At 52.8% G+C, this 67,953-nt stretch overlaps 4 protein-coding genes across 6 annotated transcripts in view; 3 read left to right on the top strand and 1 right to left on the bottom strand.

The window, feature by feature from the left end:
• SRGAP3 (SLIT-ROBO Rho GTPase activating protein 3) overlaps positions 1-14,183 on the top strand; it is a 71,752-nt gene extending 57,569 nt beyond the window's left edge. Inside the window, exons 12-22 of one of the 2 annotated variants that reach the window (XM_021542572.2) lie at positions 93-123; positions 766-826; positions 1,216-1,293; positions 2,312-2,446; positions 4,779-4,884; positions 5,095-5,322; positions 6,251-6,330; positions 8,352-8,532; positions 9,084-9,233; positions 9,691-10,018; positions 11,105-14,183. In XM_021542572.2, the coding sequence (XP_021398247.1) occupies positions 93-123; positions 766-826; positions 1,216-1,293; positions 2,312-2,446; positions 4,779-4,884; positions 5,095-5,322; positions 6,251-6,330; positions 8,352-8,532; positions 9,084-9,233; positions 9,691-10,018; positions 11,105-11,521 (1,795 nt within the window). In that variant the 3' untranslated portion in view covers positions 11,522-14,183. The remainder of the gene's footprint in view (positions 1-92; positions 124-765; positions 827-1,215; positions 1,294-2,311; positions 2,447-4,778; positions 4,885-5,094; positions 5,323-6,250; positions 6,331-8,351; positions 8,533-9,083; positions 9,234-9,690; positions 10,019-11,104) is intronic. The other variant, XM_021542571.2, reaches the window with a different exon arrangement.
• Positions 14,184-23,196: 9,013 nt separating this feature from the next.
• RAD18 (RAD18 E3 ubiquitin protein ligase) lies at positions 23,197-51,177 on the top strand. Of its 2 annotated transcripts, none has more exons than XM_021542574.2 (13): positions 23,197-23,289; positions 23,400-23,481; positions 25,417-25,478; positions 26,385-26,455; positions 30,159-30,508; positions 31,694-31,793; positions 34,056-34,240; positions 35,308-35,384; positions 36,049-36,109; positions 38,406-38,540; positions 41,590-41,746; positions 48,415-48,477; positions 50,085-51,177. In XM_021542574.2, exons 1-13 carry the CDS (start codon positions 23,242-23,244, stop codon positions 50,182-50,184), a joined length of 1,491 nt encoding a protein of 496 aa, XP_021398249.2. In that variant the 5' UTR covers positions 23,197-23,241; the 3' UTR covers positions 50,185-51,177. The 2 variants fall into 2 exon arrangements, with proteins under 2 accessions (XP_021398249.2, XP_021398248.2); XM_021542573.2 differs by having other exon boundaries at positions 50,082-51,177.
• A 6,789-nt stretch (positions 51,178-57,966) lies between these two features.
• OXTR (oxytocin receptor) lies at positions 57,967-63,882 on the top strand. Its single transcript, XM_021548320.3, has 2 exons — positions 57,967-58,928; positions 63,159-63,882. The coding sequence occupies exons 1-2, from the start codon at positions 57,998-58,000 to the stop codon at positions 63,398-63,400; spliced, it is 1,173 nt and encodes a 390-aa protein (XP_021403995.1). The 5' UTR covers positions 57,967-57,997; the 3' UTR covers positions 63,401-63,882.
• Positions 63,883-66,241: 2,359 nt separating this feature from the next.
• The window catches only part of CAV3 (caveolin 3), a 3,198-nt gene continuing 1,486 nt past the window's right edge, over positions 66,242-67,953 (bottom strand). Inside the window, exon 2 of the mRNA XM_021548319.3 lies at positions 66,242-66,713. Within this exon, the coding sequence (XP_021403994.2) occupies positions 66,372-66,713 (342 nt within the window). The 3' untranslated portion in view covers positions 66,242-66,371. The remainder of the gene's footprint in view (positions 66,714-67,953) is intronic.

The following is a 67,953-nucleotide window of genomic DNA, read 5'->3' as shown; positions in this document are numbered from 1 at the left end:
ATGGCCTCCAAAGGAGATGCTTACCTCTAACTGAACTTATTCCTGCTTAATCTGTTCTCTTTTTTCCACTCTGCTGCTTTTTTTGTGCTCAGAGGAAGGAGGAATGCACGAGCGAGGAATCAGGTACTTACTGGAGACCCATCTGCGAGACAGAGGGAATTGCCCAGAGATGCCACTGTGCTCTGCTGGAAAGCCACCAGAATCCCAAAGAGAAATGTGTCCACTTGGGCTGTCAGACATGGCCTATGGTCCCCTTGAGCTTCTGCCACAAGGGGCCTGGGAAGAAGCCAGAATCCACCACTGGTTCAGACTCAGGCACTCCATTCCATACCCAGTGATGTTTGTTGGGTTTTTTAGCACCTGCTGACAGTGGCTCTTTACTTTGGTGGAAAATATTGTGTTAAGCTGTGTTACAGGCAGCTTATTCCATCAGGCAGGTATAGCACAAGATTTATTTCAGCTCAGCGTTCAACCTTTGGGGTGGAATAGCTGTGATCCCTCGTGGCAGTCTCCTGTCTGAGCCAGACAAGGAGCAGCAATGTTTCCCACACCTTAGTGACAGCTTTCTTGAGCGTTTTTGGCTGTACTCGGTATCCTCAGCGCTCTTTCATGGCTCCATGTCTGTAACACCTCCTTTCCTGCCTGTCCTCTTACTAAACTCCACATTAATTTTCAAATCTCTGGTTTTGAAATCTTTAATGCATTTCCCATGCTTTGTTAGCAATAAACCAGTAACTTTTTTTCTTTTCCTTTCCTTTCCTGAAGGATTCAGGACAGGCCATTCCACTTGTTGTAGAAAGCTGCATCCGCTACATCAATCTGTATGGTGAGTTGGCTCAGTACAGCCCCAGGAACCTGCCAAGGAATAAAGTACTTCATTGTGCTGTGAGCAGTGAGAGCCAGCAGAGACTCCTGGGGTGCCTGCACTCCATTCTCATGGGCTCAGCTTAGAATTCCAGTGGCATCAGCTGTCTGGCCAGCAGGGAGGTTTTACTAGCATGTGCCCAGGTTAAATTGTTCGCTCGGGCCACGAACCCTTTCAGCACCTTGATCTGGGGGCCTTGGTTGGAGAATATGAGCAGAAGTGAGATGCAGCAGGCTGTCCCTGCTTGGTCCAAGCCTGTCTGGTGCATCGGCCCTGGGTTCTGCTGTTGTGACTTGCAGGTATTGCCCAGCAGTTCCAGAAATCTCTCCTAAAGCATTATTCTCTTCCAGGCCTCCAGCAACAGGGCATCTTCAGAGTCCCTGGCTCCCAGGTGGAAGTCAACGACATCAAGAACTCGTTTGAGAGAGGTGTGTAGCTGGGGTGTGCAGGTGCAGCAAGATGCCCTGCCTGAGCAGGGGTCTTTGTGGGAGGTGGCGTGTGCTGGGTGCATTAGCCAGGCTGTAAAGCCTGTGTTAAAGCCCATTGTGCTGTGAGACATGAACAGGTTTTATCCCTTCTGGTTTCCCAGTGTTGTGTCTCTGGCAGAAGTGAAGAGTTACCCAGGGAAGGAGTATGAGAAGTATAGGGGTACGTGCAGAGGTCTTTTCCACAGTCATTAAAAACACAAGAGCCATAAAAGAGTTTGCTGGGGACCCTTGTTCATCCTGCCTGCAGCAGTTTGCCAAGGGAGGCGCAGCATTCCCTGCACCTGGTGCCAGTGCTGGCTGCGGAGGTGCCAGTGAATCTGCTGAGAGAATCACACTCAGGATGCCAGGCCAGTGAGAAAGGGATAGCAGTCCTGCTGTCCTGAGTGGAGGGGAGCTGGGACAGGGACAGTCCTGCTGGGAATAGTGACCCTTAATCCTTGAGCAGCATTGGAAGGGTCAGGATGAAGGTGAATGGGCCAGTGGATAAGGCAGCATTAGGATTGTCAAAGGCTGGAGGATTTGCACATCCAGTCTAAGATTAATTAAAGATCCAAATCTCAAGGGCACTGAAAGCCTTTCACAGATTTAAGTCAGTACAAAGCTATCCAGAGCCGTTGGGTCCATTCCAGAGGTGCACTCGCATCCTCCAGCCAAGCCTGTCCTCTCAGCCTCTCACTCAGTGTCCTTCAGACCTCCTCAGCTTTCTGGGCTGGTGCTGTAAATGCAGAGAATGTGCTGAGCTGGAAATGGTGAAGGAGAAACAACTAATATCATCCTTGTCCTTAGGAAAGGTTTGAAGTCCCCCAGCAAAACTAGTTTTCAGGAAAAATCAGCATTGTCATTGCACATGAGGAGGGTTTCTGAGCCCTGGGAAATGTGGGTGTTCCACAAGAGGAAAACCACTTGTGTTAGTCCAGCTTGATGGTGATGCTGGGTATAAAACCTTTTCTGTGGGCAGGTGAAGACCCCCTCGCTGATGATCAGAACGAGCGAGACATTAACTCAGTGGCTGGAGTCTTGAAGCTGTATTTCCGAGGACTGGAAAACCCCCTCTTTCCTAAGGAAAGGTTTCAAGATTTGATATCTACTATAAGTAAGTACTTGTGACTGCTCTCAAGAGAAGCACTAGCTGGGGGCAGGTGCCCCCGAGTTTGCAGACAGGGGTTTCTGCTGTGAGGAGGGTGGCAGATGGGCAATGCGGGCTGCTAGGACAGGATGTCAGGAGTGTGCACTGGCAGCACTGGCAGGAGGGAGAGGGGAAATTTCTTCTGTGGGGGGAACAAAGGAGGCACAATGACCTTGAAGTTTCAGAGGTGATGGAAGTGCTTCCCATTTTGGCTACAGGGTGCTTTCATGTTACAGGAGAGATGTTGGAGTCGTTTGGGGTTTGGGTGTCTCAGCTCTAGGGGCACCAGCGGGGGAATGTCTGCTCAAGGCTTTCTCTCAGCTTCACTGCCCGCGGTGCTTTCTTCCTTCTGAACGCGCATATTCATAACTTCTGGGCTCTGGTGATGCTGAGGGAGACAGGTGATACCTGGAGGGCACTGGCACAGGGATGGGCTTGTGCCAGAGCAGAGGAATGCGTTGTGATTTCCCAAGAACAGTTGTTTTATGTGGTAGCTTTAGGACATTCACTGTTGCTATTCAGTTTTGATGTGTAAAGCAGCACAGCACTCGTGTGAGACACACAAAGGAAGGTGGTTCTGCACCAGTTCCATGCCCTGGACAGGGAATTGCAGTTTGGCTTGTGCTTTCTCTGGCTGCCCTCCACAGGGGCTGCAGAGCTGGAAGCCTGAGGGCACAGTCTGGGAGAAGGGGATGGGTCCCCTCTGGTGCCAGAATGTGCTTGGTGATGTGGCTGCCTGTGTACTTACAGGTAGGCTTGTGTTTGACCATCCCTAATTAATGCAAACTTGCACAATTTATTAAGCTTTTGGGAATTTTTTTGCAAACATAATCTGTTAATTTTCTGGGTGCTATTCTCTTATCTTTCTTGTTAAAATGGGAAAAATAAAGAATCTTCCTTTTCCCCATCTTTCTCTTCCTGCTGCTCTTGCAACCTTTTGATTAAGGATAGATTTAAAATAAAGTGCCTTGTTCCTGTTAAAAATCTGCCCTGAAGTGCAGCTGTCTGTACCACACAAACACACATAAACACAGGCTACATACTTGGTGTCCCAGCCTAAGCAGGGTGAAGAACTTTTCCTTTTACTCTTGGAGGGCTGGGGGTTTATGTGGAAACTCCTCAAAGGCACAAGGGCAATAGACAGGTCAAAAGGCACTTTCCAGAGTCCACATGGGGCTGTCCTTGTGTGTGCAGTGGCCATTGCTACCCTGTTAATTCCATGTGCCTGGTTGATACATTTTGCTCCGGGAGAAAGGCAAATGTTTTGAGAGTTTGTTCCTCTGGGTGTCAGAACAGATATCTATTGATGTACGGGTTTATCCAGTTTGTATTTAGTTGGGGTTTTTTTTAAGGAATATCCTCTTTTGTAAAACCGAACTGAAGAATTAGAGAGCCCAGCAGGCAATAATGGGATAAATCAAATGGAAAAATTCCCCATGTGAAATACTACAAAGATTTCCATCTTGGTATTGAGGCCAGATTTTGCTCAGAATTTTGATGAAATGGCAGCCTAGCTACATGTTGTCAGTGAACTTTGTTGTGATTAGCAAATGGCATAGTTTGAGCCAGAACAGGTGCTTCTGTGTGATGCGCCTGCTCTAGAAAAGCTCTGGTGCTTGTCCTCTGCTTCCTGTGAAACAGCAGCCACAGGATTAACTCTCTAGAGAGTGCAGGGGTAGCTTAGGGCAGGACAGCCCTGAGCACCCCTTCCCTTGGCAGGGAGCGGGTGTCTGCTGGCAGCTCCGGGCTCTGCACCCCTCTGGAGCGGAGAGCAGCGACTCTGAAAGCACTGACTCGGCACTGGTTTGGATAACTGGTTTCCTAGGAGTTTCCAGTTCCTGTTCCGAGCAGCAGGAGACGGGAGCGGAAGGGCTCAGAAGGATCCAGTGCATAACCCAGAAGGGTAACCTGAATAAAAGCCTCATTTAAAAATCTGCCTTAGAAAATCAAGCAGTGCTCTGTTTTCAGTGCCACATTGACTCAGGCTTTTGAGGAACAGATGAGTTGTTGAGGAATGAAATGAATAATGCATAAACATTTATTTTAAAAATAAGCCCACGGAAATGTCTTTATTTGCTGTTCGTACCACATGTGAACATTGTGAACATTCGAATTCCCTGCTGGAGGAGCAGTCCCCCATTCTTTTCCTGCACCTTAGTGCCAGACTGACAGATGACCTCTGGAGACAGGCTTTTGTTTTCCTCACTGGGCCACTAGATCTGGAACAAGTCCCTCTGGTGCTGAGCTGTTTGGTCCTGAAAAGGTTTCTAAGGATGTGCTTTCTATCCCTGTGTTCCAGAAACGGAGAACCCTGCAGAGAGAGTGCACCAGATCCAGCAGATCATCGTCACTCTGCCTCGGGCTGTCATCGTGGTCATGAGATACCTCTTCGCTTTCCTTAACCAGTGAGTCTGTTTTCCTGCTCCACCAAGTTCCCCTTGCTGTCCCTTTGCCAGGGCTGCCCTGTTTTGCTGCATTGAGTCCCTTGGTGTTTCCGTGGGAGCTGTGCCGGGTTCCTCCTGCCTGGCTGTGCCGGGGGGACAGCCTGGTGGTGGCGGTGGGCTCCAGGGGGAGCGGGAGCGCGGCACGGCCGCTCCTCACACGTGTGCTTGCAGCTTGTCCCAGTACAGCGATGAGAACATGATGGATCCCTACAACCTGGCCATCTGCTTCGGGCCCACGCTGATGCACATTCCTGACGGGCAGGATCCGGTGTCCTGCCAGGCCCACGTCAATGAGGTCATCAAAACCATCATCATTCACCACGAGGGCATCTTCCCCAGCCACCGAGAGCTGGAGGGGCCTGTCTACGAGAAGTGCATGACCGGAGGGGAGGAGTACTGGTGAGCTCTCTGCAGGGTTCCTGGGTGCAAACATCATCAGGCCCAGGGGCTCTTACACACTGAACCATCTGATTTAGTCTTACTAATCAAAACAGGCAGTTCCACCAGGTATTTTATTTTCTTGTGCTTACTCAGTATTTTAAACCTCAGTAAAAAACATCAGAAGAAACTTTGTCCAGGGCAAACACTAATACTGATGGAGAATTTTTTGAGCTGCAGATCCATGGAAGCGTGTTCAGCAAAACACAATTTTAGGTAAATTCTATCCAGATTCCTCCTAGGCTGGAAATATTGAGTAAAGACCCATAGGTCCATCATAATTTGCTGGCTGGATGAAATCCCTTGGCCGGAGGTTAACCCAGACCTTCCAGTTTATTTTGGTGCTGGAATTCTAAACCAACATTAAGGTCTGGGTTTAACAAACCAGGATCAGTAACGTACTTGAGCTGATTTTCTACAAGTCTCACACATTTCTGAGACCTCACCATGCCTTATACTAGTCACCTGCCACTATCCTTCCTGGTGCAGCAGAGGACCTAAAGCTCACTGTAAATTAGGGAATGGGACATTTAACTTGGTCACTTTGTGTTAGTTTGCCAAACTCTATAAAGACACAAGAGCCAGCAGAATGTGGCATTCTGGGTCTGGCGACCATGGTGCCAGTGTCTGTTGTTCTCAGCAAGTTCAGGGACCTGCTGTGATTTGAAATCAGAGAATCACAAGTCACAGAATTAGTTAGGTTGGCAAAGACCTCCAAGACTGGGTCCAGCCTTTGACCAAGCACCACCTTGTTGCCTGGACACACCCAGTGGTTTCTTGTACACCTCCAGAGATGGGCACTCCACCAGCTCCCTGGGCAGCATTAGTGTGCTGAGTGTGTTGGGAGCGGTGTCCTTTGCTGTGTGACAGCCCGATTGTTCCTCTGCAGTGACAGCCCGCACAGCGAGCCGGGCACCATCGATGAGGTGGACCACGACAACGGGACGGAGCCGCACACCAGTGACGATGGTGAGCAGGGGCTGTGCCTGTGCCTGCAGAGCTGTGCATGCACAGAGCAGCAAGCGCTGCGGGACAGAGGCTGCAGGGGCAGGCTGGCAGGGCTGGCTGCAGCGGGAGGCAGCGCCGTGCTCCCGGTGTGCCAGCAGCTCCAGCTGCCAGCCGGCGGCTTGGGAAACGCCGCTGGCGCTCCGTGGGCAGGGAGCCATGGCAGGGCTGGGCGCTGGAAGGGCTGTGCAGCCGAGCACCTTCTGCTTCCCACAGCTGCTGCCTGCCTGTGTCCTGCCTCGGCAAAACACGTCTGCCCCGCCAGGCTGTGGGGAGGAGGAAGGGCTCGCCCGGCAAGTGGGGCTACAGCTGGGGGAACGGCACAGGGAGGGCATGGTGGGCCAGGCAGCTCTGCACAGGGAAGGGCACAGGGAGGGCATGCAGGGCCAGGCAGCTCTGGGCACAGGGAAGGGCACGCGGGGCTGGGCAGCTCCAGGCCTGCTCGCAGCTCCAGGCACAAGCTGACAGGCCTGGCAGAGGGAGGCAGGGGAGCTGCTGTGCAGCCAATTTCACACTTGGGTGGCCACGTTAATGGCTCCGATTGGGGTTTCCGAGTGATTAACTGTGGTGCCAAGTGTAGGGCAGAGGAGCAGCTGTATTTTGTGGATTTACCTCTCCCCCTTGTATTCCCTCTCCCCCTTGCCCTGCATACACTCCCTGCTGGTAGCTCAGCGTTTTGTCAGGGCTGTGGGAGCCCTCCTGGCTCTGACTCCTCCAGAACACTCTGTGTGGATCCTCCTGTGGTGTTCCCAGACACTCTGCCCTCGTGTGGGGAGTGCTTAAGGTGGGGAACATGAATCTGCTAGGTGCCTGGTCTGCCCCAGGTGGGGCTGGAATGGGGCAAGGGTCCAATGCAGCATCCTCCATGTCCTGCTTTGGTGTCCCCTCCTCCACGAGGGTTTGCTTCCTGAGCAGAGTGTCAGGTCATGCACTGATGGCTGCTGAACCCACAGTCAGTGATGGGGCAGGGCAAGTTTCCACATTTAATGAGAATGAGGCAGATCCAGAGGAACTGGGGGGACTTGCCCTGTTGTGCTGTCATTTTCTGTCTGCCAGCCTCCAGGTGGGGATTGAAATAATCCACTGTCCCACATAATCCAGGCGTGCTAATGCTCCAACAGTGGCAGGGGTGGCTGGGGAGTGGCAGCCACACAAGCAACGCACAGCGTGGGTCACTTTGGTAAATGAGGAGGGAGGCACTGTTGCTGCTTTGCAGTTTGGTTGCAATGGTTTCTTTAGGATTCAGTGTTCCCCAGCTGGAAACAGATCTGCATAGGAGCCAGGCTCCTTCACAGGCTCCTCAGTGCCATTGGCTGCTCCAGCAGCTCGTGCTGACACCCTTGGCTAGAGGCTTAGAGGACCCTGGTGTGCTCATGACCTTCCAAAGTGAAGTTCTGCCTCAGCCTTCCTGTATTTCAGGCCCTGAGCTCCAGTTTGTGAGTCATGGGTGCTTGGTAGAGCTCCCATTAGGAAAAGTGGGGAAACAGTGAGGCAGAGTGCTGCAGATGGCGGGGTGCAGAGCAGCTGCCTGCCTGGAGCTGGTATCATTATTTCCATGGGGATCCCCAAAGGGGCATTAGTTGCTCATCAATAATTCAGGCCAAATTGTCTCCAGGATAAGGGAGGGGAGGAGAAGGTGAGTGGGGTTTGATCACAGCATCTGACACGGCTTGACAAAATCTCAGGCTGGAGAATAATGGGTTTCTGTAAGCAAAGGCAGAAAATGGGAATGTGGGTGAGGGTGCCATATGCACAGAGGGAGATTCCTGCTGCTCCCCATCTGCTTTGTAGCTGTTTGTAATTGTTGGTAGTTTTTGAGTCTGAGAGAGGTCCCAGAAAGGCTGGAATAACAATAAGAACTGATCCATCTGAAGACCAGAAGGCTTGTGCTCAGTGTGAGCTGCTCTGGTGAGGTGGCTCTCCAGGGCTCAGCCCCCCTTGTGTGCCTTAGCTGAGCTGCTCTCCTGTGCCTCTCTCCTGTGCAGAGGTGGAGCAGATTGAAGCCATAGCCAAGTTTGACTACATTGGCCGATCTCCACGGGAGCTCTCCTTCAAGAAAGGGGCCTCACTCCTGCTGTACCATCGGGCGTCGGAAGACTGGTGGGAAGGGAGACACAACGGGGTGGACGGGCTCATTCCCCACCAGTACATCGTGGTGCAAGACATGTGAGTAAAGTGAGGGTTGTTAAAATCACGTACTTGCACAAGGTCCACTTCAGTCACCTAAAATAATCAGTTAGTTTTGCAGTTTGTTTAATGGCTTTGGTGAGAAATCTGCACCTGTTCACTCCTCCTTCTCTGTGTATTGACTCCGTTTATTTCCCATTTGGGCTGATAAGGACCAGTACTAAACATTGTACCTCAGTGTACCTGGACCCCATCTCTCACCAACTCCCCAGCGTGGCGTGACCCCAGCTTGCCACCAGCCTTGTCCCTGTGAGCACTGACCTGGATTGTTCAGTGCTCACCTGGCTTGTGGGCAGATCCCAGGGCCCTTTGCAAGTGCTGCTTCTCTTACAAGTACTGTATCTGGAGTCATCCCAGCGCACATTACCGGGGATGGGAAGGCAGATGTGTGCCGTTTCCAAGTTCCCAGTGAAGTGGTGGCCGTGGTGCAGCTCCAGTTTGCAGTGTGGAGCTGCTGAGGTGGTGACGTTCAGATTGGCATGGCTGCCCTGGGGCACAGCCCTGTCACTGCTGTGCTGTGCTCTCCCCAGGGACGATGCGTTCTCCGACAGCCTGAGCCAGAAGGCGGACAGCGAGGCGAGCAGCGGGCCGCTGCTGGACGATAAAGCCTCCTCCAAGAACGACATCCAGTCGCCGACTGATCACATCATGGACTATGGCTTTGGGGGAGTGATGGGCAGGTAACTCACAATCCTGTGGCCACGGAGGTGTCGCTGTCACAGGTGTGGGCAATCGGTGTGTGGGGTAGGGCACGATGGGAGGGAAAGCTCTGCGAAGCACTGCAGGGTATTAGGAGCTTGGAGGGGATTTCATGTGCACTGCTGATGGGGATTTAACATTTACAGAGGATACAGGGGCTCTGAGCAACCTGAGATAGTGGAAGGTGTCCCTGCCCAGGGGTTTGAAACAAGATGACCTTTGAGGTCCCTTCCAACCCAAACTACTCATGATTTGATGCTGTCCCTTTCTTGGTACTGGCTAAAATATTTGTCTTCTCTCTTGCCCGAGTGTTCTGCAGCTGGAAGGCTGGAATTTGGTCTGAGCTAAGCTCAGGGCTGAGCAGTTGCCTTGCAGCGTGTGGCCAGCCGCGGCGGGGCTGACGGACGCTGACCTGGTGCCGTGCTGGGTTCTTTGCAGGGTGAGACTGAGGTCTGATGGTGCGGCCATCCCCCGGCGCCGCAGCGGGGGGGACACCCACAGCCCGCCCCGCGGGATGGGGCCCGGCATCGACACCCCTCCTCGAGCAGCAGCCTGCCCCAGCAGCCCCCACAAGATCCCCCTCAACAGGGGCCGGATCGAGAGTCCCGAGAAGCGCAGGATGGCGACGTTCGGCAGCGTGGGCAGCATCAACTTCCCAGACAGGAAGGGCCTGGCTGACAGCCACCCGCTGAGATCGACCTGCGGGTCCACCCGGCACAGCAGCCTCGGAGATCAGAAATCCCTGGAAGCAGAAGCTCTTGCTGAGGTGGGAGGGCTGGAAGGGGACTGGGAGGGAGTGCCTGGAGCCCCTTCACCTCAGACACGGTTACAGTGCCCCTGTCACACCCAGCTGTGGTGGGTTGTTCTTGGAAAAGATGCTCACCCAGATGATGATAATTTTCAGCTTGAAGCTTGTGGCATTGCTGGGTTTGGGTGTCCTGAGGCTTCTCTGGGAGAATATTTTCACTCCTCTTAGGAGCTTAACAGAATGCATCTGAGCTAACTTGATAGTTACTTCCCTTCAGCTGATCCTTTGAATGTTACCTGAGGCTCACTGAGCATTTTGTAGGCATTATAAAATTAAGGACTTGTCTACACCAGGACAGCATTAACTAGAGTGACTTTTCAAACAATTTACTGTGGTGCCTTAAATTGCTTCTCCAATGGTCTTGCTGAGTTAGTGGCCTTAATTAAGTTAAGGTGGATTTAGGCAAAGGCAAACTAGAGCCTCTCCATTTGTACAGGAGACCCCAGCACTGTAGCCATAGGCAGTAGCTAGTTCCCTGTGCATGGGCACTTCTGGTTGAACTGGGTTTTCACCTTCTGGGGATCCCTGTGGAGCCTGGAGGTGGGTGGGCACTGAGGGCTGGAGCCAATCTCTCCTCGGCTGCCTCAGGCCTTGTTGCTGCCTCTCCTGTATCCATGGCGAGCTGCTGTTGTGCCCCTCACTCCATAAACATCCGTGTGTGGCCCTGCCACATGCCATTGTCCTGTGGGCACAGGGGCAGCAGAGGCCCCATGCATCCAATGGGGACTGCAGGGCCTCTTCTGTGAGGAAAAACCAGCCTCGGTGCTGTGGGGGAGCTGTGGCAGGCTGGTGTTCGCCCATCGCTCCTGGTGCTCGGGAGTCGTGCCCTGTGGAGCCGTTGACCAAGCTCCTGCTGACCTGGGGAGCACAGGGCACCTTTGTGCGGCCAGTTTGGGCTTCACACCTTCTCCCAAAGCTCCCGTTTTCCTTGGGAGCTCTTAGATCAGAGACCCCCTCTGCAGACAGGCGTGCCAGGATGTGGGGTGGAGCGCAGGAGGGCAGGCGGTGCCGTGGCACTGCGCTGACGTTGCTTTGGCATTGCAGGACATCGAGAAGACCATGAGCACGGCGCTGAACGAGCTGCGGGAGCTGGAGAGGCAGAACACGGCCAAGCAGGCGCCCGACGTGGTCCTGGACACGCTGGAGCCCATGAAGAACCCGCCGCTGGGCGCCGCCAACTCGGAGCCGGCCAGCCCCCTGCACACCATCCTGATCCGGGACCCCGAGGCGGCCATGCGGCGCAGCAGCAGCTCCACCGCCGAGATGATGACCACCTTCAAGCCGGCGCTGTCGGCCCGGCTGGCCGGGGCGCAGCTGCGGCCGCCGCCCATGCGGCCGGTGCGGCCGGTGGTGCAGCACCGCTCCAGCAGCAGCAGCAGCTCGGGCGTGGGCAGCCCCGCCGTCACGCCCACCGAGAAGCTGTTCCCCAGCAGCTCGGCAGATAAATCGGGCACCATGTAGGCTGGGGACTGCGGCGCAGAGCGGCGCCCGGACGCCGGGAGTGGGGCGGGCGCGGCGGAGCCCCGCTGGTGGGCAGGGGGTCAGAGCCCGCGTGGGGAGCCTCTGTGGAAGGAAACACGAGTGGGGCCTGGGGCTGTACGTATGCGTGTGTGTATGTACATAGGTGTGCACACACCCCATCCATGCAGAAACACTTCCCGAGCTTGCAGTCCTACAGCAGGAGGAGACGGCAGGTCTACGTGTTGGCACTGGAGAACCCACTCGGTGTAGAAGTATATATTAAAAACAAAGTGTACAGAATTCAGTGACTTTTTAAAACAGTAGATTTACCTCAGAAACTGGCTCTGAAATGTCCTCTCTTGAGACAGTGGGTTGGTCTGAGTTTCCAAAGCTGTCTGTGTGCACCTGGAAGCTCACGCTGCAGCAGCTATGCGTCAAGCAATACAAGGCCATCCTGGAATTTATTTTCTGTACCTCTTGGCATTGAAAAAAGAAAAGGGATGGGAATACAGTGGGGTCTGTTCACTGCTGGGCTTTGGAGAAGAGCTGGAAATCCATACATGACCATGTCTGACTGGGCAGCTGGAGTCTTTCCAGTCCTGAATCCTGAGATGTCTCTTCATGTGCCCGTGATGCCCTGGCAGCAGGGACAAAGCGAGATGTGTGCCATGGATGGGAATGGAGTGAAGTGAGTGTCATGAGTGGGACAGAGTGAGGTGTGTGCCATCACCCTCGTGCAGGAGGAGGACGCTGTGCTGGGACTGTGGAACGCTGCTTCTCTGCAACTTCTCAGAGTGAGCAAGGACTGGTGACCAAACCTGTGGTAAAGCATGGAGTAACTTACAGAGTTTGGAGATTCTTCATGTCCCATTCCCCACATGCTTTTTCCTTTTTTTAAATTTTTTTTTAATCAAAACCCAACCTATGGTCTCTTGAGAGTCAGGCCTGAGCAGTGAGGAGGGGTCTCAGGTCACAGTGGTTGTCCTGCATGAGAAGCATGAGCCGTGTTTGACCGCATCAGATGCAAAACTGATCTGATGGGTGATACTTTGCACTTTCTGTACTGTACCATATAATACAACAGTTTGAGTTTATGCAAAGGAATCTACATTTTGTTTTACCTAGGGAAAAAAATATGCAGAAGGCTGGGGATTGCATGGTCCTGTGTGATAATCCAGACTCCTCTGTAAGCACTGAATCTGAGATGCTCCGTGCTTCTCCTGCAGCTTTTCCTTGTACAGATTTCCATGCAATGCCCCATGGTTTGATTTGGCACTTCCCCATGGTCACGTGCTAATGTCTCCTAACATCCATCCTTCCTCCCTGCCATCTCTGATCCTGCTGCTCTGGGCCTGGGCAAAGATGCCTGCAAGCCCTCCTGACTCACCCAGCGGCCACTTACCCTGCCCGGGGCTTTGCTTTGTCCCCCTTCATCTTCCTCATCTCCCCAGCACTGCTGCAGACCTGAGCTCTGCAGCAGGAGCAGCCTGATGTCAGAGGGCAGCAGAGGCACTGGGCAGGGTGGCAGAACCTGTCAGCCCTGCCGTGGCTCGTGTCTCCTTGGCTGGGGCGCTCCCATGTGCGCCTGTACATTCACACCTGCACCTCTGTACCTGTGCTTGCACAGCTGCACCCCTGCAGCTGCACCCCCGCAGCTGCACCCCTGCAGCTGCACCCCTGCAGCTGCACCCCTGTGCAGCGGGCACGGCGCTGACGTTGCAGGCCGTGGGGCCGGCTGGTGCCTGCCCCGTGCCCCTCGCACGCGTCCCCTCGCGCCCCGCTCTGCCAGCCCTGTAAATATTGCTGTACTTGCTTAACTGCTCGAAAGTAACTGTTAACCTGTAAACTGTACAAAAATAGGCTACAATTAGATAAAGCCAATGCCACTCAACAAATCTTTGCACTTAGTAGGTAGCTCAATGTAAAAATAAACCCAGTAATAATAATAGTAATCCCGAAGGGAAGCGAAGCCGCCGGCGCCCCTCGCAGAGCCCGTGGGGAGCAGCTCTGCCCGTGTCCCTCCCTGTCACCCTGGCAGGGCAGACGGTGTGTGTGCTTGTCTGTGACCGTCCTTGGCGTTTGGTTCACGTTGGTGTTTATTTCTCCACCATCCCCTTTCCTGGCACGGCCACTGCCCGGCCCGGCGGCTGCAGATGTTCAGCCGGGCCGGGCTGGTCAGGGACCTGTGCTGGGGGGAAGGACCCATTTGGCACGAGTGCTGTGAGTCCATTGCCAGTAATTATTACTTTTGTTTCCATTTAGTTCCTGGAGAACATTCACTTTGCCAGTTTTCTGGTTTTTGTATGCTTTCTGAGATGACTCGAGAGCAGACTCATCTTCATTAGGGGTTTTATTTCCTCTCTTACTTTTGACCATACGGTACAAATCCCAGTGTCTTTCTATTAAATTATTGCCTTTCGTTTTTCTTTGTTTTGTTTTGTTGTGGGTTTTTAATACAATTGTTTTCTTATCTTTAAGTGCCTTTTTGAGCACCAAAACAAACATTGGAGTTCAGGCCTGGGGGCTGTGCACACATGGGTTCGTCTGGGCAGTTGTGTTGTGCTGGAGGTGATTGCTTTTAAAGTCCTTCCATTTTTCTGTTTAATGAAAAGGGAACCAAGACTTTTTGTTGGAGAATAAACTCCCCCTTTGTAATATGGTATTCCAAGTGTAGTTTTAACTACTGTAAATTTAAGGGAAGAAATGTATTTTTCTGTAAGCGAACTTGGCACAAAATTGAACCACATTTGTTGTAGGAGCATCATAACTGGAACTCGCTCATGGTTTGTGAGTGACTCCGATCCTCGGTACCCGCCTGAGGGCACCACGGACTGTGTGAGGGCCTCAGAGTTCACAGAGCTCCACTGTGGCAACCCACGGCCGAGCTGCCGCCAGCCGGGCTGGGTGGGTGAGCTCTGCCTGGGCTGTGGCCGTGGAGGATGGCCCAGGGCAGCTCAGGGTGGCCCAGGGCAGCTCAGGGCAGCTCAGGGTGGCCCAGGGCAGCTTAGGGCAGCTCAGGGTGGCCCAGGGCAGCTCAGGGTGGCCCAGGGCAGCTCAGGGCAGCTCAGGGTGGCCCAGGGCAGCTCAGGGTGGCCCAGGGCGGCTCAGGGTGGCCCAGGGCAGCTCAGGGCAGCTCAGGGCAGCTGTGTCTCTGCTGTGCAGGGCGAGGGTTGCTCTGGGCTCGGCTCCCATGCCAGCCCACCCATCCTGGCCATGGCCACGGCCCTGCCATGGGGCTGAGGGGAGCGCAGTGTCACCACAGCTCTGCCATCCATCCCAGCCATGGCCCTGCCGTAGGGCTGAGGGCAGCACGGTGTCACTGTGGTCCTCTCCCATCCATCCCGGCCATGGGGCTGAGAGGAGCATGGTGACACCGTGGCCCTGCCCCATCCATCCTGGCCATGGCCCTGCTGTGGGGCTGAGGGGAGCACTGTGTCACTGTGGCCCTGCCATCCATCCCTGCCGTGGGGCTGAGGGCAGCACAGTGTCACTGTGGCCCTGCCATCCATCCCAGCCATGGGGCTGAGAGGAGCACAGTGTCACTGTGGCCCTGCCCCATCCATCCTGGCCATGGCCCTGCTGTGGGGCTGAGGGGAGCGTGCTGGCACCCCACCCTGCCCCGGGCAGAGCCTCAGCGCCTGAGCGTGGAGCCGGGGCGGCCAGGACTGCACTTTGTTCCCTCGGCTGAAGTCCCTGGTAGGTCGTTTCTGTATCCCAGGTGTGTTATTTACCTAGCGGTGTTGTGGTTCTTGCGGGGCGGCAGTAGATGTCCCGAGTCTGATTTGCTTTGCGTGGCTGGGCTGTGAGGTCTGGTGGGGACGGGGTTGGTTGTGCCCGGAGGCCATGGGAAGCCGCCGGCTGCTGCCCACCGTACCGGCCATCCTCCTCCTCCTCTTCCTCCTCTGGTGTTGTCAATGTAACGTATGGTGAGATGCCGTCAGCTAGAGTGTCTGAGTGGGTCCTCGTGTGTGCTGGTGATGCCATGTAGATGAAGCCACTGGTTGGGTGTGGACTCATCCTGTTGAATAAATTGCTTAACTTTTCTCAAAAACGTTGTCTGTGGTTTCAGAAGATTTTCTGCCTCTTGCCTGTTCTTCCTTCCCACACCCTCCTGCACCCCACAGCATCCTGCCCTGCCCTGGGCAGTATAGACACTGCCTCCTGCCCCTGCCGCCAGGCTCTGGGTGCTGTTTATGGGTGCTGAGGGGATAAAAATTTCACATTCTAAACAAACAGCCCCTGAGTCCTTCGCACCCAGGCTGTGAGGAACTGCGCTGGACTCTTCAGGCTGGGTTATGTCTCTTCCCATGTTTGTTTTTTGTGTTTTTTTTTTTATTTTTATTTTTTTTTCCTGCAGGGTCGTGGCTTCACTTCTCTCCCATCTTGGCAGATGGAGAGGCAGAGACCTCCCTGATTCCATCCATCCATCCATCCTCGAGGTGTGGCAGCTGCAGGTGCAGCTGCCGATGCTCGAGCATGGGGAGGGCTGGGCAAGCTGCAGGTGGGGCTCGACCTGCTTGAAGGACCTCGTCCTTAATTATCTCTCCTTAAATACGGTTAATGAGCTCAGCCTCAGGGGAGGTGAATGCAGGGGGGCTCCGGGCTGCCGCGGCCGTCCCGGTCACCACCCACCGCCCTCCGCCCTCTCCTCCGCACCGAGAGCAACTGGCAGCAGCAGGGTCGGGTTCTGACACGGCCCGGGACCCACCGCGAGAGCGTCCTGGGCAGCGGGCGGTGTGGAGGAGCGGGGTTTGGCCAGGCCCTGGAGGGTGCCAGCCGTGTGCGACAATTGTGAGGCCTCTGCGGGTGTGCGCCAGGTGTGCCCCAGGAGTGCCCCAGCTGTGCCCCAGGTGTGCCCAGGTGTGCCCCAGGAGTGCCCCAGCTGTGCCCAGGTGTGCCCAGGAGTGCCCCAGCTGTGCCCAGGTGTGCCCCAGGTGTGCCCCAGGAGTGCCCCAGCTGTGCCCAGGAGTGCCCCAGCTGTGCCCAGGTGTGCCCCAGGTGTGCCCCAGGAGTGCCCCAGCTGTGCCCAGGTGTGCCCCAGCTGTGCCCAGGTGTGGTGCAAGGTGCGCCCCGCTCGTCCCGCCGTGTCCCCGCCGTGTCCGCCCGCCGCCAGCAGGGGGCAGCAGCGCCCCGCGCCCGGCCGGGCCGAGCGGCCGCGCGGGGAGGGGGAACGGACAAAGCTCCCTTTCCCCTTTTTTTTCCCATTTCCCCCTTTTTTTCTCCTTTTCTCTTTTTTTCCCTTTCCCCCCCTTTTTCCCTTTTTCCTTTTCAGTTTCCCTTTTCCCTTCCCTCCAGGCAAAAGTGCTGCGCGGGCTGCCACTGACTGCCTGAACTGAAATTAAAACCTGATTCTCTCCACAGGGTCCAGTTACCCGGGTGAGGTGTGATAATCATTAACTCTAAGTGTGAACAATAAATGGGATGCATTTATTAATTTCTGCGGGCCGAATGCAGCATTTGCATTTAAATGACCTTTGCAGAGCGCTGGTTCGCAGTGTGTTGTTTCCTTTGAAGCCAGGAGTCCCTTTGCCCTGCTGAGTGTGTGGGCGCCTCCTCCCCTGTGGCTCAGCGGCGTGCTGGCACCGCGGGGATGCTGCGGGCGCCGCAGAGCCCAGGGCGGTGCCACCGACCTCGCCAGCCCGAACACGGACCAGGCTCCTCCCGCCCCGGGATGGGGGACAAGGAATTTCCTCAAGTGAAAAACCGCTTCGATGCAACGCAGAGAGGGGTGGCTGGCTGCGAGGGCTGGCTGGCGGATGCTGTCCCTGCCAGCCCCGTCTCCGCTGGCCAGGAGAACGAGCACAGCCCTGGCTGGGGCTCTGCAGCTCCCGGGATGCTGCCCCGGCGCTGGAGCAGGGCAGAGCTGGGGGCTGGCAGTGCTGGGCCCTGCCCCTGCCTCACCAGCACCTCCCTGAGCCCCGGGACCCCCGAGGTGATGGAAGGAGCTCTCTGCTTCCTCCACTCATCTCTGGGGTGGCCTGTGGGTCACTTGGCTTTAACCTGGACTGGGGCAGCAGTTCAGCGTGGATGGATCCAAGGGCCACTCGCTCTGTGTGCTCCCAGGGGCACCTAAGGGCACTCTGGCACCTGTCACACTCAGCTAATGAATGAAAAAATGACAAAGAAATGAAATGTGAAGGAAATTATGCTGAACTTAGTGATTAGTGCTTTGAACCTGGACTCAAAGTGAAACAACTGCTCTCAGTCCTGCTGGCTGAATCAAATAATCCAAACTGCTAATACATTTTAGTAATTTTTTTCATGTGCAAAGACATTAAAGTGCTTTTAGCAAATGAGGTAAGGATTTTCCGTTGATGTTTAACACTAAAACAGAGCCCTGTGCTGTGGGTACCCAGAGCCTGCTGTGAGCTCATGGCAGAGGCTGAGCATGGCTCTCCTGTCCCTCCTGTGACTGCCCTGGGCCCGGCTCTGCCCTGGGCCTGGCATCTGTGCACAGCCATGCCAGGGAGCCAGCGTGGAACCAAGGGAGGGCCATTCCTTCCCAGTGGGAGCCAGGGCCATGTGGGATGGTCTGGGCCACCTGAGGTGGTGGCTGGCCCCAGCATCCCAGTTCAGAGGGATTTTACAGCCCCTGCTGCTGTTTCAGCTCAGGTGTGGCTGCAGATCCCTTTGGGCAGCAGCTCTGACCTGCCTGGAGTTCCCTGCTGTTGTGAACATTTGAGAGATGCTCTGTTACATTGGCTTTGTTGCTAAGGGTGGATTTATTGCACCCTCGTTGCTTGTGGCTGGACCATGCCCACGCTGGGCCATTTAGGGCCCTTTTTCCTGCCTGATCCCCTCTGCCCATGGCACCCTCGGTGTCTGGGGCTGCCCAGCAGCTCAGCCCCCGGGGCAGGGCAGAAGGAGCAGCCCCAGCCCCAGGCACGTGGCAGAGATTTTCTGTGTGTGTGTGTTTGGAGATATTCCCTGCAAGCATACGTCTGATTTCCTGTGCAGAGGAGAAAAGACTTGCCAGCTGAGACTGATTCTTGAAGCTGGAGAAGTGTTTGTCAGATGTCAGCTCCCCTGGCCCTGCCCAGGGATAGCTCATCAGCCTGGGAGGGACAGTGCTGGCACCAGCCAGTGCTGCTGAGGGTTTGGTGCATTCTGAGCTTGATTTCAATTTTAGTATTTTTCTTGGAATGTTTTTGCCCCCTGCTCCAGCACAGTGTCCCCGTGTCCCTGGAGTGGAGCCCTTCCTTGGCTGGCCAGTGCTGGTGTGGTGGTGTCTGAGTGCTCCTGGTGCCCCCAGCTGTCCCCACCCTGCTGCCTCTGGCTGCAGCAGCCCTGCAGCAGCCCTGCAGCAGCACTCAGCAGCCAGGGCTGAGCGATCCCACTCCCTGGGGAGGCTGTGCTGCATCCCACACCTGAGCTGGCTGCAGGCACAGAATGAGGATATTTACCCAACTTCTGAAAACTTTATTATTTCCCCTTAAAACCCACCTACAGCCTCACTATAGAAACACTGGAAACCGGGCTTTAGCAGGCCTGAGAGACTGCAGCATTACCCATCTTCTGTAAATACTGTGGAGCAGTTGGAAACCTTTGTATGATCCCAGCTCAGCTGGAAAACAGCACCACATTCCTGCTGCCCTTTGGGATCATTTCCCCTTCTTGTTGGGTGGGAGGCAGCAGCTGTTGAAACAGTTTGGTTTAAGTGTTTCATGAGATAAAAGTGTAATTTGCTGGATTTTAAATATCTCATGCATCAGATCAGCATAAGTACTGCAGGTAAACCAGCCTTGCTCTGCTCCACAGAGAAGCCTCTTCCCTCCCCAGGAGCCTTCCAGAAGCTTGGGCTTGGAGTCTCTGATGGTGCAAAATCCGTGGAGGTTTGTGTGCTGGAAATGAAGCTTCAGCTCAGGAGCAAAGCTCATCCCAGGCTTTAAATCTAATAACAGCCTCCTGACAGCCTCCGAAGGCCAGGCACCCTCGGACAGCTCCGAATCCCACCCGAGCCCCGTCAGCACGAGACTCATGCACGTGTGTCTGGTTGTGCCTAACGAAGACAAATCTCTTCATTAAGGGGCTCAGCTGCCGGGCAGCCGGAGGTTTGGTGACGGGAGCCTGGCTGGAGCTCTGCAGCGAGGGACGGGCTGGGCAGGCTCTGCAGCCCGGCCCGAGCCTGGGCTCCCTGTGGGCCAGGAAGGGCTGTCAGCAGCGCTCAGCCCAAACCTTCCATCCCACTCAAAGGCAGCGAGCTGCTTTCCCTCCTGGAGGAGTCTCAGCCGACAAGAAATCCTGTCCTTGGCTGCGTTACCCACCGCTGCCTGCTGCTGCTGAGCACTGATGAAGCTTCTCTTGGATTTCTGTCTCCAAACTGTTGCTGCATCCATTTTTTTTACCCCTTTCAAGACAGCCTTTATAAAAATAATATATTTAGCAATGACTGGCGAGTGCTGAAGCTGGCAGAGCTGTACCATAGAGCAGGGCAGTGCTGAGCTTGTGAGGCCGTGGCAATGTCCGAGGGTGAGGAGGCTCTCAGAAGGCTCTAGGGTGAGATGCAGCCTTTTTCTTAAAAGAAAGAAAAAATCTAGTCTTATGTAAGACAAAACATCTGCTAGTGCATGAGTAATGCCTTCCCTCCTCCCTGGTGTGGCAACCGAAGTCCATGGGAATTGTGTGAACGATTGTTTCCTGTAAGAAGTTATACACTGTTCACAGGTTTTTGGGGACAAGCCCTGTGTGCAGCCACGCCTTCCCTTTTGCTGCTTGCTCGTGGCTTTGGATCCTGCTGCTCCTGGCCCCGCTGATCCTGCCCGTCCCAAGGCTCCCACCTCCTCATGTCCCAGCAGGACTCCTGTGGCTGCCAGTCTGCCCAGTGCCACCCACCAGGGAATGGGGCTAATTCACGTCTGTGCTGAATTTCTATTGATATGGCTTGAATTTTGGTGTCGTTTCCCTGCCTGGAGCTCAGTTCTGGACACTCTGGGTCAGTGTCCCTGGCCAGAGCAGGAGGAGCTGCTGGGTCCAGCACAGGTGAGTGCTCCTGCCAGATGGATGGGTGCAGGTGTCTCTCAGCTTCCAAACGCTGCACCAGCCATGCTCTGGGCTTCTGCTTTCCATGGTCTGGGACATTAATTGCTGCCAGAATTACTAATGAGCTTCAGCTTTTAGCCTGAGTGCTGCAGGCTGCTCCTCCAAGGTGGAGATCATGGAGTCAATTAAGTAATTACCTGGTGTTTCAGCTGCCAGCACCCGAGAGGTTTTGTTTTTCACCACTGGCATCAATCCCAACACACATCTCACCCAGACTCATCAGCAGTGGTTTGTGCACTACTGGAGCAAGCTGGAGCTGCCTTTTCTGCATGTGTTCTGGTGACAAATGGCTCCGTCTCCCTCTGTTTAGTCTCATTCTGGCACATAAATCCAGGCGTAAGCAGGCTAAGCTGAGCAGAAGCCAAAACTGCCTCTTCAAAATTCTCTTGTTGCGAGTGTTTTACCTCAGTGATGTGATGAGCAGCAGCTCACCAATGGAAAGCAGAGCGGGCTGAGCTGGAGGTGACAGACAGTGGCACAAGGAGCAGCCAGACTCTGCTGAGGCCCCACGGGCCAGGGAAATGCATCTCCAGTGGCTCCTGGCACTCATCAGCCTCGTGGCAAGGCAGTGCTGGGGCGTTCTGTGCACAGGGACGGGGCTGGTGGGAGGGATCCCTGCCCTCGGGCACCTCTGGGCACAAGCTCCAGCGGCACAAATGCAAAATCCATGGCACAGCATGCACGCCTTGTTGGTGAAAGCTGTGCTCTTAATTAAATCAGGGTTGGGAAGTGCTGAGGGACCAGAGCCCCACGAGGAGCTCTCAGGCCTCTCCTGCAATTCCCAGTAATTTACAGGGAATAGAAATGAGCCTTCATAGGAGCAGGGCATGTCTTGTCTTACCCTGCAGAGAGATGGAGTGGAGGGAGGTCTGCTACCCTTGCATTGCAAGGGCTGAGAACTGCTTCATGTTCAGGAACAGGGGAAGGCAGCAATGAAGTGGCAAATACAGCAGCAGAACAACCCAAACAGTTTTTAGCAAAGGAATGAAGCCCCAGCAATGGGCATTTTGGTGGCAAATCAGCAGCCATATGGCACAACAGACTGACAACAATTTGTATCCAAACTCTGCTCCCAACATCCCTTTCCTAGTCCCACGTCCCTTTCCTAGCTGAAAAAGGCAAAATCTGTGCAGGACAGCTGGAATGTCAACTAAGAAGCACTTCTGTTAATGCATTGACTCTCTTGCCTTTGGATTTCACCCAATTTACCCTTTTTTCTGCATGGGAATGCAAATGGTTGTTTCCTATTTGTCAGCCCCTGCCTGTGACGTCCATCACAGGTCTCTGGTGGGGTACTGCAGTTACACACACAGAGTATCTGCACAGGGAATCACTGCTGGAAACTAGGCACTGGAAAGTCATCTCCCACTGAGAAGGAAGGCTCTTAGCCTTTCCTGGGGCTGGCATGCTGTTTCTGGGCTCTTGCTGGTACTCGTTCTCAAAATGCTCAGGAACCACATGTTAATTTAATTCAGGTTGTTTGTTTTGGTTTGGTTTGAGGGTTTTTTGGGGGACTTTTTCTGCCTTGGTTTATTTTGAATGGTGGGGAAGGGAATTGCACCCAGGCTAAGAACCAAACAGCCAAAGAGTGACTCTAGGGCACAAAGCTGGCAATGCAATGCACTGCTGGGAGACAACCAGAGAGAATGGAAGGTATTACAGACCTATCACCGTGTCTAGGTGTGCATGGATTGTCCGTGTGGGAGTTTTTATACTGGAGTAGTTTAACGCTAGTGAGATTACTCATGATTTTCCCAGCGTTTACTGGACCAGCATCAGTGTCCAAATGGGAGATACCTGCACGTGCAAAACAATGTCTCTGAAACATCACCCAGTGTCGCTCGTTGCTGTTGGCCGAAGGCAGCAAAGGCCAATTCAGCGCTGGCTCCTTCTCTGGCTGCCAGTGTCCGTGTCCCAGGTCAGGCTCTGCCCGTTCCCCTGCAGCCTCCGCTGCCCAGGGCTCTGCTCCCTTCCATTTCCATTGCCGTTCCCGGCACGTCTATCCCCGTCCCCGTTCCCGGCGGCTCCATTCCTGCTCCCATCCACGCTCCCATCCCGTTCCCCGTTTCTCACCCTTTCCATTCCCGCTCCTGTCCCCGCTCCCGTTCCCCGTTCTCACCAGTTCCATCCCCGCTCCCGGCGGTTCCCGTTCCCCATCCCCGTCCCCGTTCCGTATCTCCCGCTGCCGCAGTTCCCGCAGTTCCCGCAGTTCCCGTTCCCCATCCCTGTTCCCCATTCCCGTTCCCCATCCCCGTTCCCGCCCCGTTCCGTATCTCCCGCTGCCGCAGTTCCCGTTCCCCGTTCCGGTTCCCCATCCCCGTTCCCGTTCCCTATCTCCAGCTGCCGCAGTTCCCGCAGTTCCCGTTCCCCATCCCCATCCCCGTTCCCGTTCCGTATCCCCCGCCGCCGCAGCTGCGCGGGCGGAAGCGCGGGCGGAAGCGCGGGCGGAAGCGCGGGCGGAAGCCGGCGGGAAGCGCGGGCGGAAGCGCGGCCGGAAGCCGGCGGGAAGCGCGGGCGGAAGCCGGCGGGGAGCGCGGGCGGAAGCCGGCGGGGAGCGCGGGCGGAAGCGCGGGCGGAAGCGCGGCCGGAAGCCGGCGGGGAGCGCGGGCGGAAGTGCGGGCGGAAGCCGGCGGGGAGCGCGGGCGGAAGCGCGGCCGCGGCGGGAGCGACCGAGCCCGGCCATGCCGCTGCTGGAGCCGCCGTGGCCGCCCGGCCTGGCCCCGCTGAAGGTGCGTGCGGGCCGGGTCCCGGGGTTGTCCCGGGGTTGTCCCGGGCCGGGTCCCGGGGCGGGCGGTGCCCCGGCCCGGCCCTGCCCGCCGCTCACCCGCTCTCCTTGCAGGCCGTGGATGACTTGCTGCGCTGCGGGATTTGCTTCGACTACTTCAGCATCGCCGTGATCATCCCGCAGTGCTCGCACAGCTGTGAGTGCCGCGGGAGGGCGGCGGGGCCGTGTCCCGCCGGACGGGAGGACAGCGGGGAAGTTCGGCCCGGCCGGTCCCGGGCGGGGATGTTCGGCCCGGCACGCAGAAGGCTCCGGAGCCTGCAGGAGAGATGGCCAGGAACGATTTACCAGGGCCTGGCATGGCTTCCCACGGTTCGGTGGGAGATGCAGAAGAAGCTTCCCCGGGAGGGCGGTGGTGCCCTGCGCAGGGTGCCCAGAGCAGCTGGGGCCGCCCCATCCTTGGCAGTGCCCGAGGCCAGATTGGGTGGGGTTTGCCGCACCCTGGGACAGTGGAAAATGTCTTGCCCATGGCAGGGGGTGCAACTGGCTGGGCTTCAGGGTCCCTTCCCACCCAAACCGTTCTAGGGTGCCTCGATTCTCTTTGCCGTGGAAGCTGGGAGGAGCTTGGCAAGATGGAAGCAGCCAGAGCCCTCCCTGCTGTAGTTCCTGCTGTAACACAAGCATGTGGCATCTGGCATTCTTACTGTAAATATCTTTCTTAACATCTTGAGGGTGGTACAAATGCAAAGCTCTATGTGCTGAGCATTAAGACCTCAAATTTTCCATGCTGTTCTGTCTGCCCTGCAAGATACCGACTGGAACCTGACCCCAAGTGCTTTGTTGAAGCCAGATTAGGAGGGAAGTACCTTGCCTTTTCCCACGTTAAAATAAATGCTTGTGATTGTTAGGTTCAGAAACTGTAGCACTTCCTTCCCTGAAGGGGGCCGTTGTCATTTGGCAGTGAAGTTTAGTTTAGCTTGGCAGAGCTGTCACCACTGAAGCCAGAGTGGGGAGCCACAGAACTGGGAATTCTCTTCACTGGCGGCTGGTGCAGCCATGGCTCTGAGCAGCAATCTTTGCACGTGGGCCATGGGAGGCTGCTGGGGTGTTGGATGCTGGCAGCCTGGGTCTGCCACTTCATTCCTATTCCTACAGTTAAAGTTTGTTTCTTAATGGCTTTCTCACCCTATACCACTTCTTGCTACGTGTCTAGTAATTTTTGAGCATTTAAATGGATATGTGGTTTTAAGTGTTAATTGGTGCTTTAGAACAGGTTGGATTTGGCTTGGACAGCCTGGTCTAGTGGAAGATGCCCTGCCCATGGCAGGGGCAGGGGGTGGGATGAAATGAGCTTTAAGGTCCCTCCCAACCCAAACCATTCTGGGATTAATTAATGCTTCTGCTGCTTTTCTGATGCATTCTCAGAGGGCCTATGAAATATAGATCTTTTTCAGGAACTAGTGCTGAAACTCTGACCTATGATGATCTAGTGAGGGAATTTTGTCCTGGAGAATGATGAGATTTTTTTAAATCCTTAAGTGGCTGTGAAAGCTATGGGATAAATTGACAAAGTGTAACAAACACAGAAATGTACTGTGACAGTGTGTTTCACCGCCCAGCCTGTCGAGGCATCCTGTGATGGTGAGGTGACATTAAGCTGTCTCTCAGCATTTCAGTGCTGTCTGCCCTCCTTTCCAGCCTCTTCTCTCGACAGCAAGTTGGTATTGTTTTGGAAAGGGGCAGAAGAGCCTGGGGGAAAGGAGATTGTAAGTTTGTCTGGGGCTGTGCAGGCAGATGAAAGTGATCAGCATTAGTCATGTCAAAAACCCAGTTTTTGTGGGGGAGTGAGCAGTGCAGCCACTGCTGTAGTGGTGGGGGCTGAGGAAGGCTTTCTTGCACTGGGGAACAAAAGGAAGCAAACATCAGCTTTCGGTGGAGGAGCTGATATTTGAAATGTGCTTGAATAAAATGCAGGTTCTTTTCCAACAATGATAATTCCATGTGAAAATGGTGTGTTTTCAATATTTGTGTGTTGTGGAGTAGCTTGTGTGTGTTGTACAACAAGGAAATACACAAGCAAGGATGTGGATGTGCACTTGGAATAATGCTCACAACGATGTGTTCCCTTTTCCAGATTGTTCCCTTTGTATCCGCAAGTCTTTGTCCTACAAAACGCAGTGTCCAACGTGCTGTGTGGTAAGTGTGGTTTTCCCCCTCAGTTTATTTTTAATCTTTTGGCAAATCTTAGGAGCTTTTGCCTTTGGACTGTGCCAAGTAATCAATTCTGATTGCATGGGCAAAGTGTGGTGCTCTTGCATCTGGAATTGTTCTGTTCCAGAGGTACTCCTTTGTCAGTGCAGGCAGAAGGGGATGGAGAATCAGGCCTGAGGTTTGGTCAGGACTGTGTACAATCTGTCACAAAACATTTAACATTAATTTGTTAAAATACTCCATGATTTAAACCAGCAGTGCTGAAACGTAAGCGCTTCATTTTCTGTGTGTGAGTGGCCCCATTTAATCTCAAAGTAAAAATAGAATAAAAAAGTAATAAAAGCTTTTTTAAAAATAAGAGCAGAGAGAGTTGCAGCGTGGTAAAAATCAGAAATTGTTTAAAAAGAATGAACTGAATGCACAGAGGCAACTCATAATTCATATTTTCATGCCATAATCAGAAGATTAACATCTCCCTTCATCAGTTTTCATGCTTTGTTGCTTAAGGTTCTTACCACCTTCAGAAGATGGTTTGGTTTGGTTTCCAAAATTATTAGACCTGTGCTGCAACAAACCATTACTGGAGCCTGGGCACACTGGGCTTTGTTGCTTTAGCTTTATGCTTTGTTTTCGCCTGTTACCTTAATATCCCAGACTTAAGTTCTCAGGCAGTTACTTTAATATGAGATATTTTTGGGGAAGAAGTGTTTACACTTTAAGCATCTTAATTCCTGTAGCACTTTAGTGGGGGTAGTTGAGGCACCAAGCCAAGAAGCAAGTTATTGATCACTTGAACATTTTCTGGGCACTTGCTGTTTTCACTGCATTTAAATGTTTGTTTGTTTGGATTTGTTTTGGTTTTTTTTTTCTTTTTCTTTATTTCTTTTATAGGCAGTCTCGGAATCTGACCTGAAAAACAACCGGATTTTAGATGATCTAGTGAAGAGCTTTAATTCTGCAAGGTCTGTCTGCAATTTTATGGCTGCTCTCTCTGGCTTGGCAGCTGGCAAGGTGTGGCTGTGTGTGCCCCCAGGCTCAGAGCCCTGCAGAGGAGGGTGTGAGAACTGAGCAGAACAATTGTGGTGTCAAAGATGAATGTTTACCCTTTGGAAAAACCCTGCAGTGTTCTGGCTGAAGGTGACTGTGCACTCAAGTGATGTGGAGCTTTTACAAGCTTATTTTGGTTCTGTGTCTGGTTAGCTGCTCTGGAAGTTACAGTCTCTGCCAGTGTGTAGGAAGTCAATAGATATGTCAGGATTCTGTGGGGGAAATAATGGGAGCAAAGATTTTCTTCAAGATCCTTCCTGTGTGTGCAGGGGAGATTCTGTCCAGTGGTTAGCAAGAGCGTTCTTTTGGTGAAGTCACTGGCTAGAAAAAATACAGGCATTGAAAGACTAAAAACATGAGTTTTCTTGAGTAAGGAAAGTAATGGAGTGCTGTGTTTTCATCTCGATCTTTTAGCTCCTTTTCTGTTTGTTTCTAATTAATTTTTGAGCTTCACATCCATTTAAAAGACAGGAACAACAGAATAAATATGACTTGGTAAAATATCACAACATGTATTACAACAGTAGATACATGAAGCTCCTGGTATTATCTGGTTTCTTTTGTGAGAAGCTACTCAGTGATTTGCTGGGAATTCTATGGATATTCCTGTCTCTGTAGGAGACAAATGCACTTTCATCTTTTTCTCTGAAATTAACTTGGAGCTGGAAGTCAATGAGACTCTTGGCTTTGGAAGTGAAAAGAAGCATAGTTCAGCTGATGGCTTTATTTCATGAGAGAATTTTTCTCTGATGAAGATCATAGAATGTAGATAGATCTAATCTTCCATATGACCACTACTAGATTTAATTGATTTATTTGAGTAATTTAAATCCTACAGTTCCCCTGTTTCAGCTTAAATTCTGATGCTTCCTAGTGATAAATGGATTACTATTTTTTTGTTAATGCCTGATTTTGTGTGGAACAAGTAGTGCTGACTTGGATCCATTATGATATTGAATTTAAATGTTAATTTTTTTTGGACTGCTTTAATGGATCAATATAAATCTTAGCAGTGAGAGTGGTTCAATAACCTTTCCTTTCGTGCCTTGGAGTTCACTCAGTTTCTCAGATGGAGCTGGAGCAGTGGGGCTGTGGAGCCCCGTGGGGCCCGGGGGAGGGAAGCAGGGCAGGGTAGGGGTGGAAGGGCTGCTGCTGCCTGCTCGGATGGGACAGAGCCCTGGGGCAGTGCAGGCAGGGCCAGGGGTGGCCAGGGCTTGGCACTGGGCTGGGTCTCTGAGCTGAGGGACACTGCTTGTCCAGAGAGCTCTCCGTGGGGTGGGAATCATTCAGTGCAGCAGCGCTGCTCCTCTGTCCTGCTGGTGTTGGTACAGGACAGCATTCCATGTTCCCCCTCCTCCTCCATCTGCTTTGTTTCCCCTTGGCTGTCCCCAAAACCAAATCCACAGTCCAGGGGTGGAAGGGCTCAGCGTGTTTGAAAGATCAAGTATGTTCTAACTTGACTCTGAGCCTTGGGTAGTTGGATGTTTATGAAAATTAGGCCTTAAATCTTCTCAGCATTTCACAAAGTGCAAACCCATTTCTTAAGTCAGGCCTGGAGGGGAGGAAAATGGTAATGTTGGTGGCACTTAGCAGAGTGAAAGCTGTGCTCCAAGGTCAGCATGTGCAGGGAATGGGAATCATTCCAACCAGACAGAGCACTGATGCCATTTGTGCTCTGTCAGCATTAGGTGTTTGCAGGATGAGCTGTGGGGGATGTCTGGGAATGCAGCTCCCTCCCTGTACAGAGGGTGGGCTCCTCTTGACCATGGATGTTTCTGTACAGAGGGTGGGCTCGTCTTGGCCGTGGATGTTTCTGTACAGAAGGTGGGCTCCTCATGGCCATGGATGTTTCTTTGTGAAGGGAGAGGAGCAGTCCTGACCAGGCTCCAGTGGCTGTGGCTGTGCAGTGCCCTGCTGAAGGGCACACCCTGACCCCAGCAGGGCAGGAGCTTGGGGGGCATTGCCATGAGCATTTTTCTGTTCCCTCACCTGTCTGTGCTCTGGGGCAGAATTCATGGCTCTGGCCAGGAGAGAAAGATGAGGAGCAGTATTTGCACAAGCTGACCTTAATGAAGAGTTTTCTTACCAGTTGCAGTGAGGATGGTGTCTTTAAAAATAACAGGTAAAGATTTGTGTGAAGTGTAAAGAATTTATTTCATTGCCCTCTACTAAAGAGATTATTTTGAGAAAATGTGTCAGTTTCTGCATCACCTTGTTCGAAAACTTAGCAACAGAGAGTTGCTAAGTTAAGAGTTATACTTGCCTAAATAGAAAAGTAGAAAAGTAGTAGTCCTTGCTGAAAAGAATCTCTGGTGTTCTTCATCCATAGGGAAGAAGAATGTTTTTACTGTCAAGTTAATCTTTGTTTCCTAGTCAGGGTAAGTCGACAGTGAGTCAGGGTTACTCTGACAGTGAGTCAGAGGAATAAACACATTGACTCTGGGAGCTCGAGAGAGCAGGTGCTGTCACTGCTGATACAGTGATTGAGCAGGACTGCAGGAGGAATTTTAAGGAGATATATTGCTTTTAGTGCAGTTGAGACTGTTCTGTGTGAGTTCTTCCTAGGAAGATTCACAGCTCTGTCTGTTCCTTGGAATTTATTTATGTGGAAGTCCTAGATTCCCAGCAACTCTGCTTCACTGCTGCTTCAGCAATAGACAAGTAAACAGGCTGTAAAATGGGAACCAGGAGCCTGATGAAGGACACTTGGTTTTTGTGGGTGTTACAGATCTGAAGGAAAAAAGTGGGAGGCTCTTTATGCTGTTGTTCAAGCAGAGGGAGGGTACTGGAGGGGAGGATGTTAAGAAACCATCCATCTTCAGTTAAACAGGTGATTTTTAACTCCCTGCCCTGACCCTTCTCAGCAGCTGAGGAGGGTTTGGGCAGTGGCTGTTCTGCTGGATCTGGGCTCGCTGGCACCTGCTTGATTCATCTCTCAGCCTTCAAAGGGAAGGACACTGCTCTGCTCATAAACTGAGCATTGTCAGCTGTGCTGCAGTTGCTGCTTTGTGCCAGGGAGGTCCAATTCTCTCAGCCCTGAGCTCATAGCAGTCTGTTAAGTTCTTGAGAGTATCGCAGATAACGCTGGGGCCATACACAATATGCAGAGGCTTTTGAATATGATGTAGAACTGATTCTTGCCATAGGATCAGCTCCCAGGTGAGCTGGCCAGGCTGGTGATGGCAGAGGCTGGACCCCTCCATCACTGCTTTCTCTGGGCTTGCTGAATGATGGATGAGCTTCCAGCCTAGCTGTGCTTTGTGCTCTCTGGTCACACCTGTCAGAGTTTCTGTGGTTAGTGAGAAAGCTGGGTAATGCACTCTGGTGCTGAGGGGGGTGGGGGGCAGGTGACAGTGTTCTCTCAGAGATCCCAGGGCTGTGCCAGGAGCATCCACTGTGCCCTTGCTCTTCTGTCCCTGGGCCTGGGGTTTGGGACCATGAGATGTCATCACCCAGCTGCTCATGAGTCCAGGAAACCAGTGTGGGGCCGCTCCCTCCTCTTTTGCCCTCAGTCCTCGCATTTTCACAGCCAGAAAAGAGCGTGTGTTGGCAAGCAAGTGTTCAAGTTCTCCCCAGCATCCAGTGTGCTAGCTGAGTGTTTTCTCCTGGGTGCTTTAGGCAGCAGCTGTTGAATTTGGTGTTGGAAGCTCCCCCGGTTCCATCCCCCCCGGCCCACAGCCAGCCTCCGGCTGCCGAGAGCCACTGGAGTCCTGTTCCTCAGCCAGAGTCTGAAGAGGTGCCAGGCATTGACAGCTCCTTGAGAAAGGACAAAGTCTGCACCTCCACGAAGGCAGGTGGCCTGGCATGGACTGGTCAGAAGAGTTTAGAAACTGAGGAGCACCATGACTTGCACAGCACTTCTGCAGAGCTTGGTGGTAAAGACAGCACAGTGAAATCACAAGAGATTCCTGGGTGCATCGAAAGTCATGAAAAGCCTTCAACATCTGTGCTCAAAGGAGTCAGGAAAGGTGAGGTGTTGGATTTCTGGTTATGTCCTGCTCTCTTCCCCACGTGTGGCTGGCTGTATGTGTTAGGGGACCCTCAGAACAGGGCACTCATCCATCCCATTTCTCCTGTGGTTCTGGTCTGTGCTGGCCCGTTCAGCTCCTTCCCCTTTAACTGGCCCGTGCTCCCTTCACACCGCTGCCTGTGTGGGACAGCTCTGCTCCCAGTGTGTTTTCATGAGAAAGCTTGAGCTGCTGCCAAGGAATTAAACGGAAATCGGTGCTTATGGATTCCTTTGCTTTGAGTAACAACACTGAAAAACAATAGTTGTGCAACAGTCTTAGTAAAAATGAAGTAATTTCTCTTCTCCTTCCCCCTAATGACTAGACAGACACTGGCATTTGTTCTGCTCTTGTATCCTTGAGCAGGTTATTTTATAACATGTTTGTTATTTGAGGGGTGAGCCTGAACTCAAAATGAGCATGGCAGCGGTTCTGTTAATATTTCTGTTCCCACACTCCCAGAAGAGTCATCTGCATTACTCTTTTCTAATTCTAGAGAGTTAAGATGAATTTACTTCGAAGTATGAAAATGCTCATTTATACCAATCAAACACAATAAAATGGCAGAACCCTCTTAGTTCTGGTGTGCTGGCAGCCATCCTATTGACCTAGCTAAAAGCCTAAATTAAAACAAAACACCATGTAGGAGTACACCCTTGGTTCTTACTAGTTCAAATTTAGCTGTTGTTTTGTTTCATGATTTATTCATCTGGAACTCTGAAGTTCATATGTATTCATTAGCTGGATGAATCCTGGAAAGGAGCCACAGGAAACCTGCCGTGGTTTTACATCAGATCTGCTTGTGTTGTCAAGTTAAAACTCACATGAAATTTTACTGCTTGTTTATTTTTGAGCAATTAAAACTTTCCCGTTCTGTGATCTTTCGGAATCTTTGAGCATGCATCACATGGAAATTATTTCCACAAGTGCAAAGTAGCTGGTCAAGACAGGCTCCTACAGAAACAGCTGCAGTGAGAGGGTTTAGTGTTATTTGTTCTGTTCTGAGAACTCACATGTAACTTCAGTGCAGTAACAGCTCAGGACTGGTGTGCTTTGTTACTGTCCCAACTATTGGTTTCTCAGAGGAAAGCATTTGCTCTTTGCTGTCATATCCACACCAGTGAATTCCTTCTCCCTTGCTTTCAGTGGAATGTCCTGTGTGTGAGGTTGCTGTTCTAGAGCAGTACATAAACAAACATCTGGATAGCTGCTTGGCCAGAGGGGAGAAGAAGGACAGCCTCCGAAGGTAAGGAGCAGCTGAGAGCTTCCAAACTCACGTGGTGGTGGGAGCACTGCTGAGCTGAGAGCTGCTGTGCTGGGCTGTAGTAGTAGTGCTTTGGGTTTGTTTCTGGCTTCCCTGCTGTGTAGAGCACTCTGAAATCACTGTGGGGATTGTCTCCCATTGAGAAAGGGAGTGGGTTGCCAACTCAATTGCTCTTTGGCTTTTAGTGGCAAGAAGACAGTGGCCAGTGCTTTACAAAAATTCAGCACAGGGAGAACTTAGTCTGTGTGTTGTTCTTGTCACCTTTCTGCTCCCTGGCATTAAAATTCCCTTCAGATAATACCGATTCCCATTTTTCATTTGGCAAAGGAATTGCTTCCTTCGGTTCAGGTGTGCCAAGAGACATTTTCTTCAATAGCTGTCAAGTTAAAGAATAAAAATTGCACCTTTCTGTCCTCTCTGTGGGGCTCTTGAGGTTTCCTGAAGATCTGGATTTCCATAAGATTAATGCATTCCTTTGGCTCTGTGCCTTTGCCCCAGCATTGGTCACGGTCACCACATTCACATCAGAAGTGGAGTTGCAGTTTGTTTTACTTACAGCAGAAATTTAGGCTGTTGTTATTTCTGAGTGATCAGACTGAAGAACTGGGAGGATTTGTGCTTCAATGCTTGTTTTTCCAATTCCCCTGAACCCTGAATTGGAAAGTAATTTTATGGTAAAGCTCTTGTTTTGCCCAGTCATGCTAAGAGTGCAGTCTTTAAGCTAAAGGGCTTTCAAGATGAAAAAATGGTAAATGAATATTGAAATCTGATTTAATTTCCATTTGGAGTGGTTTAGCGCTTTCTGTGTTCTTAATAAATGGCAAAATAAGCCAGATCTGTCCTGGTGTCACACCCATGTCCCTCACAGGATTTAAAGATCTGCTTATTTAATCTCTAGGCTGCCTAGGCCTTTGGCAGGGGTCACAGCAGGCACTGCCCCTGGGGACGGGCAGCCGTGGGCAGCGCTGGTCCCTGGCAGTGCCCGTGCTGTGCCAGTGTGTGTGCTGCTGGCAGCTCCTCTGAGCCTGTGAGCTCTGCTTCTTCTCAAGCCAGTTCAGCAGAGCTGCTCTTTAGCCCCCAGAGCTCCACAGGGGTGATTCCAACATGTGAATGTGTTTCCAGGCAACACCCTGTTTCTCAGGCGTGGGGCAACCCAACCAACATTAGGATTTAAACCTGTTGTGAGGTGTTTTCCTGGGGCTGGCTGCTGGAAAGCTGTCAGCACACCTTAGGTCATGCTGCTGCTGCTGAGCTGGAATAGACACCAAGCTTCTGCAGGACTTTCAAAATATTTAATTATTCAGTAAAATTTTTTATATTTCCCAAAAGAATCTGAAAAAAGCTTCCCTGAAGGGTGTATTGTGGTAATCCATCTTCTGTTTACCAGCCATGCTACAGGGCTGGATGAGAGTAAAAGAACTATTGACAGTTTTTGTGTAAGACTTCGTTTTTTTAACCTTGAAATTTCAATATGATAAGTTGAAAGTGCTGAATAGTTTCCAAATAGGTCCCTCATTTTCACAGTGGAAAGCTGTTAGCTGCTCTCTAATTCAGAGTAATGCAGCTGAGCTTTATTTTGCTGCAGAAAGAAAAATGTCCAATTAAATGTTGTTCCTCTATGAATTACTGCAGTTGCAGAAGATGGATAAGGCTGCAGATGGGTTTTGGCCCCTTTGTTTTTCCTGGTTTGAGAGTATCTCACCAGGAGGTGAAGGGAAGCCTGAGCTAATTTGACAGGAGGAAATGTTCTGCTAATTTTAGGTGACAAAAGCTGTACTAGAACTTGAATTTTCTCTGGCAGTTTCCTGTAATTAAGATGTTTTCCTCAGCTGTGCCAGGAATGTTGAGTCCTGACAGAAAGCAGTGGAAATCAGTAAATTTTGGCTTTAGATGTTATTCCTCTGAGAGCACTATGACTTATCTTTAATGTCTCTCTCTGTATCACCAAACCACCTTTCTGTTAGCTGGGAACTGCTGCCTTCAGGTACATGACTGGTTTTCTCAAAGACATTTTTTCAGAAAGCTGAAAAATCTCCTAATTTGAGTTTTGGCTTGATGTTCTAATAATTTTAGTATTTCTTCAGCTGATTCAGGTAAGCCATGGCCAGTACTGGGGTGGAAAACCCAAGTTTCTTTCATGTGTATGTTATCCTGAGTGGGTGAAGTACCCTTAAATAATTGTAAATAGTTTGATTTTCATAGGAGTATTAATTAAATAAGGTCTCTTTTGTTTTCCTTTGGCAGTTCTGATCACAAAAGGAAGCTGATGTCCAAAGTTGTTTATAACCTGCTGTCAGATCGAGATCTGAGGAAGAAGCTCAAGGAGCACGGTCTGTCTGCCTCTGGCACCCGCCAGCAGCTCATCAAGAGACACCAGGAGTTTGTGCACATGTACAATGCCCAGTGTGATTCCCTCAACCCCAAATCAGGTCAGTGAGAGGCTGCAGGGAGGTTCTGCAATCCCAAAGCTTCAGTCTGCATTTCCCCTCTGCTGGCTCTCGGGGTAGGCAGAGCACTGTTGGATTGCTGGGGGGATTTATCTTGGTAAGTCAAGATCAGTGCAGAATAGTGCTTCAGCCTGCTGGGGGTGCTGGCTGAGCCTTCTCTCAGTGCTGCTGGTGGGTGCAGAGGCTCCAGCCTCTGCCTCACTCCTCCAGAGGGAAGGAAGAGTTCTGGGCTGTGTGGCGTGCACTCCAGCTGCTCTCCCAGTCATGCCAAACTCCTCCTACGTTCAGCACAAAGGGGGAATTATTAAACCCACTCTGAAGATGCAGACATGCATTTTGGGTGGTAGCAGGGAGCCTGTGGAACACCAGTAGCTGAGCTTCTGAGGAAGCACAGGTGCCAAATTCCTGGAGTGTGCTTAAACCAGTTTGGAACAGGTTTTATTCTTTTGCAGCTTAATGAGCTTTTGTTCTGCCTGCTTCACTGTATGGTGAAGTGTTTGTTTTAATAACTGCCCACAGCTGCCTGGCAGTGCTGTGGACATGATGAAATCCAGAAAGAGATTTGTAAAAGTAAATGGCAAAGTAAACTGTGCAGGGTTCTGCATAGCTGTGGCTCTAATTAAATGTTAGTTATGTTGTCTATAGGCTTTGGCTGTGTCTGACAATTGGTGAAGTCAGCTGTAATTCCTCTGTGGGCTGTGGGCTTTCCTTTTGAGCCTGCACATGGTTCTGCTGCCCTGGGAGGTGGTCTGGGGGACAAAGTAAGATAAACAATAGATGCAATTACTGTGTCTTCCATTGAAACATCCAGTGTAGAATGGAAAGTTTCTCTAAATGATGGCCTATGTGCCACAAGCACTGTCGTGTGCAGGAGGGAGGTTTGGTAGGATTTGGAAAGCACATTTGCCTGGGGTTGGAGTCTGAGCTTTCCCTCTTGGAGGGCTAATGCTGTTTGTGTTTGAAATTCAGGGTAGTTTCAGTCTGTGCTGTTACAGCTTTTTATTGCCCAGCTCCTTATTCAGTGATCTCTTTCTTGTATTTCCAAACAGTTGCAGAGATTGTTAAAGAGCTGGAAAAGAACGAGAAGATTCGGGTTCAGCTGGAGTGTAATAAACCTGGTGAAAATGTAAGTGACTTGTCTTGGTTCTCACAAGGGGGTGGCCAGCAGAAATGGGAATGTCTGCCTATTGCTTTATTGTGGGAGTTCCCAGCTTGCATATTAGAATTCACATTTAGCATCCTGTAATGAACCTGATTTTCACACACCACACATTTGTTATGGGCAGATCTGGGTGCACTGCTGAACTTTATGCCCAAACCCTTTAAGAAGAAGCAATTTTTTACTGCAATAAAAATTCTTGAGTAAAGTTCTCCTTGGCCATGCTGGAGGATTTTGACCTTCGATGGCAGTGTGGGGAATATTTTGCTTCCTAGAATTCTCTAGGATTTAGCTAGCAAATTCCATGCTTCCCTATCAGCAATAGTGCCTGTTCTTTTCCCATGACATCTGATACTTTGGTGACTTTGAAGCCTGTTTGTTGCACAGTGGTAGGAAATATTTTATGGCCCACATGTGCTGGGTGTTTCATGGGCTGGCTTGGTCCTGGTGACTCGGTGGAAGCAGGGCAGGACACTGTGGATATGTTCTGGAAATGAGGATTAAAGTGATGAGGTACTGAAAGCTGGGAGGGGAAAACAGTTACTTCTTCCAGTTTTAAGTCTGTAATTTCAAAGTCTGCAGCTTTATCATCTTTTTATTTATGTTAAAAACATTTGTGTGATTTCTGTAGAGCTTGACCTTCACAAAGGACCAGACAGAGGAAGAAATAGATGAGATCCACACTGACTATCGTAAGTAACATGCAAATTTCACCTCATTTTGCTTTTAAATCTCTCTTCTTTTCCTTTGAGCTGAAATACACACACTGATTGCCTCCACAGGCTTCTCTATTTATGCACTTTGTTCTTTCTTAGTGTCCTGCCATGCTTGCTGGCCATGGAAGCAGCAGGGCAGGGTGTGGATGTGCTGTTGTGTGCTCACTGGGAGCCCTGTGCAGCAGAACTGCTCTGAAAGCCTTCCTGAGCCCCCCAGGGCACTGCCCTCCTGCTCCTGCTTCTGTTTGCTTGGCCTGTTGTACGCTTTTCGAACAAAAATACATTCAATGCTGTCTTAATTTTTCACAGACCGGTATTTGATTGAGTTTCAATTGCTGAAAGGGCACAGCTACAAAACTAATCACTTGGAGATCCTGATAAGTAGATTAACTGAAAATTGGAAAGTTAAAAAAATAGGAAAAAGGGGAAGGCAGAAAAGTATTTTAGTGAGAAGATACAGTTTTAAAATTAATAAAAAAATACTGACCAAAGAGGCAAAGGGTAACTGGTGTCAGGTAATTATTTCTCATAAAATAAGGAAGAAATCATAAGCATGAAAAAAAGAACTGTATGTTAGAATTCAAGAACAGTTTGAGATTAAAGAACTCTTATCAAATGCCATTATTTCACTGTAAAACAGATGGACTTGGAAAAGCTTTGTTATACAATGAAGGATTTTTTTTCCCCTTTTATTTTACAGCATTTACACCCCAGACTCTTAATTCCCAGATGAATTAATGAATGAACTGTAGTGTAAATTCTGAATAAAAACCCTCAAATGTATTTTTGTTCTGCTTTTCCATATCAAAAAACACACTGGGGCTGTGAACAGCTCTGGGGAAAGGCAGGACAAACTGTTTGGGAGAAAACACTTTTTTTCTGCTTCTTTGCACTTCCCCAGGCTCTTGGCAATTTGCACTGTTGGCATTTTTCTGCTGGTTCTGAAATAGCAATTAATACTTTGGCTTGATGAAGCTGAGGGTGGGAGCTGGCTGGGAGCTCTGCCTGGCAGTTCCAGCCACTGTCATTTCCTTCTGCCCCACAGGACTCGGGGACACCCTCAGCCCACTCTGCTTTTTTCATGGTCTCTATTTAAACAGTTAAAAATCTACAGGAAAAGAAATACATCTATGAAAAAAAATTACTTTGTTGCCTTTTCTGCTTATAAATCTTTCTATTTGCCATGTTCTTTGGAGGTCTGCTGCTTTGTCCTGTGATTTAAATATTTGTCGTTCTGTCTGGGGCTGGTTTGCGTTGCTGCAGTTGGTGGGATGTGCTTGGGGTGTCGTTCAGCACCACAGTGATTTACAGCGTCGCTGAGCAGTGCTCGTGTGCCAGCACATTTCTTTTCCAAAAGCTTTGTAGTTCTGCCATGAGCCAGCACAACAAAAGATAGTAATGCTGGAAAAACTGAAGCGCCAGAGGAATTCCGTAATGAGAGTGCAGCAGCTCAAACACGGCATCTGGGACAGAACTTGCTTTTTATTGACAGAACTTTTGGCCTTATGTGGTGTTTTCAGCTACTCAGGGAAGGGGAGTCTGTGTCAAATCTGTTTCCTTCTGTGGGGCTGAACTTGTTGTTTTATCATAGCATACATCAAAGAATTTCTCCACTGGAAGGGTGGTCATTGTTGGAATGGGCTCCTCAGGGAGGTGACACAGTGCTTGACAGTCCTTTCTGAGAAGAAATTCCTGCTGGTGTCTGCCCTGAGCCTCCCCAGCCCAGCCTGGGGCCATTTCCTCTCCTCCTGTCCCTGTTCCTGGGAGCAGAGCCTGACCCACACCTGGCTGCCCCTCCTGTCCCCCTGCCTGGCCACGTTAGGTGACCCACAGCATCCTCGGGGGACATCAGGTATTGTCCCAGCCTCTGAGTAAAGCATTTGCAGTATCCAGCTTAAACAATTCCATTGCTTTGGCTGAGCACCAGAGGGGTGCTTAAAATGTGATTGAAAGTGCAGAGAGTATTTGCATTATTAACTTACTTAAAGGATCTGAGTCCCAGCAGTGTAATGGCATGACACAGAGCACAGATGAACAGAAATGTTCATCTGTGCTGCTGCTCTGGACTGTGGGCAGCTCTGTGAAAGCACAGACACACATTTGGATTGTTAATAGAATGTGGGACATATCACAGTGCTGGGTTGGTTTTCATCTGCTGTAACAAAAATGCTTTTAATTCAGTTTTTGGTGTCCATTTCTGTTCATGTCCTTTCAGTGTTTGTGCCATACCTTAGTCCTGTGGGACTGGTCACTGATGCTCTGTACCTTTCAGGAAACAAACACAGAAGTGAATTCAAGTTTTTGGTGGATCAAGTAAATAAACGGTGGAAGAAAATAGGTGAGAGGAAAGCAGAAAGTGCTCAAAACAAAGAGGAAGTTGCTGTCAAAGAGCTGCCAGCAGCAATAGGTCAGTCACATTTCTTGTTGTTCCCTCTTGGACCACACTAAGAAGTGCTGGTCTTTCATCTGTTGTTGTTCTTCTAGAACTTTTAAGGGGAAAAAAGTCCAACCAGCATAAAGATCAGACTTTAAAGTGATTTACTGCTATTGATTTTAGTGTGGAACACAGGCATGACCCATAATAAACATATTTGGTTTCTGTGTGGTGTGTGTGGATGTGCTTTATCTGGGGCACATTCCAGTGGGTTGAAAAGGGGTGACAGGTTCTGGTTCAGGTTTGCTGGAGGTGCTGAGGGTGGCCACATGAAATGCAGGTGAAGGTGGGTGCTGCTTGCTGCCTTTCAGCCTTCCAGCATCCTTACTGTGGGAGGGGGTTGGTACTTGGGAACTGCAGAAGTATTTGTGGGGATTGGAATCAGGAATTTTTTGTCCTGGGACTGAAGCAATAAAATGCTTGGCCTTGTTTGAGGCTGTTCATGCAGGATGTTGCCCCTGTCTGACTTGCTGTGGTTTGTGTTCCACTGGAGCATAGTGGGAGGTGGGAATGCATGGCTGCAGCTCCTCCCTGCCTGGGAGGAAGGAGCAGCCTGGGGTTCTCCATCCTCCCCAAACATCGCCTGGCTCTGCCCTGGGAGTGCTGCCGCAGCATCCTTTGGTCTCCTCTGGGTTCCTGTGCTTCCTGCCTGCTTTGGCAGGGAACATCTGTCTTTGAATGTGGGATTTAGGAGAGCATTCCTCAGCCTAATAGAACTTGTGGTTTCTAATCTGTTTGAGAGACAGTTCTGGAGAGTCCCCCTGGCCAAAACGGGACACGCTGTTGTCAGCACGCTCAGGAAAACGTGGCAGTGTCGTTTGCCCCAGCTCTCAAAAATCCCTGTGCTCTTGAGCTGACTTCATCTGTGCCTCTCTCCAGTGCTGCCTCTTCCAGCAGAGCTCTGCAGAATAAAAAGAAATGAAGAGAACAGTACAACAGTATGAATTTTATCCTTATTGTTTTGTGCAGACCGTGGCGCAGTGCTTAATCCATTCTGTGTGAAGGGTAAAAGCTAAGGAGTCTCAGGGATAAAAGATTTTAACCTCTATAGCAGAAGAAGAGGCAATGTGTTACTGGGTAGTGGGGTCACAGCTCTGGAAGGGAGGGATGGGCTGCTGTGGATTTTGGGGTTTCTGTCTCGTGTGTGCTGCCCTGCAGGCTCTGAGAAGAGCTGATGTAAAACTATGGAGTTTTTCCAAAAGAGTGATCAGGTAGAAAGTAACTTGGATCAGATGTATCATTCTGCATCATGTTCACAATGTGGCAGCACCTCATTTGGTTCTGGCAAACCTGCACAATTTCTATTACACTTTGTTCCCTGAGCTTCCAATAATCCTTGGAATTTCAGGTTTGGGTTTTTGCAAAACATCTGCACCCAGAGGACTGTTTATAAACAGCTGAAAGACAAAAAGGTGATTTACAGGGGAGGGAGCAGATGCCTAAAGCCTGTTTCCTCTTGGTTCCTTGTTAGCAGCAACTGCCTTTGTATTAAACTGGGAATTGCAGCATGGCAAAGCAAGAAGGCAATAGTGGCCTGATGTAAGCTGGCAGGGCAAGGCTTTGTCTGCATCCTCACCACTGGCTTTGTGTTCTCATGGAAGTGGTGGAATTGTACAGAATTAAAACTGATGTTTGGATTGGTTGGGGTTTTGTTGGTTTGTTCATTTATTTTAATTTCCTCCTCCATCTCTCCCGTTGCCTCTCCTGTACTATTAGTTGGTGTAATTTAGCCTCACTCTGTGGTGACATTTTAATCATCTGTTCTTGATTTACGTCATCTTGCTTTTCATCTTTAAGTTTAAAATATGTTTCCCAGTCTTTATAACTTTTAAACATGGGGCTGTGCTTTGTCTAAGGGGAAGGCGCCATAAGGATTTGATGTATACTGGTGCTAAATAATTTGATTCAATAAATATTAACTGTGCTGGGCTGCATTATTGCACAGGCCTTTGCTATTTTTACCCTGCTAATTTCAGAGAGTTGTGTTTCATTAGTTGGACAACCGACTCACTGGGATCTGCTGGCTGTTTTCAGCAGACAAAAATATGCCCCTGATATTTAATTATGCTTGTTAGCAGGAGAGAAAGGGCAAACTGAGCTGAATCCAAAGATGGTGAAGCCCCTCCACACTCTAATTAAAGTTCTGCTTGGCCCTTTCTGTGCTGGCCATTGCTGGAGAGGCAGAGCAGGAGTGGTTTGAGCAGGAGCAGGGTTTGGGCCCTGGGTGGAGCCAGGACATGGCTGTGACTGTCACATCAGTACCAGTGAGATGGGTCTGGGCAGCCTTACTGTCCTGAGCAATTTGTCAGTTAAGTGACTCACTTGCAAATATCTGTGGGCATGGCATGAGGCCAGTCTGTCTTTTCAGACCAGAATTTTTGACATGTATCTGTTTTCTCTTTGGAGGGGCAGAAGGTGTCTTTTCAGATAATTGCTCATCTTTTCATTGAACAAAACACTGACACAAAAAGCAGAAGAATGGTTTTCAATTTTTGTCTGTTGTGTTGCCTAGAAATTATTTTTCCTGTTGAAATGGAAATGTCAGTGTACTGACTTTGTGTTAGCTGCATAAGGAAGTAAATCACAACTGAAAATAAGCCTGTTAACTTGGCCTGTAAAACTTAAAGCTCAGGCTGTCTGATACAGGGCTGAAGGGAGTTGGTAGAACAAGCAGCCAACAACACTCATTAAGTGCTTGCTAGTTTCTGAAATAAACTTCCATCCTATGAAATGTGTACCACATTCTCACCCTTTATTTCTCTCCTTGTGTTTGAAACTCAACAGTGAAACATTTCTGGTTCTCAGGGAATTGTTGGTTGGTGTATTTTTTTTAAATATACACAAAAAGAAATTCAACCTTTGAAGCTGTCAAAGTTTTGGAAAATAAGTATGTGGGAATGAGATGTTGGTATTTAAATGTTTATAACTTAATTTTTTCTTAAAAATCTTATCTCTGGGCTGCAGAATCCTAAACAATAATATTTTGCATTGTCATTCTAATCTCTGTCTTTCCTCTTGGTAGAACCTGGGGAAGAGGATCATAGAGCTGCTGTCCCTGGAAAAGCCCAAGCACTCCAGTCAGAAGTTCCTGATGGCCAAAGAAGTGACACTGACAGCTTGAAGGAATGGCAGAGATCATCCTCCCCTGAGCTGTCCCTGTCATCTGGCTCCTCGTGCAGGTCAGTGAGGCAGCCACTGCTGTGTGCTGGTGAGAGCCAGAGCTGTGGCACTGCCAGGAGAGCAGTGCAGGCAGGCTGGCAGAGCTGTGGCACTGCCAGGAGAGCAGTGCAGCCAGGCTGGCAGAGCTGTGGCACTGCCAGGAGAGCAGTGCAGCCAGGCTGGCAGAGCTGTGGCACTGCCAGGAGCAGGCAGGCAGGCTGGCAGAGCTGTGGCACTGCCAGGAGAGCAGTGCAGGCAGGCTGGCAGAGCTGTGGCACTGCCAGGAGAGCAGTGCAGGCAGGCTGGCAGAGCTGTGGCACTGCCAGGAGCGCAGTGCAGGCAGGCTGGCAGAGCTGTGGCACTGCCAGGAGCAGGCAGGCAGCCAGCCCCACAGGAGGTGCTGAGCTGTGCTCACAGGTCCCTTCTGCACGTGTTCCTGGGGATTCAGTGGCTCCAGGAACAGAGCTAAGTACATGTAAAATTCACTTAATGTGAACTGTAATGCCTTCAGAAGGGATTGCTGGTGTGCGTGTTCCTTCTGATACAGAAACAGGGAGTGGAATGTGTGGTGAGCCAGGGGATGTTTGGTGGGTCCCTTCCACTGCTTCACCTTCCCATCTGCCAGAAGCTTTATTTAGAGAGGTCCCAACATTGATACAGTCTTTTTAGTAGTATAGCTGTAGGGACCTGTGGCCCCAGTTTCTGGAGGAAAGGTGAAAAAGTAATTGAAAACAAATACAGAATGATTGGCTTTTGCTATGTGTCTGAAAGCAAGAGAGCTAATCTTGCTATCTTGTTGATAACAGAATTGAAAGGAGAATGCAGGTCTGCATTACCAGGAATAAAAGGGTTTCCTGTGTTTTTAGAAGTGGGAGATAATCAGAGGAAATAGCTGAAGGTCACCAGTTGAGCTAGGAGTGACATTTCTTGATATCCCACCCCTTAGACCCTAGTACCTGCCTCTTCCTCCTTGTTCTTTATTGTTGGTTATTAACAGAACAATCTAATTGAAATATTTTAACAGAAACCAATTTTGCTAAAGTCATTTTGGTTCACAAAGATCTTTTAAAAGTCATCAAGAGGGGTCCCTTCCACAGAGGGAAGTGTTGAACGGTGAGTGAAAGCCTAGGGAGACCTTGAATGAGGAGATCAGCTCGGGGGATGAGAGGGCATCAAACAGTAAATGTCTTTGTTTTTCAGGATCAAACTTTGCTGCCTGTTTCCATTTACCTGCATGAGTGGGAGCATACAGTAAATATTTGTCAGTAAACAGCAATCTGCTGGCTGGCAAGCACCTGGGGAGGCAGGAAGGGTCGTTGTTCCTTTCGGTCGTTGGTCCTTTGAGAATATCCCATTTCTGTCTGACTTCAGACCTGCCTTATAGGCCAATAAAACCCTTCCCCTCCTGTGGCCTTTACCCTCTGTGCTATCTGTGCCTTTCTGCCTGCACTGGTGCTATAAAATTGATAGAGGCAGCAATCAGTTTATTTGCTGTTCAGTGTGTAACAAGCCTTTAAGGTGAGCACTGGACTAGATTTTTCTCAGGGTGTAAGTGATGACGACAGCTTTTCCTTCCCTGTGACCAGGGCACTGTTCTCCTGCTCGTTTCTGGGTCAGTGCTAGTGCTCTGGGTCACACTGCCATAGCCCCTGTTGGGGTGTCCTGTTTCCAGGTGTGCTCTTGGAGCAGCTTCCCCAGCTGCCAGTGGGACATGTGGACCTGCAGAGGGTGGGTGACCCTCTGGTCTGACTCTGCCCGGGCAGGGGCAGCTGGAGATGCCCAGGGAGCCCTGGGGCATCACACCCTGCAGCTTCTCTTCCTTTGCATCCAGCTGCACACAAAGAGATGAGGGCAGCAGCAGAAATGCAGCGAGGGCTCAGCTGAAGTGACAGGTGCTGCCTGCTGGGGATGGAAGGTCCCTCCTGTCTGCCCACAATGTTCCTCATGCCAGCCTGGACCTTGCTGAGGAGCACTTTGGAGTGTTGTGCTGGGTTTTCTGGGAAATAAAGAGGCTGCAGGGAGCCTCCCCCTTTCCAAATGCTGAGGTAGAGGAACACGTACTGAATAGGGTCACATGTGCTCTTTGTCTGGGCTGTCTGTGCTGCTGGTAGCTGCTGGGAAGGGCAGGAGGGCTTTGGCAGTGCCCACGTCCTGGGTAGGCCTGTGGGTCCTGCTGTGGCCCTGGAGCAGCTTTGGAGGGTGCAGCTCTCCTCCCAGCCTGCTGCTCCCTCAGGGCTCTGTGCCAGAAGGGCCCTGGGCTGTGGCAGCACTGCCAGGGCTGGAGCAGCCCTGCAGTCCTTCCAGCTGCGGGAAAGAAAGACTTTTAGCCTGTGCCTCACCATGGGGTGGGATTTTGTTAATTGTGGTGAAATCAATCCAGCAGGAATCAAACAAGAATGATTTAGATGTTGATGGGTTTAGTACTATTGTGGTATTGTGTCAAGTAATGGCTTTCTGAGGCTTGTGCTTTTCTGATAACGAGAGGGTGTCCTTTGCCAAGAGTAATTGTTCTTCACATTGAAATGTCAAAACTGGAAATATATTTGGAATTCCAAATCTGCGTGCTGTGTTCCTGTGAGGAGGGCACTTCTAAATGGAGGGCTGTTGTATTGATGAATTAAAACAGAATGAGGTTGTTGAGTAGCATATGGAATGTAACAGAACAATCCACAAGTCAGAGTTGAAATGTTTGTTCTTAAAAAAGATGCTGCAAAGAAATCAGTGATTCTTCTGTGTTCTCCTTCATAAGGTTGGTCCCTTTTCAGTCTCATGTCAATGCTTGCTAAGAGAATAGTTGGTCAAAATTAGAAATTCATCCATTGTACACTAATCACTGATGAACTGATATTATTCAAAGGTCCGTGCCAAAACCGAACAAATGAGAATTTTACTCCTCTGGAGAAAAGATCCAGACCAGACATGGAGGTTGTAGCAGTGTCCCAAACATGCTTGTGCTCTAGAGAGATTGATGATCCCACCAAGAGAGCAAACTGTGTGTTACAGATAAGCACCAAAACACAGCCCTGCCTTTGAAAGGGTAATTTTTCAAAGCTCTGAAGTCACAGTTGCACAAGGCTTCCACAGGACTGCAGTGCTCCCTATGAATGGTCCTGTGGTATTCTTTGACTTTCTGGGACTGAAGCCAGATTTTATTCAACTACTTAAACAATAGGGAAATTAGAAAATTAATGAGGAGGAACAATGATAAGCCAGTTAATGAGCTATGTAAAGGAAATATTCCATTATAAGTATTTTATATAATGGGTATAATATGCAGTTCTTTAAACAAATTATTTTTTCTTAAAACTGCGTTCAACAGAAGTGTTGTTTCCCGAAGACTAGAGTGAGACTTGAACAGCAAACAGAGCCCAACATTGGCTGTGTCTGAGATGCTGAAGCACAGTCAGAATTCTGAAATCCTGGTGGGAAAGTGTCCACAGCCTATATAAGTCCCTTTGCTGTTGGAATACCCAGCATGACTGCAGTCTCTGCCAGGAGGGGTTCGTGCCCAAGGAAGGGACCTCTTGCAGTATATGGGGCTTTTTGGCAGTGAGTTTAGGAGCCACCGATCAGGATCTGAGCTCTGGGTTTAGCAGGTCACTTGCCCTTGGTTTTATTTGCTTTACATAATTTGTTCATCAGCAGAAGAGGCAGAAATAGGAGTGCACTGGCTGGCAGCAGCCCTCTGAAATGGGTGACGTGGGTTTGGAGAGCTGGCAGGGTGCAGTGCTTGGAAATGCTGCCTCAGCCTGAGTTTGGAGGCAGCGTTGTCCTGCGCCCTGGCCATTGCTGTCAGATGACAGAAGTGTATGAAAATGTGTTGATCAGTGCAATAATTGCCTTTTATAGATCTTCAGGACTCTTTTACTTCATAAATCTTGCACTGCTTTGGCTCAGAGATGATTTCTATCACAGTGTTTGATCTGTGAGTTTCGGCCTCAAAGTGGGTTCATTGTGAAAGGATGATGATACTTTTCTGCTATGCTGTTGATTCATACTTTTCTTCCCAAAACTTTGAGCTGTAGCAAATGGCAGGAACTGTAGGCTTGGTGGCGACAGTCCTAGGGAGGCTGTCAGAGAGGGCCAGCTGGTGGTGGTGGAAGTCCTTACATCCAGGCTGTGTCCAGGAGGACATCAGTCCCTGGTCAGGAGCCGTGGGCCGTGGATGTCTCTGAGCCCCGAAAGCAGGAGTTGTAGGGAGTGCTCCTGCTGCTTCAGCCACCACATCCCACTGCTCCTGAGGGAAGCAGTTCAGGTGGGTGCAGCAGATCTTTCCCCTTTCCCAAGGCACAGCCTCAGAGGTGTCTTCTTGGGCTGCAGAGGGGGTTGTGGAAAACTAAGGAAGCCTGGAAAGAGTCAAGGAAAGCAGCAAGATGGTGGAACCTGAGCAGGGTTTGGTACAGACAAGAGCCCTCCCTGGGGGCGCGGGCAAAGGCAAGGCTGGCAGACCTCTCTGGAGACAGGAGCAGGAAGCCATGGGCCCATGGTGTGAAGGGGAGGCTCTGGAAAGCCCTGGCAGATGTTTGGTGCACTGCTCATCCTGGACGTGGCACGGTGCCTGCTGCTCCGGCAGCGACTCATCCCGTTCCTCGCAGGGGCACAATGTGCTGGCAGGGTTGCAAGGGGGAGAAAGCTGCTTTCCCTCATCCAGGCATTCACCTCCAAATGACACTGGAAAAATGAGATGGTCTGGAGCTCGTTTCTTGTGCCAGCATGAGGGAAAACATGCCTGGAGCCTGGTCTGCACCACATGGCAGATGGACGGACGGACAGACGGATGGATGGATGCTGGCTGCTCATGTGAGGCCGAGGAGAAACTTAATCTGCCTTAAAACAAACCAATTCAAAGGGCTGTTGGCTCCTCTCAGTTTTAGACAAGACATGTCATTCACACTTACATCAGCTTTTTTCTCTCTACTTTAGGGTGGTGTGTTTATATTAGATGAGAAAGTTGGGGGTGGTGGAAGTCTAACCCAGCTGATGGTTAAGAAAGGAAGAGTTGACTCTTGGTTGACTCTTGTAAGGGACCAGGGGAACCAATCCTGCAGGGATATGGAGTGGGAGAATTGCCTGAGTCACTGGAGCTGCATTTTTCCCAACGTGGAGGCATGAATAAATGCAGGATCACTGTGCCACAGGATGCTGGCTGCATCTTGAGCAGTTCAGGTGAAGAACTTTAATCATTTTGGCTGTAAAAATTGACTCATCTGAAAATGATCTGTAAAATTGTGGGAGAGATTAGTGACCCTTAGTTCAGAAAAGGACAGAAAACCTGTTGTGGGAATTTGTCTTGAATTTGGAGTTGGAATAAAGTCTGAAGGAGTGTTTCGCTGTGCCTTGTTTTTCAGCTATGGCATATTTGAGTATTTTATTTTTAAATACTCAAACCCTTTTGTCCCCTGGCACGTGCCAGAAGGGTGTGCAGTTATCTCAGCTCCAGAGGCAGCCTGCTCAGGCTCTGTACCCGAGGTCGGTGTCGGGCAGAGCCGGGATGCAAAGCTGCTTCAGTGAGTGGCTGGCGTGGAGCACTGGGAGCTGGAAGAGATCCTGAAAGCAAGGGCTGTGAGCTCCAGCTGAAGTTCAGAGCCTGCTTTGTACAGCTCCTGCAGCCCCTCGGTGCCTCACTGCAATTAGCGCGCAGGAGTTAATTGGGTTCTCTGGGGACCGATGGTCGTGGCGTCAAGGGCCCATTCATGGCTCCTTGTGCAGGCCAAAGGTGGAACTCGCTGCAGGACGTTTTGTACTTGGTTTTAAAAAAGTTTGGTGGGCCTAGACCATGGATTCCACATGTGAATTCTGAGGGCGCATTACTGGTTTGAACGTTAGCCAGATTTTTTCAGTTTTATTGTTTTGCGGTGACAAACGCGGCGGGAGATAAATGCTGCAGTTTTCAAGGCAGGGAAGTACATCGTGTTCAGGCCTCAAACCTGAGGTTCTTTTTCTATTTTGGGGGACTAAAAGCACACAAATAGCCCTGTGTCCTCCCCAGTTCTTTTTTAAAACGCAACTGGAACATCAGTGGGGTTTGGAAATATGATGATAACTCATTCCCTGGGCATCCACTTCGTGCACTGAAAATGAGCTTTTGATGGGCTTCTAATTCTGAGTGTAAAAACAATGTTGACTTTCAAAATGTTTCCCATCCATTTTTGGTATATTTTTCCTTTTTATCTGTATGACTGAATGTGCATGTGTTGGAGGTTGCTCTAACCTGGTATTGTTTGTCCAGCCAAATTCCTGTTGGTTCTGTAGTTATCGCCACCGTAACAGCTGAGGACTCTCACTTCACAGGAGAGACAAAATGGCAAAGGGTGAAAAAAAGTCCTGCTGTCTTACAGAAATTCTCTGTCACATTGATTTATTTAAGAGAGACTTTAGAAAAAGAAGGTATACTTTACCTCTCCAGAGAAACTTTGTGGTGCCTGGGAACACAGAGGTGGTGTAGTTGCCACTTAACAGACATAAACATAGAACTGTCTTGTGTGTTAAATAATGATAATGACACCCCAGGGGTAACTAAAAATGAAGTGAGACACAAGTTCCTGGACTGTACTGTAGGTTGGTGTTATTTCTCATTGCTGTTAGGGGTGGGTCTCATCCAGGGGCTCTGCTGCCATTGCTGAGTGGAGCCCTTCATTGCTGTAGGTGCTGCTGAAATAATTTCTGTCCATTTGATTTTCCCCCTCAGCACCAATTCGGACATTCTGGCAGATGTGGAAGGGTCTGAGACGTGTTCAGCATCCTCTGACAGGTGAGTAGAATATCCAAGAGCTGAAGTCCTTGGGATGGGTTTAGGTCTGCAGTTTGAAGTTGGTGGAATCCCCGAGAAGCAAATGCCTCAGGAAAGTCAGATTCTTGAAGAATCCCCACAGTTCTGGGAAGCACAGTTTGGTCAGTGTATGTGGATCCTTGAAAAGTGATACCTGGGTCCTCCAAGAATCCACAGATGCCCAATTGAATATCTTTATTCTAAGGGATATATAACTATATATTTTAATTAAAAAAAAAAAAAAAGAGGAAACTGCTTTGTTATGGAAAATTAAATCTGATCTTCTATTACATTTGAAAATTCTGTTGTTGACAAAGCTGTAGGTGAGGCTGACAAGTTGAACAGGCTGGAATTGAGCATCTGTTTTGATTTATTTCTGGTTGAGGTTAGCAGAGCACTTGGTTGTTAAAATCTCAATGTCTGCAAGTCTCTGAATCATGTTTCTGTTTTCCATGTGAAAACCCCTGTGAAGGGGCTGGGGAGAGCTGGAGAGGCCCGTGGGTCCCCGGTGCTCTGGGAACGTGCTCAGTCCCAGCACCAGAGCCCAGCTGGAGCTGCCTGCTGGGTTCACCTGGATCTCCCTGGCTGTGCCTGAGGGATGCAGGAGAGCCAATTCCATCGTGGTGCAGCCCTGAAACACACCTTGTTCCTGCTGTGTCTGTCCTGTGTATCTGGTGGCAGTCAGCAGGTGTGGACCTGAGCATCTCAGAGTTGCCCATTGTTATTTTCAGTTGTGAATTCCCAGTTTAAGACAAATGGATAGTCCCTGCAGCATGGACTCAGCCTAGCAGATGGTGTAAAACAGAGTGCACTTAAAAGGAATGTTTAATTAGCAAAAGCTGTTGACAGATTAGTGGCATCTTTCATGTCAACACTATGTGGAATTTTAAGCTCCAAGGCTGAATGATGGAAATCAGCTGCTTCATTTACATACAGCTAGTTTAAGATTTTTTCTTCAAAATTATCTGTGACTAAAAATAAAATAGTTGTTGAGTTTTTTGTGGAAAATACTTTGTCCATAAATGAGGAGAGTGCCTGGCAAGGCTGCAGGCCCCAAGCCCTCCTTTGGGGGTAATGCTGACCAACCTCTCATCCTGCTTTCCAGGTGGCTGTGCCCCAAACTGCCTTTTCTGATGGAACATCCTCATGGTTTTGTCAGTGCCAGGGGTTGTCCTCAGTTATGGACAAGGAATCTGGGGGTTACTGCTGTTCCTTGGGTTCCAGACTGGTCTGGGAACAGAAGGAGAGGCATCGTGATGACCCTGTTCCTGTGGGCTCAGGGGCTATGGGATGATTTGTGGTGCTGTCACCTTCCTCAAATGAGAAGGCAGAGAAATATTTCTCTCCCCATCCTTGGAAGCGTTTAGGCCAGGCTGGACAGGGCTTGGAGCAGCTTGGGACAGTGGGAGGTGTCCCTGCCATGACAGGGGTGGAATGAGATGAGCTTTAAGGTGCCATCCAAGCCAAACCGTGCCCGATTCCCCATCTCCACGTGCACACGTGTGTGCTGCTCACAGTGCTTCTGAGCAGCCCCAGTGTGTGCTGTGTGGGCCCTGCAGACCCTGTTTCCCTGTTCTTGTCCCCAGCAGCAGCTCCGTGGCTCCGGCCGGGAACAGGAGGAGGCTGCGGCGGCCGCACGTCCCCGAGAGCAGCGGGGCGACGCCGCGGGGCAAGAGGAAGAGGAGCTAGTGCTGCCAGCGTGCCCGGCTCAGCCTGGGCAGCCCCCCGGCCCTCCCATCCTCTGCGTGTCTGGCTGCTGAGTACAGCTCTGTTCTCACATCCTGCCATCCCAGCTGCCTTCCTGACCAGGCTGGCGGCTTCGCCCGCAGCCCCGTGGGCCGCCGGTGGCCGAGGGTGGGCACAGAGTGGCAGAGCCCCGCGGGACTGACCTGGCTGCCGTGCCCAGCTCCCTCGCTCTGCAGCACCTGGCTGCGTGCTGCCACTGTCCTGCTTGCGTCCTGTGCCAGCCTCACCTGCCCCTGGGAGCGGCTGCAGGACGCTGTTTGTTTGGGCGTGGGCAGGTACTGGTGCCCCAGTTCTGGCACTGCCAGGGGAGGGAGGGACCAAGGAGTGCAGGGAGATTCTGCCCTGCACTGACAGGCTTTGTTATATGTCTGTGTAAACATACTCAGTATTGTGTGTCATTATTTCAGTTTGGAGTCCTGAAACTGGGAAGGGAAGGCTGTTGGACATGCAGCATTTTAGCTTTCAAGCACACAGTTACATTGAAAAGTCTGATCTTCCTTACGAGGTGGTGGGATTTTGTGATGCAACGAAGCATTGCAAAAAAAAAGAAGGAAATGCAAGAAACCTGAACACCAGGGAAGGCTTTGAAAAATAAAGCTTGTAAGAAAATATGAAAATACTTCAGGTGCTTTTGCTGAGCCCTGAAGTTTCGGTCAGAGCCTGTCAATGGGAGCTTGGAAAAGAAGACACAAAGTGTGGGTAAGATTGAGGGTTATGGTGTCTTGACTTCAGAGTGAAGCTGGGATTCAGAAATAATCCTCCTCCAGCCGTAGTTCCCAGAAATATTTGTGTTTGGAACAGGCTAAATCATGGCAGATATAAACTATCCTAAGTTCATGATGTGGAGAGATGCAGAGGCAAAGGAGAAATCTGGCTGTGTTGATTTGGTTAATTTGGTTATTTTTTTACTAAACCAAACCTTTTGAAAAACAGTAATTATTGATGTCTGCTTTAGGGTTGCCTTTTTGTCACAGCAGCTCACTTCAGGCGTTGGAATTGGTTGCAGTTGGCCAGTGAATGGTAATAATATTGTAAATTAGTATCATAAAGGGCTTTCTCCAGGCGTTTGCAGAGCAGCTGCTGCTGTGGTGGGGAGGGCACTGCTGTGGGTGCAGCACTGACATTTCCCTTGGAAATGAGCTGGAGAGCCGCGTGCCACGGGGGCTGTGGCAACTCCATGGGGCAGGAGCAGGGAGAGAGCAGCTGCCACGTTAAATGTGGGCATGAATCAGACTGGTTTGCTGACAACCTGTGAAGATCAGGGGTTTTTAATATCACTTATTGTTGTCGTCACCATTTAAAGTCCAAACTGGTGGCCTTTACCTGAGCTGGAGCTTTTTTCCTCCTCCTGACGGGGTGTGGGTTGGTGCCCAGGAGGGTGGTGCCATTGGTGGAGTTCCCAAACGTGAGTGGGCTGTGAGACACGGTGGCTGAGGGGCAGGGGAGGCTGCATGGGGCAGGCACACTGGGCACTGTGGATGGAGGCTTTGGAAAAAACGTGGATCTGATGGTCTGCTGCCTCATTCCCACCCTGACAGAGCGGGTGCCTGGGCAGGAGCCAGTCTCTCCTGCCACACCCAGGGCCAGCTCCAGCCCAGGGAGTGCCAGGCTGCTGCCAGCTCCAGCCTTGCCAGCAGTGGCTGCTCGTCCCTCGGGTGCCATAAATGATGCTTGCTGCACATCTCACCAACCCGGGATTCACAGGAACTGCATAACGTAAGGGAACAAACAACAGGGAAGGAAACACAGTGTCCTCCCCAGGCTGTCCTGTCCCCTGCTCCCCTGGGCAGCTCTGCTCCTCCGTCACGGAGACAAGGGGCACGTGGGGGCAGCTGGGGACTTGGGAGCAGCCAGGCTGGGGGAGCTGGCTCATGGGGAGCTGGCACACAGGTGACACGTGTGGAGCTGTCACAGCTGGCACACAGGGAGCTGGCACAGCTGGCACACAGCTGGCACACCGGCAGCTGCCACAGCTGGCACACCCCTGGCACACCCCTGGCACACCGGCAGCTGGCACGGTGCTCCGGGCTGGCTCTGCCTGGGGCTGGAGGGGTTCCCTTGCAGCCAGGAGCGGGCAGGGTGGGCTCAGGGCTCAGGGGTTGGGCTGAGCACCCCGGGAGGGACCTGCGGCCACTGGGGACAGGCAGGGGCCAGGCTCTGCCAGGGCCACTTCTCCAAGGGTGCAGTTCAAAATAAAGCCCTTTTGCCTGAAGGGGGGTCTGTTTTGGTGGGAGAACAGATACTCTGGAGTTGGAGCACCTCACACAAACAGGAATTGAAGATGAATCACAGTTACCTGCTGGGCAAACCCAACACCAGCATCTGCTGCCCAGGGGAGAGAATAATCATGGTCCTGTCCCACCTGGCATTGGAGGAGCCAGAGGGCCTGAATTCCAAATGATTTGGACAAACTGGTGAGTTGGCTCCAAAACGGCCACCTGGAAGTCAATAAAGAAAAACATGAATTACCAGCTTCAGGAAGGAGAAGGTAAACACATTACTGCAGATGGGAAGTAATTAGTGAGGCAGAAAAATTTGTATAAATGTAGCTGGGCTTCATTTTTGTAGTGAAAGCTCGCTGCTCTGGTTAATTATTTGGCCCTACAGAGGCATTCCTGGAGCCTGGGCTGGGGCTTTCATTGCAGGTATTTGCTGGGAGAGAAACGGGGGTGTGTGGAAACACCTTCACCTCTGTGGGCGTTCCCAGACACTCTGCTTGGATGCTCATACGTATATACTGAATTATCCTGAGGATTGCAGCCTCCTTTGTAGCACTTGGCTAAGATTGTTGTAGTGATGAGCAGCAAACTTGACTCACTTTCCTTTCTATACATATGCAAATGTAGAATGTGCATATGAATATATTAAACCAGACTATATTCTGGTTTTGTTCTGGCTCTTCTATCTTTACCTAACAAAATCTCAGATAGATCTTGCTATTTATATTTTGTTCAAGGAGGAAAGTGCCTCACTTTGCTGGGCAGTGTGTGTGCAGTGCTGTGCCTGGCATTAACTGGGTGATCCACTCCTCTGGCTATGGGAAGGTTTAGCTAATATCCCGGATCCCAGGAGGTGACACTTGGTGTGTCCCTTGGTGTACAGCTCTTGTGGCACCTGTCACTGCTGCAGCTGTGGCTCCCAGTGCCACGGGTACAGCCCCAGGGCTCTGGCTCTGCCGTGCTTTTCCTTCCTTCTTGGTGGTGAGTGGGAGTTCAGGCGCTACAGTGAGCTTGAAGTTACACACAAATGTAGTGATCCCCCCCCAAAAGTAGTCAAATGATTGTATTATCTCCCAGCAGCTTGAACCTGAAGCCTCTTTATTAAAAAACCACATGGATACATATTTCAGCTTTATTATCCCAGCTTGTTACTCCCAGGCCTGGGCAGGCTCCATTGGTTTTATGGGCTTGGAGGCCCTAATGGATGAAGGGAGGAACATTTTAGCACAAAGAGCGTCCTTGGGAGCCCTGTGCAGAGCTGGCTGGCAGGGAGGTGCCTGGGAGAGCCTCTGCCACCCTTGGCTGGGCTTGGCCGGGCAGGGCAGTGGGGTCTGGGATGGGCAGATGGGAGTGGCAGAATTCCCTACAGAGACCACGGACTGCATCCACCCTGTCAGGCTCTGCCAGCTGGGTGGGACTGAGGATGACAGGATCAGCCTTGGATGATAGGATCAAGCTGGATGACAGGATCAGCCAGGATGACAGGATCAGCCTTGGATGACGGGATCAGCCTGGATGACAGGATCAGCCTTGGATGACAGGATCAGCCTGGATGACAGGATCAGCCTGGATGACAGGATCAGCCTTGGATGACAGGATCAGCCTGGATGACAGGATCAGCCTTGGATGACAGGATCAGCCTGGATGACAGGATCAGCCTGGATGATAGGATCAGCAGGATCCATGGCCTGCTCTGTCTAAATGGGTTTAAGCTCCTTGATTTGATCAGAGGCTGCTGCTGAGTGCCAGGGCTCGCCCTGGGGCAGGAGGTGGCATCTCGGTGTGCTCTGGGATGTGTCTGCAGAGCCCTGGGGGTTTCATGTGGAGTGCCAGCATGGTGGGGGTGGAAATGTGTACTGGCTGGGTGCCAGGAGGTTCAGGCTCTTTTTCCAGGATGTAGCTCCCAAAGCTGGATGAGCCTGACTTGGCTCCAGTGCTGGTGTGGGCTGGAGGCCATGGGAGCAGAGGCCGATGGATTTCAGTGAGTTGGGGATCCAAAGGAAATGGTCTGAATCCCATAAACCTTTTAGGGACATGATGTGAAAGGTCTCTAACACTGAGTAAGTTTAGTGTAGTCCCACACTTCTCTTCATAATGGGGAAGAGAAAAGAAATTATCTTGATATGTGCATCTCGTGTAAATTCTCTTTTTGCTGTGAATGCTTTGTAGAACTCAAGACTGCAGCATCCAAGCAGGTCCTCCCTTCTCCATTTGTCTGCATACACAAGTCAGCCTCTCTGGCTCCTTCTCCCCTCCAGTAATGTTCTGATGATTCAGTTTCCAAAACCTTCCCCAGCCATGGCACAAGTCTGACAGCCAGGTAGTGTGCAGCAATTCTGGGACTGACCATGGGCTGCAGGTTTTTTCTGGGTTTTGTTTTGGTGGTTTTTTTTTTTTTTTTTTTTTTTTTGTTGTTGTTGCTGTTGTTGTTTTTCAGCTAACAAAAAAAATACCATGGCCAGAGGATGGTGCAGGCGGGGGATGTGATGGATGGCAGCTTTACCCAGAGTGTAAGTGTCACCTGCATCTGAACACACAGGTCTGGACTGGCTTATGTTAGCCCTGATCAGTGAACTCAGTGACAAAAAGAATTTGGTGTATGGGTTTGGGACCAAACAATTCTGTGCATTGCTGATATTTCCACATTTTGTCTCCAAAGCGTTGTTTCCTTTGGTACAGATTACAATATGGGTTCTGTATTTTTCTGGAAATCAGCACACCAGCTGATGAGCCATGGAGGAATTCAATATCAGACTTGAGAATTTATTCATGTGCACATTTAAGAAAGACACAGAAAAGTTGTAATTTACTGTGCCCTTATATGTTCCCAATCCTGATTTCACACCCAGCATTCATCAGCTCTGTGTTGAAGCACAGGTATGCCTTTTCCATGAAGATGTGTCCATGGCACTGTTCACCTCTGTGCTTTTAGTAGCTTTACCAGAGTTAGGCTTCCTGCAGGCTGAGTGCAAGAGATGAGGACTAGGAGGAAATTCTAGGATAAGGAGAAATTCCCATGCAAGAGCAGCGAGGTGCCAATCCTGCCTCTCCAGCCTGCAGTGCCTGCTGTGGGCTGCAGCCTGCACAAGTTCATGGGCAGCTGCAGCTCCATCTGCAAAGCTGTGGCCTGGGCTTGACAGTTTGCCAGACCTCTTCTGTCCTGGGGACCATAAAGTTGTGATTCCAGATAGCTGTTGGAAAAACAGCTATTTCAGATCCAGCAGTAAACAAAATGCAATTAAATTTAGCTTTATTTAGTGTTTGTGTTTTTGATTATCCCAAAGCACGTATTTTAAAATAAAAATGTTTCCAGCTCTATGGCATCCCTGAACATTTAAAGCTGGAAGAAGTAGGGGATGACTCAGAAAACCCTTTGATTCTCACAGGATTCTTTGCTTCAGAACCATGTGTGTTTGGATTTTAGTCGTGGAGCAGCTGCAGCTTTGGCTGAATAAGGACTGAGCATCTCTGGCTGTTGGGGGCCAGTGCCAGCCCTGCTGGGATCCCCTGGGGAAGGGCACCGGGAGCTGATGTTGCCCTGCTCAGTGCCCAGAGCTCAGGCCCCAGGTGTGAATCCTCACTGAGCTGCTCCTGCAGAGCGTGTCAGAGCCTGTGGCCCTGGGAGCAGCGTGGCACTGGCATGGGGACAAACGGGGTCAGTCCTGGCACAGGGACAAACGGGGTCAGTCCTGGCACGGGGACAAACGGGGTCAGTCCTGGCACAGCTCTTCCCCAGCTGAGCGCCTGTGACTCGTTGCTGCCAGCAGAAACACTTCAGAGTTGCGCAGCACTCCTGGAGCTGCTCAGCTGCCACGGGAAGGGGCTGCCCAAGGGCCCTGGGCTCTTTCCTGGCAGCTCAGGTCTGTTCTGGAAGGGAGCTGGGTCAGTGCAGCCGTGAGTGCCAGAGAGGAGCAGTGGCTGCTCTGCCTCGCCTCAGGCACCATCTCACGGGTGCTGCTGCCACACCTGAGACATCCCTCGGTACCTGCAAATGCTCAAGCAGCTGAGAAGAAGCCAAGGGCAAACCTTTCCTTGCCTCCACTGGAGCCAGGATTTTACCCCCAGTCACCTCCTCCCTGAGAGCTCTCCCAAAACCAGCAGAACAACAAAAAAGCATCGCACATGGTGAGCTGCAGCGATTCCCACAGCACTTTTATTGCCTGAACGAGGAAGAACGTGAACCCTAGAGGCAAGAACGTGCCAAAGTATTTAACATTTCTTCATCTTGCACGGAGCTAAAACTTCCCAAAAAATCTTTAAAAATAGCTGCAGGGATGTTTGTTCAGGGCCTAAGGCTGGGCTGAGGAGGATGTGAGATACGACTTGGAAGTGGGGAGCAAAGGGTGGTGGTGCTGGAGGCCTTCAGGGCTACTGGCCTGAGGGGTGGGCTGGGAGGGTTCCATGTTCTTCTCACATCCCACCTGCACTTCCAGGTTCTGGATCCCTTGTAGGGAGCCTGATAATGGGACAGCCATTGAGCCGTGCTGATGAGCTGGTGACAAAGGGTGTCACTCATAGCTACTGCTCCTTCTTGTATAGAAATAATACTCTGGAATCTTCCTCCTGAAAGAACAGAGAAACTCTTGGTGGTGTGTTAACTGCCAAGTGACCTGAGCCTGAGCCTGCTCCTCGACGAGGCCGGGCTGGCATCCGCAGGTGAGCTTCCCTGGGCGCCCTGTGATGGCAGGGCAGGAGGGCAGGGCAGGGTGGGCAGGGCAGGCAGGGCAGGAGGACAGGGCAGGCAGGGCGGGAGGACAGGGCAGGCAGGGCAGGGCTGCGCTGGGGCGAGCCCGGTGTGTGCCCCCACCCTTCGTGGTGTGCCCGGGGCCGCCGGGGGCTTCGGGCTCCGGCTGCGGCCCCCGCCCATCCCCGCAGCCTCGCTCCGCCGCTCCCCCTCGCGGCACCGCTCCGGGAACCGGGGCTGCCCGGGAGAGAGGGGCTGCGGGGAACCGGGACTGCCCGAGAGGGGCTGCGGGGAACCGGGACTGCCCGAAAGGAGAAGGGCTGCGGGGAACCGGGACTGCCCGAGAGAGAGGGGCTGCGGGGAACCGGGACTGCCCGGGAGGGGCTGCGGGGAACCGGGGCCGCCGGCGGGGTGCGCGGACGGCCGCGCTCCGGGGAGATGCTGAGGCGGGTCCGGGTGCGGGGCCAGAGGCCGCGGGCGGGTCCCGAGGGCCGGGCCGGGACCCGCCTCTGCCCGGCCCCCGCCTCTGCCCGGCCCCCGCGCCGGGGCAGCACCGGCGGAGACGCCGAGTGACCGGCCAGGGGACGGCGAGGAGCCGCGGGAGCCACCGCCCGGGCACGGGGACAGCGACGGGCGGGCAGAGAGAGCGGCACGGCCGGGAGGGGAGCGCCGGGGGACACAGAGCCGGGGGACAGAGCCGGGCAGCCGTGGAATACCGAGAACCGAGGAGCCGCAGAGAGAGCGGCGGGGACACCGGCTACCGCACAGGAACGCTTCGGTAGAGGCTCTGCCCACTCTCTGCCCAGTCTCCGTCCTCCCCCTGCCCCAGGCTCGATGCGGGCCGGCGCTGGCCATGGAGAAGCTGTACCTGGCGGGGAGCAGCACCTGGATCATCAACAGCTCCCTGGGGAACGGCAGCCTCCGGCTGGAGAACCTGAGCGCCGGCAGGAACAGCAGCGCCGACCCCCTGAAGAGGAACGAGGACATGGCCAAGGTGGAGGTGACAGTCCTGTGCCTCATCCTGTTCCTCGCCCTGACCGGCAACCTGTGCGTGCTCCTGGCCATCCACACCACCCGCCACAAGCACTCCCGCATGTACTTCTTCATGAAGCACCTGAGCATCGCTGACCTGGTCGTGGCCATCTTCCAGGTGCTGCCCCAGCTCATCTGGGACATCACCTTCAGGTTCTACGGGCCAGACTTCCTCTGCCGCTTGATCAAGTACTTGCAGGTGGTGGGAATGTTCGCTTCCACCTACATGCTCCTGCTGATGTCCCTGGACCGCTGCTGGGCCATCTGTCAGCCGCTGAGGTCCCTGCACAGGAGAGCTGACCGGGTCTCTGTCCTCCTCACCTGGCTGCTCTGCCTGCTGGTCAGCATCCCTCAGATCCACATATTTTCTCTAAGGGATGTGGGGAATGGGGTTTATGACTGTTGGGCAGATTTCATCCAGCCCTGGGGACCAAAAGCCTACGTTACCTGGATCACCCTCATGGTCTATATCATCCCCGTGTTGATGCTGAGCATCTGCTATGGCTTAATCAGCTTCAAAATCTGGCAGAACGTGAAGCTGAAGACGGCTCACGGGCCCAGCGTGGGTGTGGGCTCGGGCTCCCGTGGCGGGATGGTGTTTGCCAGGGTCAGCAGCACCAGGCTCATCTCCAAAGCCAAGATCCGGACAGTCAAAATGACCTTTATCATCGTGCTGGCGTTCATAGTGTGCTGGACTCCCTTCTTCTTCGTGCAGATGTGGTCTGTGTGGGACACCAACGCCCCGCAGGAAGGTACAGCTCCCCTCCCTCGCCCTCTGGGCTCGGACGGCTCCGCTCAGCGCCCCGGGGACGCCCACGGGGAAACTGCTCCGGGCTGGCTTTGGGTGGTGGGGGGAGAAGGTCCTGAGCACGGAGCAAGCCCCCGACAGGCAGCGGTGGCTGAGCTGCAGCTTGCCGGGTGAAGGGCTGCCGTAGCCCTGGCAAATCCCGGGCCACTGCGGCTCTGGGGTCGGGCAGTGCAGATCGGGGTGGCTGTCCCTGGGTGGCCACTGTCCCTGCGTGGTGGCTGTCCCTGGGTGCTGCTCTGGGGTCCCTGGAGGCTCGCTTCCCACCCTGGATGCTGGGACACGCTGTGGGCTGTGTGGGAGCTCAGGAGAAAGCTGCACAGCCTGAATTCCTTTCCTTTGTATCGTTTCTTCCTCACTGACTTTTTGCTTTCTGCTCTTGTCCTCTTCTCCCTGTCCTGCTCCATCCACCCCGGCACTATGCTGCTATTATTTTATCTCTGATTGGGGCACGGTTCCCGTAGAAAACCCCTGATTTATGAGCAAAACCTTTTCCTAAAGATGTGGTGTCAGGGATTTGCCATTTTTTCTATTTGGGCTGGCTGCTCCTGTCGTCGCTGAAGTTGCAGCTAGAACAAAAAGTGTCACCTCCCTGGTCTGACACGGCCGGAGCTGTGCAGGTCTGTGCTGTCCCGGGCAGACGGGAAAACCACCTGGAGACCTTCAGCAAAACTCTTCACACCTGTGTGAGGCGGGAGAAAGGGCAGAAAGTGCAGGCAGGGATGAGAGCGCCTGGGACAGACCGCCCCAGGCTCCACAGGAGCGCCGAGGGCCGGGAGGAGCCGCTCCCCGCGGCCCCGGCCGGGCGCTGCGGGCTCCGGGCGGCTCGCGGGGCTCGGCTGCTCCCCGCACTCCGCGCAGCCCCAGCCCTGCCCCAGCCCCAGCCCTACCCCAGCGCCAGCCCCAGCCCTGCCCCAGCTCCATCCCCAGCCCTGCCCCAGACCCATCCCCAGCCCCAGCCCTGCCCCAGCGCCAGCTCCATCCCCAGCCCTGCCCCAGCCCTGGCCCAGCCCTGCCCCAGCTCCATCCCCAGCCCCAGCTCCATCCCCAGCCCTGCCCCAGCCCTGCCCCAGCCCCAGCCCTGCCCCAGCCCCAGCCCTGCCCCAGCTCCAGCTCCATCCCCAGCCCTGCCCCAGCCCCAGCCCTGCCCCAGCTCCATCCCCAGCCCCAGCCCCAGCTCCATCCCCAGCCCTGCCCCAGCGCCAGCTCCATCCCCAGCCCTGCCCCAGCGCCAGCTCCATCCCCAGCCCTGCCCCAGCCCCAGCCCTGCCCCAGCCCCAGCTCCATCCCCAGCCCTGCCCCAGCTCCATCCCCAGCCCTGCCCCAGCTCCATCCCCAGCCCTGCCCCAGCTCCATCCCCAGCCCCAGCTCCATCCCCAGCCCAGCCCCAGCCCCGCCGTACAGCGCCCCGGGCGAGCCCTGGCCGCAGCCCTGTGCCTCTGGGCTGCCCAGGGAGCCGGGCGGGCGTGCTCTGCCTCTCCCGCTCCTCTCTGCTCCATTTATTTCAGACGTGAAATGTGGCTCTTGCACCTCCCTGGGCGCTCCAGGGGTTTTCCACCTGAGTCAGGCTGGTCAAAACTTCCAGTTCCAGATGGGCTCTGGGGTGAAGCAGTGGCTTTCCCTCGTGCTGTATTTTAATCCTGCAATCTTGAGGGATGCCTCTCACTTCCCAACACACAGCCCTCGGCAGCACCCAAATCTCTGCTGCTTTGCTGACCGTTGATGGACAGGATTTGTCCATCTTAATCCTTCCGGCTGCACAGGGAACCTTTCCCTTGCTCACCCTGTGCAGTAAGCCTTGCAGCACTTTTCCCTTTCCCTTTCCCTTTCCCTTTCCCTTTCCCTTTCCCTTTCCCTTTCCCTTTCCCTTTCCCTTTCCCTTTCCCTTTCCCTTTCCCTTTCCCTTTCCCTTTCCCTTTCCCTTTCCCTTTCCCTTTCCCTTTCCTTTCCCTCTTTGCTGTAAGGTATGGGGGATCTCCAGCCCTGCCAGGTTGTGCCACGCTCCCCACTCCCTGCTCCATCACGTTCCTGTCCCCGGGCAGGCCGTGGCTGCGGCACAGGGTGGGAGCTCTGCCAGGGCTCCTGCTGGAGGCTCTCATGGCATGGGCACAAAAAGCCTGGGGTGGATACAAGCTGGGAGACTCCAAGCCTTCCTTGCAGCCTCTCCTCCTTGCTGGCTGCCCAGAAGCGTCGGGGGGCAGTCAGAGCTCTCTGCAGAGGACTCGGGCTTTCCTGCAGCATTCCCACAGCCTTGCCCTGGTCCCGGACCCGAGGCTCGGGTGTTGTGCCAGGCAGCGTGGTGGGGTCCCAGGAGAGGTGTTGGGAAGGGAGTGTGGCTGCTCCTCACCTCACAGCTGTGTGGGCATGCCGTGGAGGGGGCAGAGGAGAGGGAGGGCAGGGGGTCCCTGGGTGCCAGCAGCAACGGGGGCACGACTGCACCCGGTGAGCTGCACTGGGGGTGACTGGGCAGGCAGCAGAGAGCCCCCTTAGGTGGCCACACAGCCTCTGTAAGGTGGGTGGGAGCTACAGGCCACGATCCAGCGCTGGCTGAAGCGCTGGGGCCCTCGCAGGAGCTGCTGCTGCACACACCTCACAGGGAAGCCTGCGGCGCTCTGAGCTGGGCTCAGAGCTGGCTCTCGGTGCCCATGAGCATGGCAGCAGGGCTGTGGGCACCGCGGCTGTCCCAGCGGGCTCTGCAGCTCGGGGCAGCTGCCCTGACGCGGGGCTGGGAGCGGTGGCCCCGGCCGGTGCGTGGGAGCTGCTCCCATCCCGCTCCGGGCTCGCCTCGCAGCAGAGCCCCGCAGCCCTGCCCGGGCACAGCCGCGCCTCTCGCACCTGCGGGCATCCCGGGGGCGCTGGGACGGGGCCGTCCTTGGGGACAGAGCTGCTTCAGCACCCTCGGGGTCTCTGGTGCTCCAGCCAGGCAGGGCAGCGATCCGCCCTCTGGGCCTGCCCTGCGGTAAGCTCCCTGAAATTCAATTTGCCTCCTGCGGAGGGGGAAGAGCTGAGTCAGCTCTGGCTCGGTGTTTCAAGCGAGTAGAAACACTGGGATGTATTTCAGGTCTTGCGCCTGGAATTTGTAACCACTCCGCATGGAACTATTTTTTAGCATATACTTGAAATGAATTATTATTGAAATATTATTGTTACTTGACATCAATTATTAGTTATTTTTTAGAATATATTTGAAATTAAAAGTAGTTGGAGCAGACGTCACAAGAGCAGGAGTTACGCTTCCATTGGCTAAAGGTGAATTTGGAAGCTAGCATTTATAGTCACAGTTCTTCACTGGTTCAAAAAGTGCCAGTGGATTTTTTGCAGAGGCACGAAGGGGCCAGGAGCAGCCAAACCAACCATGCTCATCCTGGCTGCTGGCGCGTCCTCTGGGAGCAGAGGGGCTGAGCAGACGAGCTGGAGCACAGGGAGCAGGATAATGGCTCCATCTCCACCGGCAGCCACCTCACGGAGGGGACGTCCCCCCTTGTCCTGGTGCCATGGCAGATGCCAGTGCCACCGCCCCCTTGTCACCAGGAGGTGCCGGTCCAGCCTGTCAGGTGGGACAGTCGGTACTCCGTGCTCTGGGGACAGAGACTGGATGTCCTGGCACTGCCCTGCCGCCATCCCCGCCAGCGGGGCATCCAGGCTCCTCCCTGGCACAGCGCTGCGTGGGGAGCATTAATTGGGGGGAGGACAGATGACTCCAGAAGGGGCTGGGAGAGCACCGGGCAAAGGGCTCAGCTGGGCCGGGCAGGAGCAGGGGAGCCCCGCAGCCCGGGGCCGCGGCTGTCCCGCAGCCCGAGGCTGGAGGCCGAGAGCAGCCCCGGAGCAGCCGCTGCTGCGGGGGGATGGATGAGCCGCTGCTCGCTCCCAGACCGGCTCAGCCACGGCAGCTCCCGGGGCCGCGCTCCCTTCCCCGGCTTGGGCGCCTCGGGCAGCTCTGCCTCCGGGCGGCGTGCGGGGCGGCACCGGAGCGGAGCGGAGCGGGGGATGCAGCTCTTGCGGGACCGAGCTGCTGGAGCCGAGAGTCCCTGCAGCTCCCCTGCAGCAGCTCCCCTGCAGCAGCTCCCCTGCAGCAGCTCCTTTCCCGGGGTGTCCTGCGGGCCGGGGCGGGGAGGGGGTGTCGGGGAGCCGGGGGCCGTGTGCCGTGCCCTGACACCGCCGTGCCTCTGTCCCGCAGCCTCGCCCTTCATCATCGCCATGCTCCTGGCCAGCCTCAACAGCTGCTGCAACCCCTGGATCTACATGCTCTACACCGGGCACCTCTTCCACGACCTGATGCGCCGCCTCCTCTGCTGCTCCGCGCGCTACCTGAAGGCGCGGCCGGCGTGCGAGCTGAGCAAGAAGAGCAACTCCTCGTCCTTCGTCCTCAGCTGCCGGGGCACGAGCCAGAGGAGCTTCGTGCGGCCGTCCGCGACGTGAGGCCGCGGGGCCGGGACCCTGCGCCTCTGCCGCCGGCGCTGCCCCGCGGGGAGCTGGGCCGGACAAGGAGGGGGCTGTGAATAGGTGTAAATATGTAAGCACGTACAGAAGGCGTTCTTTAACCGGGACGGGAGCCGGGGAGGAATCCCGTGTCCAAGTTTCAGCGCCGCCTGGGATTAGACAGCAGGAGCCCGTTCCCGAGCCCCGAACCCTGACTTCAGCGGCTTGTGGATGCCACCGGGAGAGCCAAATGCTGCGGTGCCGCAGGGCAGCTGCGGCGGAAGGGGCTGCTGCAGCGCAGGGAGATGAGTGGCACCCCTGGTACGCGGCTGGGCACTGCCCCGCCTCCTCCTGCAGCAGGATCCCGCAGGATGGCAGCGCCTGGCACCGCGCTCTCAGCACAGGAGCGTCGCTTCTCTTGCAGCCGGTGGGGCAGAGGCAGCCTCGTCCCTGCAGCCCTGCAGCTCTGCAGCCCTGCACCATGCCAGCCTGCACCATGCCAGCCTTCACCATGCAGCCTAGCAGCCCTGCAGCCCTGCACCAGGCCAGCCTGCACCATACCAGCCTGCACCATGCCAGCCTGCACCATGCCAGCCTGCACCATGCAGCCCAGCAGCCCTGCAGCCCTGCACCATGCCAGCCTGCACCATGCCAGCCTGCACCATGCCTGCCCTGCTCCCCGTGCCTGGGGCACAGACCAAGGTCCTTCTGAGATCAGCAGGGAGCATCCCCGAAGGGACAGCGCTGTGTCCCAGCCGGGTGTCCCAGCCCAGCGGTGCTGCAGTGCCCAGCGGTGCCCAGCGGTGCCAGCCGCTCGCTCCGTGCGCGCGGGGCGCGCTCCCGGCACGGATTCCTGTTGATAGCAAATACGTAAATGAAGTTTTCCCACCGCGTCTGCTGGAGGGCGGGACGGGGGCGGGAGGGAGCGCTGGCTGATGGAATGAAGGGGTCGCTGGAAGCACCGAACTCCGCCGCAGCTGTGCTGCCCTGCCCCGGCAGCGGGATCTGCCCCAGGGGCACGGCGCTGCCCGTGACCGGGCACTGCAGGGGCACGCAGCCGGGGCTCTCAAAGAGTGATGTAATTGGCTTTTCACGACGGGAATGAACATGAAAAATGCATTCAAATGTGTCCTTTATTTCTCCACTATCGCCAGCAGGTCCATTTGTGCCTCTCCTGTCCTGACATTCCTCTGATTTTTTTGTAGAAGCTTCAAGTGAGCTCTCAGCACCTTTGCTGACTGAAATCCTCAGGACGCCACAGAGCATTTTCTTCCCACATTCACCTTCCTTGTCCTCGGGAGCCGCAGACTCCTGCACAAAACAAGGAAGGAGGTGTGTCCCTTTCTGGAGAGTCTGAGGAACGAGAGCAGGGCTGAGGATGTTACCGGGATGGAGGCGCGGAGAAGGGAGGGAGCTTTGGGACACGCAGGCAATTGCCCTGCAGCCCTGGCTGCAATTTCTGCAGGTGTCGGGGGGCCAGGCAGGCCCTGCCCCACGCCTGGAGATGCTGCAGCCAGCGGGGCCGTGGCTGAGCTCCTGCACCGGCCCCAGGCTGCGGCAGAGCGGGGCAGGGAGAGCAGCTGGGGAGTGCCCCGGGTGGACACTGCCAAAAGCTTCAGGAGGGTCAAACGTGACACAGAGGTGCTGACAGGTGAGCAGTGTGTGCCCAGGTGTGGGGAGCCCAGGGAGCAATGGGGTGGGGACATCAGCATTTCAGCGTTTTTTGGGTTCAGGCAGTGAACTACTAGAATGACAAAACAATTAGAAGTAGTATAAGTCCATCTTACAATTGTTTTTAATTATTTTTATTCCCACAAAAAAGGAAGTATTTTTTGAGACTTTCCCCCACCTCCCTATAATTAACTAAATATCTTTTTTTTAATCACTCCATCCTTCTTGGGCCCTGATGTTGCTGGAGCTTGGGTACCACATTGCTGTGGAATAACAGCAGGATACAATCCCAAGCCCTTGGAAGAGCTCCAGCAGGAAACCTGGCTCTTTCTCTTCCTTGGCGTGGCACTAGAGGAGTCTTTGGCTCCAAGCCTTTGCTGGAAGCCGGGGGAAGGCGCACATGGAGACAATTGAGAACAGCCTCTGCACAAGGAGACCTCCTGGGCCTGGTTCAGCAAAGCACTTAAGGCTGGAGCCAAAAGAGCGTTAAAGTGCCTCAAAGTGAAAGTGTGGCTCTGGGGAAGAGGGACAGCACAGCAGGGGCTGCCTGCTCCTGCTCCTGCTCCTCTTCTGCTCCTGCTCCTGGTGCTGCTCCAGGAGGTGCTGCCTGCTCCTGCTCCTGCTCCTGCCCCTGCCCTGCCCTGCTCCTGCTGCTGCCCCTGCTCCTTCTCCAGGAGCTGCTGCCATCCCTCCGCAGGAGCTCCCGGGGCTTGGAGGGCAGAGGGGTCTCTGGGCTGCTCCCTGGGCCATGAGGGGTTTCCTTCTCCTAAGGCTTCTGGCTTTGGGATGGAGTAAGGAGCAGCCTGGCCTGCTGTGCAGAGAGCATCCCGGAGAGGCAGCTCGGCTGTGGGCCCTGCAGTGGTGCTCAGCCCCGGTACCGGGGTGTGGGTCCCTCACTGGATGGGGGTGGCTGTGTGTGGGTCCCTCACAGGACAGGGGTGTCCATGTTCAGGTCTCTCACAGGACAGGGGTGTCCATGTGTGGGTCCCCCACTGGATGGGGGTGTCCATGTGTGAGTCCTTCACTGGATGGGGGTGTCCATGTGCAGATCCCTCACAGGACAGGGGTGTCCATGTGTGAGTCCTTCACTGGATGGGGGTGTCCATGTGCAGGTCCCTCACAGGACAGGGGTGTCCGAGTTCAGATCCCTCACAGGACAGGGGTGTCCATGTGCAGATCCCTCACTGGATGGGGGTGTCCATGTGCAGGTCCCTCACAGGACAGGGGTGTCCATGTGCCTGGGGGCAGGCAGCCTGCACAGAGGGGGTTGTGTGAGGGCTGTTGGAGCAGCTGCCAGCACCTAAATCTCCTTCCGGACAGCAACTCGGACGTTGCTGCAGATCTTGGCGAGCGCCTCGAAGAGCGGGTCGCAGAAGGTGTGGATGCAGAGGGAGTAGATCCGGCTGACACACTGGATCTCGATCAGGTAGCTCTTGATGCAGGGCACCACTGCCCAGATGTGGCAGAAGGAGATGAGGGCAAAGAGGAAGCCCCAGATGACAGCCAGGGGGATGCCCAGGACGGCAGAGAGCAGCCGGTAGCACCAGTACTTGCTGACGGTGAAGGTGGTGTAGCTGGTTTTCCAGACGCCGTCGAAGCTGTACGTTCCCACGGGCTCAGCTATCACATCCTCAAAATCCACCTGGGAGGAGAACAGAGGACACAAGGGAGGTCTGGGGGTCTGCAGAGGCCCCAGTTCCACATGAGGGTCCTGCAGGAGGGGAGAGCAGATCCCAAATGGAGGGGCCTGGGGAGAGTGGGCACTGTGCTGGGGGGGGATCCCTGGATCCCTGCAGAGCTGGGAGAGGGCTCAGGGCTCCCAGCTCTGCCTGGCACAGCCTCTGGGCAGTGCTGGCTCAGCCCATGGCTGAGGCTCCAGCACGGGGGGGTCACAGTCCCATCCCACCCCCTGATCTGGGGAATCAGGTGAGGCAGGAGCCCTTGGAACAGGAGCTGTGCGTGGGAGTGTTGGCTGCAGAGGCGGCCAGAGCCCATTCCTGCCCTTTTTTAGCATTCAGGGACGTGGCTGCCCACTCGGCAGGAAGGTGGTTGTGCTAATAAAGACCCAGCAGCCCTCTGGAGTTATGGACTATTTATTTATACCATAGGTGAGGTGCTCAGTGCTGTCTGTCCATGTTCGTCCTGGGGAAGGAGCTGGGGCTCAGCCCTGCCCTTGCCATTTGTGCAGGCACTGGGAGTGTCTCTGAGTGACACACACTCCCCAAAACCCCACGCAGAGATCCCTTTGGGGTGGAACTCACTTCCAGGGAATATATGAGCCAAGCTATTTGTCTTGAAAACCAGCCCAGCCTCCCCCCGGCCGCTGACGTGTCTGTACATTCATGCTAAATAACAACATTCATTCTGCTTTTGGAAGCACTTGGATCACAAAGTCACTCTGTGTCATCTTTAATTTCCTGGAGTGCTGACAGAAGTATTGGCAATGAGGAGACAGCAGGCCCGGGAGCTGGCCCTGAGGTGCCATCAGCAGCCCTAGAGAGCCCAGGTGTGCTGGGGACGAGCCCAGCTTACTGCCCAGCTGCCTGATGAGCCACCAGGGACCGATTAATGCCGGGAGCAGTGGGGGATAAAAGCAGAGGCTCTGCCCCACTGCCCTGGGAGCGGGCCTGGAGGAGCAGAGGGGGCTCAGCTGGGTCTGGATCCGGATCTGGGGGTGCCCAGGGAGCAGCACGTGCAGGTACTGCTCCCTTGTAGAACCGTGGGGCCCTTTGGGCTGGGAAAGCTCTTCGGGCTCACCCAGTGCAGCCGTGCTCTGCTCTGGTGCTGTGCTCGGAGGAGGCTTGTGAAAGCCTCTCTGGGCAGTGCCACTTCTGTAACACGATCCCAAATTCTGGCTGCTGCTTTGTGATGCTCGGGATGTT

Source organism: Lonchura striata, chromosome 12, assembly GCF_046129695.1.
Source record: "Lonchura striata isolate bLonStr1 chromosome 12, bLonStr1.mat, whole genome shotgun sequence".
NCBI lineage: Eukaryota > Metazoa > Chordata > Aves > Passeriformes > Estrildidae > Lonchura > Lonchura striata.
The sequence above is the reverse complement of the archived record's forward strand: the minus strand, read 5'-3'. Positions and strand labels throughout refer to the sequence as shown.

Excerpts from the sequence above, each read along its gene's own strand:
- RAD18 (XM_021542573.2), top strand. The coding sequence starts at position 23,242 with ATGCCGCTGCTGGAGCCGCCGTGGCCGCCCGGCCTGGCCCCGCTGAAG. Across the intron at positions 23,290-23,399 it reads CCGGCCTGGCCCCGCTGAAG|GCCGTGGATGACTTGCTGCG; the intron begins GTGCGTGCGGGC and ends CTCTCCTTGCAG. Across the intron at positions 34,241-35,307 it reads TTCCCTCAACCCCAAATCAG|TTGCAGAGATTGTTAAAGAG; the intron begins GTCAGTGAGAGG and ends ATTTCCAAACAG.
- OXTR (XM_021548320.3), top strand. The coding sequence starts at position 57,998 with ATGGAGAAGCTGTACCTGGCGGGGAGCAGCACCTGGATCATCAACAGC. Across the intron at positions 58,929-63,158 it reads CACCAACGCCCCGCAGGAAG|CCTCGCCCTTCATCATCGCC; the intron begins GTACAGCTCCCC and ends TCTGTCCCGCAG.